This window comes from Marmota flaviventris, chromosome 10 (genome assembly GCF_047511675.1).
Source record: "Marmota flaviventris isolate mMarFla1 chromosome 10, mMarFla1.hap1, whole genome shotgun sequence".
NCBI lineage: Eukaryota > Metazoa > Chordata > Mammalia > Rodentia > Sciuridae > Marmota > Marmota flaviventris.
This window is the reverse complement of record NC_092507.1, coordinates 121591938-121663560: the sequence shown is the minus strand read 5'-3', so window position 1 is coordinate 121663560 and position 71623 is coordinate 121591938. Positions and strand designations below refer to the sequence as shown.

At 43.3% G+C, this 71623-nt stretch overlaps 2 protein-coding genes, 1 non-coding gene and 1 pseudogene across 3 annotated transcripts; 2 read left to right on the top strand and 2 right to left on the bottom strand.

Moving 5' to 3' along the window:
* Positions 1 to 16963: 16963 nt before the first annotated feature.
* On the bottom strand, positions 16964 to 19524 carry Tchhl1 (trichohyalin like 1). Its single transcript, XM_027953707.2, has 2 exons — positions 19387 to 19524; positions 16964 to 18796 (listed from the first exon to the last, which is right to left on the bottom strand). Exons 1-2 carry the CDS (start codon positions 19522 to 19524, stop codon positions 16964 to 16966), a joined length of 1971 nt encoding a protein of 656 aa, XP_027809508.2.
* A 3331-nt stretch (positions 19525 to 22855) lies between these two features.
* Trnae-cuc (transfer RNA glutamic acid (anticodon CUC)) lies at positions 22856 to 22940 on the top strand. Its single transcript has one exon. It is a non-coding gene; the product is annotated as a tRNA-Glu (tRNA).
* Positions 22941 to 33152: 10212 nt separating this feature from the next.
* Tchh (trichohyalin) lies at positions 33153 to 39041 on the bottom strand. The gene is made up of 2 exons (XM_071618416.1): positions 38904 to 39041; positions 33153 to 37872 (listed from the first exon to the last, which is right to left on the bottom strand). The coding sequence occupies exons 1-2, from the start codon at positions 39039 to 39041 to the stop codon at positions 34189 to 34191; spliced, it is 3822 nt and encodes a 1273-aa protein (XP_071474517.1). The 3' UTR covers positions 33153 to 34188.
* A 9184-nt stretch (positions 39042 to 48225) lies between these two features.
* On the top strand, positions 48226 to 54522 carry LOC114106665 (mortality factor 4-like protein 1; annotated as a pseudogene).
* The last annotated feature ends 17101 nt before the right edge of the window (positions 54523 to 71623 follow it).

Here is a 71623-nt window from a genome sequence, read left to right as displayed (position 1 = left end):
GGGAGCCTGAGGCACGAGGATCGCAAGTTCAAGCCAGCCTCAGCAATTTAGCGAGACCCTAAGCAACTTGGTGACACTCTGTCTCAAAACATAAAAAAAGGGCTGGGGGTGTGGCTCAGCGTCTCTTGGGTTCAATCCCCAGGACTCAAACCAAACCAAAACAAAAACAAACAACCCTCCCCTCAATAACACACTGAGATAAGTGAAATGGGAACTTGTAGGACAAACACCTAAACAAGATCACTTTGCCTGCAGTTAGGTAATAGACTATGGTAGTGGTCATAGTGAGGGGCTAAATAGAGATGGAGAGACCAATTAGGAGGCTGTGGTTGGTGTCCTGGACCAGTGCAGGGGCAGTGGTCAAGAGAAGTCTGAGAGATGTTTATTTAGAGGTCAGAATCAGCAGGACTTGGTGATTGAATTATGAGAGGTAACAGGGATGGAAGGGTCAAGACTGGTGCCCAAGTTCGTGGCGTAGACACATGAGTGGCCAATGCTGCTGTATTGTTTGAGGTAGGATGTAGAAGGAGGATCAGGTCTAGTGGACAGTTTTGCACGGGTTGAAGCTGAGATGCGGTGTGATGTCTAATAGAGGTGCTCCATGTGTCTGAAGTCCAAAACAGTGATCTGGACGACGAGGGGACTTTGATAGCTTTAGCCTCCAGAGTGGTTGCAGTGAAGAGTGTCAGTGAAGTCACCGAGGAAGTGCATAGAGTGGGGAGAGGATTCCAGAGATCGATCCTTAAGTGATGGACAGAGGAAGAGGAGCTCGAAGTGACCCTCAGAGAAAGCAGGTAGGAGCTAGGAAGAGAATCAGGAGTGCAGAGTATCACTGGAGCCAGGAAGACAGACCTAAGCAACCCAGTAAATGGGCCGGGAGTGAATGGGCCCCGACCTCCATACCTCCAGAGTCACTTCCAACTCTTGTTTGAGGAGCATCTTGAGTTCTGTCTTGCTCATCCTCTGGCCGCCATGGCTCTTTGCGTGCTTGTGGAATACATCAATGATACTGATGGCACTCCTCAGGAGACACTGGGGCATCTTGTCCTTCCAACTAGAGAATTCCTGGAACCCAACAAAGCATATCCAATTGGTTTCATTTTCCTGAATTTCTACCATTCTTTCTTCTTCCATCTCTTAGAAGACTCAGGCTAAGTTCTCCATTTCTCTCAGCAAGCTAGGTCAGTTCTTCAAGAAGCTGTCCATTCATTTTCAAGAAAAGCAACATCTGAAGAACACTTCCTGTCTTGGTCCCCAGCCACTGCTAGGTGGGACATTGTGGAACTCACACTATAATGTAAGGATCTGACTTATTTGAAATGCTGGATGTCTAGATGGCATTTGTGAAATCTGGCCTCCCTTTTTGTATCCGATGATAGCGCTCTGACTGCAATCCTTCCAAAGCAAAGGGCATGAGCCAAACAGGCCTTGTAGCCATGAGTGCACCAGATAGAATTCACTTTGGAACCTTCACCCGCGGTGAGGACAGTGGGGCCTCTTCTTCTACATCACAAATGTCCCTAATGGACCGTGCTGATGGAAGATTCCTGAAGGCTGCCTATGTTAGATTAGGAGTGGGTTTGGAGAATCATTTACATCAGATTATCTTTTCCCTCACTCTTTCTCCTGTTAGGATAAAAGTCACAATGTGTATTAGTTGCTTGTTTTTTTTTATCTGACCTCTTTAGAGTGTTAGGACCATTTCCTACCCCCCCCCAATGCCTAGAACATAGTAGAAGACTCCAGGCCCTACCCCCAGAGATCGTGATTCCATAGTTTCTTGGAGGAACCCTGGACTCTGCATTTAAAAAGTTCCTGCCTGATCCTGATGCAGCCTTGAGCACCACCGGCCACCTGACTTTGAGGTCCTTTGCCACTATCATTGTGATGGCAGTTCTAATAAATTAACTGAACACTTTAATAATGATTTCCTTTGTGCGAGTGCTTTGATGTGTCCTGGGAGTGGGAGATGAACAAAAATAAGTTCTTAAAGAACTAACAGTCTGAAGGAGGAGATACTGAATTCTCTCCGTGCAGCCCCCTGATGGACACTGGACAGTGGCTGAGACTAACACAGGAAGTGTTCTTCAGATGTGGCTCTTCTTAACGATGACAGAGAAGTACTTTGAAAATCTTAGCATTTGAACAGTGTCCACTAGGATCTTGCTCCTCTCATTCTAAAAAGAACTTGTCAGTGTGGGAAATGTCATAGAATTCTCCAGAAAGTCAAAAACACATCTGCATAGTCTATTCGCCTATGTAAAAATACCAAGAAAGAGAAACATTTATAAAAACAAGGATAGAATTTTTTTCTCCGGGACTTACCTAAGTTGCAAAGAGAAATGCAGGATTCAGAGCTGAGAGCTCATGAAATTCTGAGTGTGGAGATCCCGGCACTTATATAGGGATTATAATTATACCCTTTAACCAGACATCTTTGCAGACAACACCCCTGGTGTATAATGGGCTGATTCATTGCCAACTCCACCTCATTCCACCCATTTCTTCTCCAGTGGGCTTTTAAACTCAGCGTTTCCTTGACAGCTGTTCCTGTTTGGCATTCATCCTGAACATCCCATTGCACCGGGAGGTTGATTTTCACAGAATTCACAAAGTATATTATTTATTCAAAACAAAACAAAAATAACTTTTGTAAGGACTCATTCCGGATACTTGAGAGTATTTCGTTATTTTTGAGTTTGCATAGGAAACTCTTTCCTGCCCATACTGAAAGGCCCCAGGTTGGGGCTGAAACGTTTTCTGCTACCGAAGGAAGAGGGGAAGGCCTGGCTCCCCACCCTGCGTCCCTCTGGAGGAGGCCGGGGCCAAGGGAGGGACCTCCATGGTACTTAGTGGCCATTGTTGGGGTAAGATTAATCACAGTAGTACAAGTAATTATAATTCTTGCTTTGGAAAACCTTTCTTTTGACAGGAATTATCCATGTGCAAACATCTCCCCACCCTTGGTAGGTCACTCATGGGCAGCTGGACCTGCCACCTCTGGGTTTTGCACGTAGTTGCTGGCAGCTGACACTGTGGACTTTTTTTTTTTTTTTTGGTACTGGGGATTGAACCTGGGGATGCTCTACCTCTGAGCTACAGGCCCAGCCCTTTATATTTTAAGTCAGGGTCTCCCTAACTTGCCCAGGCTGGCCTTAAATTTGCGACCCTCCTGCCTCAGCCTCCCGGTCACTGGGATTACAGGCCACCACACCTGGTGTGCCTGCTGCTTGGAGTTGGCTTCTCTAATCCCTGGGGTCTTCTTGCTTTCCTCCTCCCACTCTTTCTCGTTTTCTTCTCGTTTTGATCTGCTCTCTCAACTCTCTTCCTTCTGTCTTCCTCTCCTTTCAATCTCCGAGTCTCTTTCTGTTTCTCCTTTCTCTTTCCTTCCTGTGGGTTCTTTTAACCTGTCTCTTCTACCGACCCCCTGCCCCGGGCTCCGGCCTGCCCACTCTGACGCTGTTCATTCTAGAATATCTGGAATCTCCATTTATCTGGGTCTTCTCTTTCTTTCTCTGGATTCAAAATTTGTTATTTTCTCTGAGGGAAGACAAGCAAAGCACACTGGAAATGTCCATGTTCAGTTCTTGCCATGAAAAGAGCAAGGGACGTGCACCAGGTGTCCCTCTGCTCCTTCCAGGGGACCGAGAGGCTGCCACTTGCGCGGTGGGGTCAAGGACATCAACCCAGGTGCATTTCATGCTTTTCCCAGTGTCCCCACCCACCTGCTTGTATGAAGAGGATATTCAAGGGGCCAAATGTCATTAGAGTGACTTCTACTGTGACAACCTTCTGGTGATTTTCCTTCAGCACTGAGGTCTGTCTGAAACCCTCCCTAGGGAGGGTCCACAGTCATGGTCACAGAAGAGAGGGGACGGCCAGGATCACTTGAGTGCTTTAAATCATCTGTGGGAGAAGCTTGGTGATTGGGGGTCACTAACGGGTGTGGCTATCCCAGTGCCCTTTGGACTCTGCTGCTATGCAGCCTCAGGCATTTAGGAAATCTCTCTGAGCCTCAGCAGCGAGACTGGGTGTGTGCACCTCCTAGGTGTCTCACCAGGACACTGAGCGGCTCAGGAAGCATTGCATTTTGGTGTTTGAGGCTCATCCACACACAGCCCAGTTGCTAAGGTAATTATGGGATTCAGTGTGATCAAATGTGAAGCACTTGTTCTATCTGAATGAGGCTCCTTAAATATGCCCAGTAATTATAGACCCAGTCACCGTCAGGAAAGGGCGTGACTGAATGGGGGCAGGGGGGTGGGCAGCCCCCAGGTTCTTGACAGCTCTTCCTCTACTTGGTCAAGCTTTTTGTGATAAAAAAAAAAATGGAGCCCCTCTGGCCCCTGAAACTCTTATCCCTTCTGACTTTATTGGAAGAAGATCTTAAACTCCATGGCCAAGGAATAGGGACATTGAACCAACTTTCTTAATCTATCAGAACTGATTTCTTAAACTATGACCGTTAAGGATTTAAACAAGACCCAAATCAGGATGGAGTAGGCTTACTTTTTTGTGATGGAAAATTTCATTTGCGTGAAATTTTAGTTTATACATAAATAGTCTATAAGTTTCCACTCCTTAAAAATATTAAAACATTGCAGATAAAATCTGACTTCTTTGACTACTACTGTCCCCTCCAGTTCCCACTCTCTCTCTTTAAACAGGGAAAAGAACACACAGAATTTATTGCCTGCCCAAGGCCTGGGGGTATTAGATTCTCCCCTTTTCTCTTCTCAGAGGGCGATGACCATTAGCAGTAGGTGTTTTGTTCCCCAGATCTCTTCTTTGTCTGTTAATTTTTGTAGGTAGAGAAAATCAAGGTGGCCGTGGTATACAAGCCCCCATGATTCCCCCTGGCCTTGTCTTGGCTAAGAAGAGTTCTGACTTCTGGGTTTCAGAGCCACTCTGCCCTACCCAGTGGGAGCCGGAACACTCTCTGTGGGTTCCTCGCCAGGCGGAGAGCTCTAAACTCAACACAGGGGCTCAGCATGTCTGGGCTCTCTTCGCAGAGCTGCGGCCTTGCTGAGGGGGTCTGTTGGGTCTTGGTCGCCTGAGGCCTCAGGATCCTGGCCTCCCAGGTGTTGTCCTCATGTTCTGCGTCACCAGAAGCAGATCTGAAAGAAGACACTAGTGCTTGGTTGTCATGGAGACCGCTCCATGGGTGGCTGGCCATCAGCTAACCTCAGCGTTGGCTCTGCGACTTTCCCTGATTTCTCCTTCAGGGGTTAACAGAGGGCAGGAAGAAACGTTTGTGATGTCCTGGAGATTCTCAGAACACCTTTAAAGTGCTCCTGAGCTGTGACTGTCCCTCCAGGCAACATGTGCCCCCAGCCACCTGTCAATCATGGTGGAAGGATGGTCAGGGGCCGGCTCTGACGTTCACAGGGACCAACCTGTCTCTTTCTTTCCACGATGTTAGAACTCACTGAATAACAATGACTTCCCAAGCTCCACCACTTTCATCAGTTGCTCATTGAGTACTTGCCGCTCACCTGACCGTCATAAGCTAGGCGATCACATACAGATGTTAATTTCTAACATCTGTCACGCTCCAGTTACACATCACACCTTACACAGTGGTACATGAAGATTACAAGAAGGCCAAGGGGCTTGCGCGGCTGAACGGAGAGCGACGGCAGAGTCACTCAAAGGGTCAGATGAGATTACGAACCAGGGTAAGAACCAGTTCAGGGCATGGAGCTGTCAGAGTGAGAACTTATTCTAGGCCACGGTCCATATGGCAGGCGATTTAAGGTGTCAGCTTGGAGTGGGCCTTGTGTCATTGTTCCTGTGCTGAGTTGAAGCTCAGTGACAGAGAAGTGGAGGTTCATTACTGTGACAATTTTCCTGTCACCACCACCCAAGTGATTCTGAGAGGACCTGGAGAAATAAGGTGTCCGAATGAGACTGAGTCAGACGCAGTAGAGGACCCTCCTCACCACCCAGCCTTCTTTTGTGTTCGCCCACATCTGGGATCAGAGGGGTTTCTACTCCAGGCTCTTAGGCACAGTGCCCTTCCAGTGCCCTTCCCTGCCTCCGTGCCAGAGTTCACGGCTTCCCCTTTGGCCTGAGAGGAACCAGCCACATTCCTTCCTAACAGAGCCCCATCTTCTCCTGCAAGCCTTTCCTACTTATTAGTCTTTTCTGTTCCTATATCAAAATACCTGAGGCTGTATACTTTATACAGAAAAAAGATTTATTTAGCTTATGATTCTGGAAATTTAAGACCATGGTGCCAGCCTCTGCTCAGTTCTGGTGAGGGCCTTGTGGTGGGGTATTTATGAGAGGGAGAGATCACATGGCCAGGCAGGGAGCAAGTGAGAGTCAGGGGCCAGGCTTACTCTCTTTATAACAACCCACTCCCCACAGGAACTCGCCTGGTCCAGCCAGAACTGTACTAATCTCTTCCAAGGGTGATGCCCCGTGACTTTGCCCGAGCGCTCCCCTTTCATAGATTTTACCTCCTCTCAACACCATCACCCGGGGCACAAAGCTTCTATGTGAAGTTTGTGGCACTCAGACCACATCCAAACCATACGGCCTTGTGACTTGGTTGGGTCCTCACTGCCTCTGACCTCATCTTCCACTGTCCCCAGCAGGGCTCTGTGTGTTCCTAATTGCTCCTTGGACCTGCTAGGCATGCTGACCTCAGGACCTCAGCACCTGCTGTCCCCTCTGCAGGCAGGCTCTCTCCCTGTAACCACGGCAGGGCTCCTTCCTCACCTCCTGGGGCTCCGCTCAGCTGTCATCAACATCCCTCTCCTAAACATTCTCAAGTCCCCTGCCTCCCTCCCTCCCTTTGCTCTCCCTAGTATGGATTCCATCGGACCATTACATAGTTGTTGTTTTCCTGTTTATTTTCTATTTTCTCTACTAGACTGTAGCCCCAGGAAGACAGGGATTGGTCTCTTTTGTTCACTACTTTATTCCCAACACCTAGAAAATACCTACTGGGTAGTGGCCATATAGCAAATATTTGTTCAGCAAACGAATCAATGACTCTTGTTATCTTAATCTTGCCCTTTTTAGCAGTTCCCACCTGATTGTCACGCCCAGCACCTGCACTTGGCACTTGGCACCTACTATGCCTCCATCACTGACCAGCTCGGCCTTCGGCTGCTCACCAGTACACCCCAGCGCCTCAGTCATGTTGTGAGCTGCCCGGGGATGAGAGCAGATTTTATTCGTCTGCTACTCAGCACTTGAAGTGGTGCTGGTTTCCATTAATAATTGTTGGTGCGTATACTGTCACACCCCCCACACCCCAAAAATAGAAAGAAAAGGTTGCTAATGGTGGTTACTAACTCATTATTGACTGACTGATCAGGGAGGACAACTCCTGATGGGGTCAAATTGACCCTAAGGACAGAGTGGATTTGTGTTTGGAAGTCGCATTTGATCCTTTATATACAATTCAGGGTCCTGCTTGCAGGGGTGTGAGGTTCTGATTGGTGTCTGAACACCCTTGGCTCTTCTGACACCTTAATCTGGTGTCTGACAACATTCCTGTCATTAAGAGTAAGTGCAAACTGATATATGTATATCTATCACTGTACGTAAATCAAAGTATGTCTTTATCTGCTATTTACAAAGCATTCTTTGACAGAATTGATATATACTTTTTTTGAAAAAAATACATTTTTTTTAGTTGCCAATGACTTTATTTTATTTATTCATATGTGGTGCCAATAATTGAACCCTGTGCCTCACACATTCTAGGGGAGTGCTCTACCACTGAGCCACAACCCCAGCTGATATGTCCTTTTTTTAATTTTTTTTTTTAGTTGCAGAAGAACACAATATCTTTATTTATTTATTTTTATGTGGTGCTGAGGATTGAACCCCGTGCCCCACAGGTGTGAAGCAAGCACTGTATCACTGAGCTACAGCCCCAGCTGATATGTCCTTTTTAATGTATTTATTTCTAGTCTTTTCAAATAGATTTGAGGCTGATTACCATAAAACATACAGACAATAAAACAGTACAATAAAAAAGGAATTAGAATGGCAGAACTAGGAAAAGGAAAATGCAAATTTGCCCACTGTGAGGGTCAACATGATTTGTGTTATTGCACTTTGATCTTGGCTCATAGTTGTGTGACAGTATTCCCCAAAGAAAACACCATCAGTTATATGGCCTCCGTGGTCAGAAAGCAAGAGAATTGTTATTTTCATGGGGAAAGAGAGTGTTTCTGAGACCTTTTGTGCAACTTTTGTGCAACTTCATAAAAGCAGGTACCTCACGATACAATGGGCAGAGTCCTCCACAGTGTTTTGCCAGCCAGAGCAGCGGTGAATTTCACGTCTTTTTCTGGTAGTTTTGACAAATATTGAGGATGCGGATGGGGAAGTGCTTGCTATTCAATGGGTATAAAAGATTGAGGATGTGACTTTAATACGGAACTCAGAGTCGGCAAAACCAAAATGCAGAGGAACATGCTTTCTCTCTGTGGCTTCCTCCAGATGGAGCTCCAGCCAGGGATGGAGGCCCTTGGAGAAGTGAGGGGATTTGTGTTTCACACCAGAGGGTCCATAAACACCACGTCCCCAGCAGGAGCATGGGGTGGGCGTCCTGGGTGAGAGCACGCGTGCTGGTCCTCCCTCAGCACTGCAGCGGAGGGTGGGTCCTGAAACTCTGAAAACCAGAAGAACAGGTGTCAGGCAGGATGGAACGAAAACGGTGCCCCAGCATCTCCTCTGCGGGGTGAGACACCGCCGCCTCTCGGCCGGGAGCTGGGCTCTCGGGGCGGTTTTCTGTGGACTCCTGGGCTTACCTACACTGGGTGAGTAACCAGCTGTGGATCAGCAGGGCAAGGAGAACGGGTCTCAGGTTTAATTACAGGGGATTCCGATCGACTCTGGGAAACTGGCCTCCACCTGCCCTCTTCGGAGGCTTTGATCAGGGGGCAGTATCCAGGGCACTGACATCTTCAACGGGTCTGTCACCGACTCAGCGTGATGTCTCCCGAGGAGGCTGGGCTGGGAGGAAATGTGAATTTGTGAAGCTGCTTTCTCCACACCCTTCTGGTCTTTTGGGCTGTGTGACATTTAGATTTATGGACCCAGAATCGGTTCCTGACGTCGGAAAACAGAAGCAGCTGAGGCATCCTGTGCTCAGGGAGCCAGCCTGGCGCTGCCTCTCGAGGGCAAGGTGACCACGAGCGAATTGTTTCCCTTCTCTGGATCCCACTCAGGCTTTCTGCAGGCACGGAGTTGACCTTCTGTTCTGGAGTCCAGGAATTCTTAAAGAGGGGGTTCTAACTGATCTTTGGGACTGGCTGGTGAACTTGAGATTTAGTGCAATTTTGGGGTGGGGGCGGTGGTACTGGGGATTGAACTCAGGGGCACTCGGTCACTGAGCCACTTCCCCAGCCCTATTTTGCACTTTATTGAGAGGCAGGGTCTCACTGAGCTGCTGAGCACCTCGCTGTTGCTGAGGCTGGCTTTGAACCCGTGACCCTCCTGCCCCAGCCCCCTGAGCCTCTGGGATTACAGGTGTGAGCCACCGCGCCCAGCAGTACAACATTTTTAACAAATGCAAAAAGTGAAGCACAAAGGGAACTTGCCCAGTGACACACTCCAACGGGTCTGGGCACAGACTCTCAAGCGTGAGCCTGTTTTTTTTTTTTTTTTTCTTTAACTGGGGATTGAACCCAGAAGCACTTTACCACTAGGTACATCTCCAGTCCTTTTAATTTTTTTACTTTGAGACTGGGACTCACTACGTTGCTGAGGCACTAGGATCACAGGCATGTGTCACCAGGCCTGGTGCTGAACCTGTGTTCTTAATTCTTAATTTGTGTTCCCCATTCTGCCTTTGTTCCTCATTCCCTCACTTCTCAGATACTTGCCTCTGACAGTTTTGAGGAGGGATCATGCATTTTTGATTCACCATTGCCATAGAGAACTGGTAGGAGCCACGCACCTTGAATGGTCTAGACCACCGTGGTAGATACTGAGAATTTCGGGGGCCATTGATCTCCTAGGATTGAGGCTCCTGACCTTGCAATTGTAGGATTCCATAATCAATCATGAAAACAGGCCCCTGTCTCTCAGAGAAGTCTTTTATAACCCTGAGTTTAAATTTGGTCTTCAGATTTATTTTTTCCTCATTGTACTTATGGAAGTTTGTAATTATGTATTGTTTTTGTGCTGATTTTTAAAATGACTCTCTTTTCTCATCCACCTGTGTGCTTTAGGGGTCGAATTGTGTCTGTTTTGTTCACACTGTGTACCCTGTATATACACTTCAGTCGGTGATCATTTGTTTAGTTAATAGATGAATAAAGGGTCTCCTGTATTTGATACTAAGTCCAGTGTTAAATAGTAACACACATTTACTTATTTTGCATGATAGGTAGAATCACTTTGGGGAAACACCTGTTAAAATTCTTGGAAGAGAAGAGCTCCGACTCCAAACATAAAGAAATGATGAGAGAGAAACACTCATTACCCTGATTTGATCAGTGCAGCTTTCTCACACTGCACCCCATTAATGTGTACAGTTATTACATGTTAATAAATTTTAGAAGAAAATAAATAAATAAATAAGTAGTTAGCACACATGTATTGAGCACTTATAAATGCCAACCAGTTTGCTGGGAAGTTTCATATACTTTATTCTATTCTTTTTAAATAAACTTTCTTATTGAGGTATAATATCCAGATCATAAGTGTAAAACTTGATGAATTATCATAAAGTAGACTCTCCCAAATCAAGAAGCAGAACATTAACTAATCCCCTAGAAGTCCCTGTCTAGCCCACCCTCTACCCCTCTCTCCTCCCTAGTGGTAACCACTATCCTGACCTCTAATACCACGGGTTAGTGTTTTCTCTTTGAACTTTATGGAAAGGCAGCCATTCAGAACGAAGGCTTGTGTGTCTGGCTTTACGTGTTCAGCACTGTGCCGTGTTCCTTCTACATCTGGCATGTGCCTTTCATTCCTTTATTTTCATTGCTCATTATTTGAATATAGCACAACTTAGTTCATTTCCAGTTATTGGACCTTTGTATTGTCTTCTTTTGGGGACTCTTATAAACCATGCTGCTGTATTTTGGAACACGTCTTGTGACACATTCCTGTTGGCTTATAACCTGAGGTGGGACTAGTCACAGGGGTTGCATATGTTCAGTTGTAGTAGATATGGCCCTGTGATTCTCCAAGGCAATATAATAATAAGATATTATTATATTAATGTATGCTCCTAGTAACAGAATGAGAGTTCTAGTTGCTCTGTATCAATGCACACACTTGATGTTATCACTTTTTAATTTCAGACATTTGGCAAATATGAGTTTCTGATTATGATTTAATTTGCATTTACTTGATATCTAATGAGGTTGAACACCTTTTTACTGGCTTTTTCAAAAAATATTTATTTAGTTTTAGTTTGACCCAATATCTTTATTTTATTCACTTATTTTTATGTGGTGCTGAGGATCGAACTCAGGGCCCTGAGCATGCTAGGCAAATGCTCTACCACTGAGCCACAATCCCAGCCCCTTTACTGGCTTTTTGATATTCTATTTTATCTCTTTTAGGTTTTTTTTTTTTTTAGAAATTAGGTTGCCTTTTACTAAAATTTAAAAACTATTCTGAATACTAGCTCTATTTAAAAAAAAAAATCTTCGCAATAGCCCCGTGAGTTAGACGACATTTTACATAGGCAGATACTGAGCTCAGAGAAGTTAAGTAACTTGCTCAGGGACATTGGGGTATTGAAGTTATCCTTTTTTTCCAGTGGCTTACAACCTATTTAGTTAGGGAAATAACATTCAGATAACAATTAGTAAGTAACATTAGCCAGTATTATTAATCTGGGTGGCGCAGGTTATGAATGGCATGATAGTTAAAGGATCAGAGTAAGCTTCCTAGTAGAGTTAGGACTTAGTTAGGACAGGTGTGACTGCGGAAGTAGAAAGGAGTGGAAAAGCATTTCAGGGGTGTGAGCCACAGAGCAGAGGCATGCAGATGGGAGTAATAATAGTACTAACTTCTGAATAGCCCTCTGCAGGAATTTCCAGTTGTCTTATGTACCTCATGAGGGTGGGAACCCTGACTATTCCATTCACAGTGTCCACCATAGTGTCTGGAACATAGCTAGTGCCTAATAAATATGTTGAAATAAGTGAATGGATTCAATCTCAACTATCTTCCTGTCAACTTAGCAGGATAAGATTTAAATGATCAAGATGAGGGTTAAAGACAATTAGAAGATCCACCTGAGACCCTCAGAAAGAGCTCTATAGAAACTAATAGTAAATTGCAATTAGAGAGAGAGAGATTATAGGGAGTTCAGTCAGTTTAGACTGGAAGTGGTGCATGGGAAAGCAGAAGCTTTGAAGGCTCTTGAACAGAGGAAGATGAAGAGATCAAAACAAGGTTCTCCAAATTCAAGAGTGGTTGAATGCAGAAGGGATGGAGAAGGGGGCCAGATGAGAGGATGTTGGAGTGATATAGGCATTGGTTTGCTTACCCAATAAACATTTATTAAAATCACAGTACCCATCTAAAGTTAGATTTTATGCTAATGAAGGATAGCGAGATGTGTAAGTTGTGAATCTTGCCATCAAGGAGTCTGTATCTGAGAGGAGAACTAAGGAGAGCTCACAAATGATTATAATTCAATAAAGAGAATAAAAAAGTCACAAGTAAAAAGTCCAGATTTCAGGAGGGTAAGGTCTGTTCTGCTGGGGGCATCAGGAAGGGTTATTGCAGGATTCTAGAGTAGTGCTTCTACCTGCCTCTACCTCCCCACTCCCTGGTCTCCTCTCTGTCATGTTACTTTACTTAGTGATCGGGCATCCTCTTGTCTATTTCTTGCTCTTTGTCTCTCTCTTCCTTTAGAGAATGAAGGCTCCAAGATGAAGAATACTTGTTTGTTCTGGTTGCTGTCTTATCACTAATGCTGTGATCACTACCAGGTTTTTCAATACACATTTTTAAATGAATGAATGAATAAAGTGTCATTGGAGTTTGATACCATAGGGTGGGCAGGATTTGGATATTCATTAAAAGTGGAGCGAGAGGCAGCTGGTTGTTGCTCGGTGTTAGTGCTTGTCTAGTACATATGAGGCACTGGGTTTAATCCTCAGCACCACATAAAAATAAATAAATAAAATAAAGTTTTTTTTTTTTTTTAAAGTGGAGGGAGAGACATTTTAGGTGGAGGGTATATGAAGTCCTATAAGGAGTAGAGAATAAAAGATGCATTTGGACAGTGGATTTAAGGAAAACTATTGAGATACGATGGTGGATTAGACATGAAGAACAAAAGAGAGGTAGCAAATGACAATTCCAAAGTTCGTGTCTTTGAAGCCTGATGGAGATTGAGCGAGTGAATGATAAAAGAAGGGAAGTTGAGAGGACAAGCCATTTTATCAGGCAGTGGTTGAAAACCTCAAGGGTGACATCTGTGAGCATTTGTAGAGACTGGGTTGAGGTGCATGGTCAGGTCTGAACATGGTGAGTTGAGATTCACTAGTTTGGAAGAGATACTAGTAATTTGAACCAAGGATGGGTGCTCAAAGGGAGAAAGCCCAGAAAAAGGAGAACCCTTGGGAACAGGGGGCACTGGGCAAGATGGATTAGCAAGGGAGATGGGGAAAGACTTGCAAAAGGGCATTTCAGGAGAGATGGTCAGTCAGATGTCAAAAATAGGTCCCCAAATATGGAAGTCAAGGTTATTAGGTTTGATAGAGGGGACAAGGTCACCTTCAATAAAAAGATTTTTATAGGATTGTGGCAAAAATTACATATTATATGTGTATATGATATAATGAATATTCCTTGGTACCAGCCAACATACATATTTGGTAATGATATATATATATATATATATATATATATATATATATATATATATATATATATATATTATATATATATATATAATATATATATATATATATATATATATATATATATAATATATATATATAAAATATTCCTCTTTTAACTAAATAACATCTTACCTCATAGTTTCCAGTGGTTTTTGTCATTTCACAATGTCTGGGAACAATAAATAGCCATTTTCATAATGCTGGGCATTTATGTTATTTTTGGTTTTTGCTCTTTTTGATATGCTCTGACTATGCTATGCTATGACTTTGTGGATGAAACTAATATGCCTCCCTGATTATTTTCTTATAATTCTATCTGAAAATCATTTTCCATTTTTTTAATGCAACATGTAGTTTGTTGTTGCTATTTCTGATCATTGTCTCCAAGGCAAGAAGGAAAATAAAGAAAAAAAAATGAGCCAACAAAAGAAATTGATCAGCATTAATAATATTAAATTGAGGGGCTGGGGATGTGGCTCAAGTGGTAGCGCGCTCGCCTGGCATGCGTGCGGCCCAGGTTTGATCCTTAGCACCACATACAAACAAAGATGTTGTGTCCGCCGATAACTAAAAAATAAATATTAAAATTCTCTCTCTCTCTCTCTCTCTCTCTCTCTCAAAAAAAAAAATCACTGAGTTGTCAGGTTTTTTAAAAAAGATAATATTAAATTGATCATATTATTTTGATGCCTTACTGGAAAATTGCACTAATTTATACTCCTATCTATGGTCTTTGAGGGTTCTTGTTTCCTCACACTGTTGACTTCATTGCATGGCTATTAAAAACAAAACAAAACTGCCGCAGTCTGGCTGGGCACAATCAGAAGCCACTTGTCAAAAGAAACTAACTTTATTTTTAGAACCAAACACGCCAAACAAAACAGCCTCTCAGGAAAAATCCTCAGAGCCTCAACTGCCACCACCGGCTTTCCACAAGCCTCTCTCTCCCACACAAGCTTCTCCCCACCTCCCACAATCCTCCTGCTCTTGAGGCCGATTGGCTGGGTCACGTGGGCGGAGCCAAAAAAGTCCCCCAATGAGCAGCTCCGTGGTCTGAAAGGGCAGGGAAACAGTCCAATGAGCATCACCGCAGAGGAGCCAATCAGCTAGATGTTGCTGGGGCCGAGGAGCCAATCAGCTAGATGTTGCTGGGGCCGCTGTGAGCCAATCATGAGCCGGCAGCTGGAAGTTTGCTGGCAGCTGGAAGTTTGCTGGGGCCCCTTAGGCTGTGGCTCTCAACACAAAACAAAACACAAAACTTGTACTAATTTGTCATTTGCATTTCTTTGAAGACTGGCAAAGATTTCATGTATGTTACTATGACTAGCACCTGAGATAAATTAACTTATAAAGAGGAAAGATTTATTTGGACTCACTGTTTTGGGAGTTTCTGTCTATGATGGTTTGGAATCATTGCTTTTGGGCCCGCGGCAAGGCAGCACCCTGTGGCAGGAATGCATGGCAGGGCAATGTACTCATCTCATGGCATCCAGGCAACAGAGGAAGGAAGAGGAAGAGACAAGAATCCCATAATTTCCTTCAAGGACATGACCCCAGTGACCTAGGACCTTCCACTAGGCCACAGCTTTTCAATGTTCCACCACCTCCCCAGACTGGGGACCAAGTCTTCAACACATGGAGCTTTGGGGGACATTTCAGATCCACACTGTAGCAACATGCTTATTGGCCATCAGGCTAACTTCCATTGTGAATTCATTATTGATAAACTTTGTCATTTTTGGATGCAGATACACATTGCCAACTTGCTTGCCAAATGGCTGATTGATTTATGTTGCAGGATACATTTTGTGTTTTGTGAATTGTCTCCTGTCTCTTGCTCATTTAAGATAACATTTGTCAGCTAAGGATGTTCATCTATGTTTCAAGGTGGAATAAAAAGAGCTAAAAATGTTGCAGGAAGAGGGTATATACTTGGGTTTTGAGTTTTGGAAGAGGTGTAAATTGAAGTGGAACAGTATTGAGCATCAAGGACAGGATGACGAGGGAGGGTGCCTATTGGGCTGCTTTTTGGCTTCAGAAAACATTATATGATAACTACCTCTAAGCTTGGAGAGCATTATCTTTTAATTACAGTCTTTTGAAAAAACATAAATAGCTAAGATTGTGTGTGTGTTTGTTGTTGCTATTTCTGATCATTGTCTCCAAGGCAAGAAGGAAAATAAAGAAAAAAAATGAGCCAACAAAAGAAATTGATCAGCAGGTTATTTAATTATCAATTTTAATTCAGTAGCCCCAGTAAACCATAGGGGTAAAAGTTTAGTAGACTCATTGGGTGATTGGCTCTAAGAACTTCTTGTGGAATCAAGTGTGCCTTAGATCTGTATACTCTTTCTTTTTCTCTCATATTTATTCAGATTGAATATTTGAAGCAGAAGCTATGAAAGGGTTATATAAGGAGCGGCATCTAATGAAAGTATGTTGGATGAATAAATCCATGCACAGATTTAGCTCTACCTGAATAAAAATAAATAAATAAATTTCTTTAATCAGGTGCTATAAAATTATAATTACTTTAAGTCATGGTCATATCTGAAGTGACTTTGAGGAACAAAATTTCAGGATAGACTTGAAATTCCTCTAGGAAATGTCACAAAGCAGAATGATCTATGAATTAATATTTTATGATAAGATAGTATTACAAAGCTTCATAACTTTCTACTGCTATGTTTTTAAAAGCCAATGAATGAGTTGAAGTAGTGGCACCCACTAAAGATGTGGAAAGAATTTTCCTATTTGTAGTGACAGATAAATGATGATCAATTTTGTCATGAGAAAGTTCATTTGGACACTTGGGAGTAGTGAGGTATGGTAGAATTTTTACAGATTATTATTTGTTTGATCAGGTGTTTCTTTGGTGGTGATTCCCATGGCTCATGACTTTGTTATTTGCTCTTTTAGAAAATTAAGAAGGGAATTTAAAGACTCATTAATCTGCATCTGAATGTATGCATGTGAGTATTGAGGGGGATCCGGAGGGAAGAAGTCTAGGGCACGTTGAGGTGTGTGAAGCTCTTTTTAACTTCTGTGATGGGGACTCATTGCTCCGTAGTGTTCGCCTCCACCTGTGGTACTGGGTCCTCTCTCTGACGGTGACCCTATTTATCTTCCAGGGTTTGGGGTGCTGATGTTTGCTGTGGATCGGCAGGATCCTCACCAGGCAGAAGTTCCCTGGTGGACGGCTGTGACGCGTGGCTGCCGGTGAGGCATGACCTGGACTGACTGCTGCAAAGCTCCGGCCCTGATGCTCTGACTGCCTGAGCTGCATTTTGATTCTCCTCTTGATTTATGTTCGTTTGCTTCCACATCTTCTCTTGCAGGTAGTGGTAGAGTGTGCTGGATTGGACGGCACCTCTCTGCACAGAGTAGGGCTCCTGGTCTCTCTGCCTCCTTTCTTCAAAGCCTGACTCAGTCTTGGCTGGGCTTGGTTGGTCATCACCTTCTCCTTCCTGCTTTTGAGGACTTGCATCCTCTTCCTCCAGTGTCGCATGCTCTCCTGCTTCAAGGTGTGTCTCAGGGGAGATGGGGTCATCCTCATCCTGACTTTTTAGTAGGCTCTCGTGGGCCTCTAGGGCTCCACCTTTCTCTTCTTTGGTCTTCGGGTCCTGGACCTTTACCCCTTTTCTGCTGTTTTCGTTTTTAGGGAGCTGCATTACAGAAATCTGGTCAGTGACATCTGCCTCCTGGAACTTTCTGTCTTCACCCCCTGCTGTGGTCTCCTGTGCCTCTGGGGGTCCCTGGCGCTCCACAGCCACACCTGGGTCCTTTGTCCCTGAGCCTTGACTCTTGTGCTCCCCCGGAGCAGGCTGTCCCTGCTCCTCTGGGAGCTGACCATCCTCTTCTCTGACTGACAGCACCGCTGCCTCCAGCACTCCGTGGTCACCTGGTGGTCCCTGCTTCTGGGGATCTGGGTTATCCCCGTGAGCTCCCGGCACCGACCCGCGGTGTGGGTCCACGTGACCCTGGGAACGCCCGCGCACGCGCAGTTCCCTCCTCTCTGAGCTGAGGTTCCCTTCTCGAGGAGCCAGGGCGTCGGGGGTCTCACAGGACCCCTCGGCATTCGGGGACAGCTCGGGGTCCTCCCTGACTGGCTGGGCCCCGATCCCCGCGGCCCTGCCGGTTTCTCCTCTGCCGTCGGGTCCCGCGGACGGGGGCTCGGGACGCCCCGGGGGGGCCGACTCCTGGGTTCTTCCTGGGGCTTCGGGGGTCCCCTTCGCTGCGAGGCCGTCTTCGGCATCCTTGGCCTCTTCTCCTGGGATCGGTGCCTTCTCCGTCTCAGGACGACCCTGATTCCTTCCTTCCGATCCCAGGAACCGTGTTTCAGACCGGGTTTCGGCATCTCTTTCCCTCGACGGTTCTTGGAGTCGCTGCCGCTGCCCGTCCTGCGAGCGAGCTTCCAGGACTGGCGCCTGGGCCACCCTGTCACGTCCTTTCTGCCCTGCTGTTGGGTGTCCTTCTTCTCCTGGGGCTCCAACATCGGGTGGTTCTGAAACAGTTCTGCTGCCACCTTGGGCCGGTGGGTCCGTTGTTTCGCGCCCCCTTCCTTGTGCAGGGGGTTCTGGGGTCTTGGATGTTCTGCCGCAGGCCTCAGGTTCCTCGGAACCACTTGTCTCAGGGAGGCTCCCAGCAGCATCCTTTTCTGGCTCTTGGACCACAGACGTCCCACTCTCGTCCTCCGTGTCAGTTGACTTCTGTGTCTCTGGTGGGTTCCTGGCAGCAGCTGGTTCGGGCAGGTCAGCAAGCTCTTCATCTGGGTTCTTCTCTGACTTAGACACCTGTCTCGGTTCTGCACTTAGTAATGATTGTATGTCAACATAACAGAGGTTCAATAAACTGAAGATCGCAAGAACGAATTCATCAAAACTGATGGTGCCATCTTTATCACTATCCAGAAGATTCAGGTTTCTCTCCACAGCATGCATAACATGGGGCTGCATCAAAACACAGGGGGAATTCAGCTTATTCATATTTGACCGAGTCTCCAGAGTATCTGTTTCTCTCTTAAGAATCCTTATTGGTGGGGGAATATAGCTCAGTTGGTACAGTGCTTGCCTCGCATGTACAAGGCCCTGGGTTACTCCCCAGCACCCCCACCCACAAAACATATATATCCTTATTTATTTATTTATTCACCTTATTCCTCAAGAGTGACCAACACTTCCCCAAACAGTAAGAATCCAGTGGCTGTGGTTGTCACGTTTCACCAGAGAGCTATGACTAGGGAGCATTTACATCCCTTGTGAGTTTTAGTTAGATTCATCATGGTTTGTGACTCCGCTGGGAAGTCTACTTTGCTGAAGCAATAGTCCCGGTCATGAAACCCTCATTTTCTCTGTAGGACTGACTAAGCAATTGCATACGATAGGCGACTTAGACCACAAATAATTGTTCAAAAGTCAGTGAGTGCTGAGAACTGATGGCCGAATTGTAAAATGTGCAGAGATTACCTAAGCTCACCTTGCTTGGATTAGGGAGAATTGGAAAGTGGATACGAATTGTCACAGCTCTGTGAGCACCTCACCTGAAGGAAGTCCCCAAACTCGCCCTGAAGGAGCCGTTTCAACTCTCTGCAGGTCAGCCTTGCCTTGTCACCATCCTCTCTGGAATACTTGTGGAAGGTCTCGATTACGCAGAGGACACTTCTCAGGAGCCGAGGCATCTTTACAAATTCAGGAGAGACTGTGAGAAAGAACAAACAAAACCCATTTCCCAGGATAGGTCTTCCAGGAAGGGGACACCAAGATCGTCCTTTCTGCCTCTTCTCCAGCTCTTCCATCACCGGCTCTATTCTGGATCTCGAATATGATATCCAAATTCTAGGAGTGATTTAGTTCTGCCGTGGACATTGTGATGAGATCAGATCTAGCACAGGTTATTAGGAGAGGCACTTTACCCTACCCTGCAGTACGCAGCAGTATTCACGTGTCCGGAGAATGTTTGATGGTAAGAAGATGGTGAAACGAGAACTCAAATATAAGTTGTTGAGATGCACAGATAAAGCCAGCAGAGGGAATCAGTCTTTTGAGCCTCTCATCTGAGAATATCCACTTGCTTTCCTCCCACCTTGCCTCTGCCCAGCCTCCTCTGCTTAGGAAAGACCTTATAACTTTTAATAAGTAAAGCTTCTAGAAGAAAGGGAAATAATGCCAAGGAAATAAACTGCTGCATTTGCAGTTGGAAGCGGCACATTTTTAAACAAGAAGACACAGTTCCATGTGAACTCACTGGTAAAACAGAGTCTTGCTCTATTTAGTCTACATTTTCATTTTAATATAGATCTGAGTCCTGAGTCTTACTAAGTAACATTCACACCCATGTCACCCAAACAGTTAATATTTTGTAAAAAAGAAAATGATCAAAGAGGTTCCGTAAGCACGGAATACATTTTAGATAGCAGGACTCCCCCGTTTAATATTATCAGTAGAGGTTAGCTTACGGTATTAATACAATCTCACATATAAGCAAAGCTTCCCCTGAGGTTCCGAATGCTCTAGCAAATGTCTGAGGCTTACCTGGTTCAGGAGTGAGAGCAAGCGGAACGGGAGGCAGCGGGCTCTCGCTGGCAGCAGAGCAGAGACCTTTTATTGCGTCTCTAATTGCACAGCTAGGAGGGAGACACCCTCTGGGTCTAATGACCTGATTCATCTCCACCAAACCCAGGCTCCCCTCCTTCTCTGCCCTCAGCTTGTCTTATTTTTATTTCCTTCTTTCGGTCTTAATTTCAGACTCATGCAAAACCACGGGGAAGGGGTTTCATTTTTATTTATGGACTTTTGCAGGTTATTTTGAGGGATCCTCAGGGCTTCAGGATAGTGTTTTTTCTTTTTTTTTAACCTGAGGACACAATTACGTTTCTGTTTGACCAATCATAGGGCTCAGAAGTCATCTGATTCCTCTCTCTGAATGCCGGATGGCCTGTATTTGACCTAACCCTGAGAGATTAATGTCCATCATGTGTTTAAAAATAAAGGCTCTATTTAGTCATGTGACAAAAGTGGAGATACCAGTTGATTCAGCTGTTTTAATGCATTGTTCTTCTTGCCCAGAGGCAGTTAGGAGAATAAAAAAATCTCTTGCTGGGTGTGCAGAACCTTACTTACCCAAGATGTGCTATTTTAAGAATGTGATTGACATCTACCTTTAAAAGATATTTTTGTAATTCAGGGAACTTAGAAATTACCATCCATATCACCATGTTCTCTTTGTGATGAGAAAAGGGGTACATGAGGCTAAAGTGAGGACCGAAATGAGTCTGAGATGCTAAATGGGAAAATGTTTTTATTACCTCATAGGTTTGGTCCCTCGTAGTAAAGAATATTTCATTAACAGAAGAATTAGATTTTGTTGTTTTCTTAGATGTTCAAAATGAGAGTAGAGTATGTTTTATATCTTTGTCTCCTTTTCAACGGACCTAAGAAATAGAAACAAAGCCATCGGAACAAGTGTAAAAGACAAAGAGCAAGTTAACCAAGGGATGGAGATGGGGGTAATTAATGAGAAACCAAGGCTAAAGGCTGCATTGCTATTGAACAAAAACCTTTTTCTGAGTTTCCTGATCTGAAGACAAGTACAGGGCGATTGGACTTTGGGGAGAAATTCATTCTGAGAGTTTACATCTAATAACAATTTCTCAGCATCACCCCCAAAGGGAGGTGACTTCTACTGAGAATTGGGATTGGCCCATGAATGTCACCTTAATTCTGATTAGTTAATATTCCCTGAGTACCAAGTATTTCTCAAATACCATGGCAGGCATTAAGGTATTTAAATTTCAATAAATATGTCTCCCTGCCCTGGAGCTCACTGGGCCAGTATCATGACAAGAGGTTAAAGGAAACTGATATGTTCAGGCTGAATTGGAAAGAAATAACAAGGGAAGACATAAATAACTGTCTTCAAGGATCTGCAGGGCTTTCAAGGGTGTGGGAGAGAAAGGAATTAATGTTCATTGAACACTCATGACATGTCAGGTGCTTTACACAGGGCTGTCTTAATCCCCACAGCCTGTATAGGTAGTTATTATTCTCTTTTAGCAGATAAGGAAGTTAAGACTCTTAGATGTTGAGCAAGTTGCCTGTGGACATGTATCTAGTAAATGGCAGAGCCAGGATTCAGAATTAAAACGTCTAAGCATATGTTTCTGAGCCCATGGTCTTTCCGTGAAGTTGAGTTCTTTATTCTGTGCAATGCCAGAGAATATAGGCATAATCAATGGCTGAAACTCTCTAGAAAGTAGACTCTAGTTCTTAGAACTCGTAATGAGTAGAGTGGTCTGATAATGATTTATGCTGCTCATAAAACAATGGGATCTCTGTCACCAGAACTGTTCCTGTAGAGGCTGAACCATTCCCTGTTGGCTAGTTATGGGACAAATCCTGCCACGGGAAGAGAGGAGACAAGAGTGGCTCACAGTGAGGAGCACAGAATTCTTCCAACTTTAAATGTTGGTGGTTTTACATTATAGTTCCTTTTTCAAAAGTCAAAGTAGGATCTTGTCTTGTTTCTCAATGATATAAATGCTCCCAAGCCCTTTCACAAGGACTCCTACTTTTTCAGTGGTTACTCAAGATCATTTAATTAATACTCATGCTCTGGGTGAGTGGTGACTCAGAGGGAACGACAGGAGGAGGAGGCTGCTCTCTATCTGGTGTTTTAAAAAAAGTAGACTGCAGTACAATAAGACCCCGATTGCCCATTCTACAAAATGAGGTGTGGGGGGGAATGTGATTAATAGAAAACCATCTTTATGGTCACACTGAAGTCTTGAATGGCAAATCTGACCATCACAACCTGGAGATGTGCTGGACACAGAATTGATAGGAATGACAGAGGTGAATGAGAAGTGGGGCTGTCAACGGGAACAGAGACTGAATTTTGTATAAGTGACATGTCTCTGTGGTCATTTCCTTCTTCCTCTTCCACTTTAGAGCACAGAGCCTAACCTTCCTAGCCAAATCCCCAAATTTCTTCTCTAAAGAAATTTAGCAACCTTTTGTGCTGGGGACATAGCTCAGTTGGTAGAGTGTTTGCCTCTCATGCACAAGGCCCTGGGTTCAATCCCTAGCACCACAAAAAAAAAAAAAAAAAAGAAAAAGAAAAGAAAGAAATTTAACAATCTAGAAATGCTAAATGTAAGCTTCTTGAGGGCAGGGCACTGTCCAGTTAGGAGAGAACCTGGACTATAGTAGGAACTCTATCAATATCTGTTGGCCTATAGAGTGAGAGCTAAGGCCTCTAACCCAGACATTGGTTCTCGAGGAAAACCTACTCCATTATGGTATTTGGGGGTCTGGGGGTCTGCAGCCTGTCAGCCATTTACTCACAAATCCACAGAATTCTCAACTCTTCCACAATTTTCCTTCTTAGTGTGAAAGCAAACCTATTTATGTAAACCAAGAGAATCTCAGATCTTTTCATTGGTATAAATGGGCAACCAAGAATACTTATGCGTATAATTCAGTTGCATTAAAGATTAGTAGAAAAACTGGTCACAGAAAAACAGATATAATTCAGAAAATAGAAGATGAAGGTGTCTGTATTTTTAATTTTTTGAGGAACCATCCTACTGTCTTCCACATGACCATACTAATTCACATTCCCATCAACAGTGTTCAGAGGTTCCCTTTATTCCAGATCCTTACTTTTTATCTCTTTGATAATAGACATTCTAACAGGTATGAGGTGATGATTGTGGTTTTAGTTTGTGTTTTCCTGGTGATTAGTGATATTGAACATTTTTCATATACCTGTTGGCTATTTGTATGTCTTCTTTTGAGAAATGACTATTCAGGTCCTTTGTCTATATTTATTTATTTATTTTTGTGGTTCTGGAGATAGAATCTGGGGCCTCATTTATGCTAAGCCTGTGCTCTACCACTGGGCTACACGCCTACCCACTTTGCTTCTTGTAAATTGGTTTTGTTCTTTTGTGGTTTTTGTTTGTTTGTTTTGCTATTGAGTTGCCTGAGTTCCTTACATATTTTGAACATTAACTCTTAGCCTTCAACTTCATGGTATTTGTTCTAAGGAAATGTAATTACTGTGTCAAAGAGGTATCCGGTTCCCATGTCCCACTGAAGCATTATTCTCAATAGCTGTCGAACAGAAACAACATAGGTGTTCATCGGAGACTGAATAAAGAAAATGTGGTATATTTACCCAACGGGATACCATTGGCTTTAAAGGAAATAAATCCCATCATTTGGACAACATGGATGAACCCAGGGGACATTATGTTAAGTGAAATAAGCTGGCCACAAATACTAAATGATTTCATTTATACTTGGAATCTAAAGAAGTCAACATCATAGAAGCAGAACTCTGAAAAATAGTTCAGAGTTCCAGCTCCAAACTCTAGTAATTATCTGACCTTAGACAAATTTCTAAACTGTACTGAGTTCATTTCCTTATCTACTGGTTACCAGAGGCTGAGTGGGGAGAGAAAATAGGGAGATGTCAAAGGGTACAAGGTTTCAGTTAGACAAGAGGAATATTTTTGGAGACCCATTACACAGTATTGGAGACTATAGTTAATAATAATGTATTATATACTTGAATATTGCTAAGAGAGGAGATTTTAAATATTCTCAACACAAAAAGATCAGCATGTGTTTACTAGCTTGATTTACTCCTTCCACAATTTATACAAAGCATCACATCATATTCCATAAATAAACACAACTAATATTTGTCAATTAAAAAGTAAATTAAAAATAAGTCTAATTAATATAATCAAATAAATTAAATGAGACAAGGCCAAGATGCTTGTCTGGGGCGATTGGAGAACTAAAATGTGGTTCTAGATTAAACGTAATTTAATAAATAAAAAAATTAATAATAAAACCCCCAATGTCGACAAAATCTCCTAAAAGTAGTATTAGCCAATAGAACTATATGTATCTATCAAGTACTTGAAATGTGACTCGTGTGACTGAGGAACTAAATTTTAAATTTTACTTAGTTTTTATTAATGTCAATCTAAATCACCACATGTAGCTAGTGATGACCTTATTGGGCCACAGGGTTTTAGAATAGAAAGCACAAAGAGAAAGAAGTTCAAGAGGTGGGAAGAAGGATGAGAAACATATAATCAACTTAGGAGGTCCTACTTTCAATTAACAAGGACTCCAGGACAAAATAAGAAAAAAAGAGGAAGATCTATCAAAGAATTCATGAAGATTTCCTAAAGGGCTTCTGATTTTTAAAGGCCCACGAAGTGTTCACCTAGATACTTGGAAATCTTAGAACATCAAAGGCAAGGAAAAGAAGGGTCAAATATCTTGTTTGAAGCTACAAGTCTAATAAATGGTGAACCTCATTTTGGCCTCAAGCAATCTTACTTTTGTGCCTATATATTTGATACAACAAAATAAACACTTTTTTTTTTTTTGCCTCCAAGAGTCTCTCCAGGGTAAATGCATGGCATATTTGGTATGCTGGAGATGACTAAGTTGAACAATGCTATCAAAACTCTAAAAGCATTAAAATTAAAACAACAACATCAACTTTCAGAAAGGGAGAGAAGAGAGGTAGTGTAAGTGATTTAAATCATTACCTGTCATGGTGGAGACATAATTTAAAATTTGATAAATTCTACTACCTGAGGATATTACCTGAAAAATAAAAACACAATAATTAGAATTAGGAATGGGAGTTGAAATGAAGTGGGGCAAGACATTTATTTATTGATTCATTTTTATAATAAGCTTTTCTGCACTACTTGATATATTATCATTTATATTCTAAATTCCTTGATAAAGTAATTTTCAGTATTATGAACATTAATTATAGAATATACAGAGGAGAAATGAACACTTATCAACTATCCTTACTTAGTAGGCATTTTATGTGTATAAACTGTGTCTTTCCAACAACATTTTAATTACCTGACAGGAGAGACAGAATTATGGATTCTTTATGATTAGCTTTTCTAGAAGAAATTAAGTGGAAAAAATCCACTTGAGTTAGAATTAGACAATCGGGTTGAAAACCCACCTTTATCACTTAGCATTCATATACTACCAGTGTTTACATCTTGTGCTATAAGTTTTTCTCATTTCTTCTTTGCATTATTTTATATGATGACAGCTTTCCCAGCTCATTCAACATGTTTCTACTTGATATGTTCACAGCATTCTGTCCCATGAACATGCTGTAGTACACATAATCATCTGTTTTGGGATATCTTAATTGTTTCCAGTTTGTCATTATTATGAGCCATAATGTGATGAACATTCTGTAGCTAAATCTTTGTGCACATGATGCTCATACTGTTAGAGTCATCGACTCCTCCAAATCATCCTTTCTTAATAAGCTGTTCTTATCAAGCACAATTGTATAAATGAAATGGTTGATGTTTGTTATAGCTAACACATCATTTTGTATTTAAATAGAAAAATATTTTCATGGGTTATGCAAGCACTTAATAGTGAGTGCATCGAGGCCCTTGTATAATCAACGTGTGCAATGTGTTTATGCTCACATTACAGGAGTTCCTTTCAATGACTATTAGGTGACCGAGAAATATTGCTGAATAAACAAATGAAGAACAAATGGTGTTGAGAACTCTGAAAAAAGTTCAGAGTTCCAGCTCCAAACTCTAGTAATTATCTCACCTTAGATAAATTTCTAAACTGTTCTGAGTTCATTTCCTTATCTACAAATGGAGAAGGTGGGGTAATATCATCCAGAATTCCAGAACTCCAGTGTTGAATATTGAATTAACAGGTAAAAACATGTAGCAAAAACATTCGGGTCATAGTATTTTCTGCTGAACTAACAACTCTGAGAAGTCTGCCTTGGTCATTGTTATATCACCAGGCCAGCACAGTGCCTGGAACATAGGAGGTGCTCAATATTCGTTAAGTAAAAAAAGATTAAGAGAAGCCAATTAAAATGGGAGACCAGAATTAAAAGAACTGGACTTATTCTTATCTCTAGTTACTGACTTTAGGTCTTTTATTTCTGTAGATTTAGTATCTTTATGAAAATCGAAGTATATGAACTAGACCATAGAGGTCTCTCTGATTTATTGACTGTTAACCTTATATTTTGCACACGTTATTTCTACTCTTCATAATCCTGAAGGGTAGGTAGATTTATAAAGAAATTGAAGCTTAAAGATATTATGTAAATTGACCGACCCCTATTACAGCTGTTTTCCTCCTACCTCTCTGACTACTTTGAATTTTCCTGTTTTTCTCCGTTGACTTTCCTTAAAGGTGGCAGATCCTCAGGCTTGGCCCTAGCCCAATTCTCCATCTCCTCTTCCCCCCACGTCCTGAATAAACTCATCCTCTCTTATGGTTTCTGTTAATTCTCACCAGCAACCCGTGCTGACCAGATGAACTGGGTTCAAAAGAGCTGGCTGCAACATTAAGCTGAGAAAATGTCAAAAAAAAAAGCACAGGACACACAAGTCATTTTCACGTTGAGGCCAGGACTGCTCTGCGACCTTAAAGGTCAGCTTCCACATGGAAAGAGCGCTGGAAAAAAAGAGTGTGCACCTGGAATCTCTTTGTTTTTATAGGGAGACACACAAAGAGTTTCAATAGAATGTTCTTCACTAAATAAGGCAGGGGATAAGGTTTCAAGGGGGTTTGTCCAATCCCATTGGGTAACGGCCAAGTCCAGAGCCAGAGCAAACTTCTTTTTTTGTTTTGAATTCTAATTTGTCACGTGTGACAGCAGAATGCAAAGCTGAACTCATCATCTCCTCTCACATCATGGATACTCCTTTATGCTCTCATCTCAATAGTGGAACCACTACCACAAAGCTCAACTATAAACCTCCTCCTCTCCGTCGTTCCTTCTGTTGATCTTAATTCTCTAATACCTCTCAAATAGAACCATTTCTCTCTCCACTCCGTATTCCTAGCTGGGCCACCACTGTCTCTCAGAGAGACTGCTGTAATGTCCTCCTATGTTCTTGCTCTCATAGCGACCCTTTCCAGCCAGTTCTCCACATTGCAGTCAGTGGTCTTCATAGATTGCCAACTTCATCAATTCCATGCCTTAAACAACAATGATTCTTTTTAAAAAATATTTATTTTTTAGTTGTAGTTGGACACAATACCTTTATTTCACTTATTTATTTTTATGTGGTGCTGAGGATTGAATCAGGGTCTCGCACGTGCGAGGAGATGGCTCTACCGCTGAGCCACAACTCCAGCCCAAACAACAATGATTCTTTAAAAAAAAAAAAACAAATTTGTAGATGGATGACATGCCTTTATTTTATTTGTTTATTTTTATGCAGTGTCGAGGATTGAACCCAGTGCCTCACATGTGCTAGACAAGCGCTCTGCCACTGAGCTACAGCCCAGCCCCACAGTGATTCTTTATCACCCTCAAGATAAGCTTAATAGGGCATGCAATACTTTTCCAAACCTTCTATTCTCATCTCTTGCCATTTATTTTAGGCTCTAGTCAAATCTAATTTTAATTTTCTTGAATCCACTATATTTTTCTCTTGCCTCCTGCCTTTAATGATGATTTCACTTTGCCTAGAAAGATCTTTTTCCCCCCCTCTTCACCAAGTGAACTTCTTAGTTATTCTTTGATTATAGTTTAAATATCAGTTTCCACAGGAGAAATCTTTGATGACCCTGCTAAACAGAGATGTTTCTTTTCTTTTAATATTTATTTTTTAGTTATAGGTGGACACAATATCTTTATTTTATATTTCTGTGGTGCTGAGGATCGAACCCAGCGCCCCACGAATGCTAGGTGAGCGCTCTACCTCTAAGCCACAACCCCAGCCCCCAAGATGTTTCTTTTCTTATAAACTCAATGCTTCTTCAAAGTGTGAAACTTGTCTCCTTCTCCTACTTTTACTCACCCGCCTCCCCACATGGTCAGGTTTGAGACCTGGGGATTGACTTGGCTGTGGTTCACATATTAAAGCTAATGTGAGGACATTAATATGGTTCTCCAGGGGAAAGAGAGGCCCAGAAACTCTTGGCATATCAGCAGGGTCATTACTTCATAAGAAATAGGGTCAAGGGCTGGGGATATAGCGCAGTTGGTAGAGTGCTTGCCTTGCATGCATAAGGCCCTGGGTTCAATCCCCAGCACCACCACCAAAAAAAGAAATAGGGTCAAAATAATGCTAATAGAGGAATAAAATTGACTCATATATACCAGATTCTCCTCATGGATACATTGAAGCCTTCTTAACTTCATGCTAAGAAACCTGGCTGAAGGAGTTGTGAGAATTAGATGCATAATGTAGGCCTTTAATAAGTGTGCTGTATTTAAATTCAAATGCATATGAGAAAACCAGCCTGTCTGGTATTGAAATCTCACTTCTGCTTCTCACTGCATTTACCCCCTCACAATAATACGTGGACCAGAATTCATCTTTCTCTTGACCCACCCCTGGAATTTTTTTTTTTTTTGTACTAGGGGTTGAACCCAGGGTATTTTAGCACCAAGCTACAACCCCCATCTCCCATTCCCCTTTTAAAATCTGAGACAAAGTCTTGCTAAGTTGCTGAGGTTGACCTCAAACTTGCAATTCTTCTCCCTCAGCCTCTCAAATCACTGGGATTATAGGCATGCACAACAATGCCCAGCTCCTATCCCAGCTTCTTAGTTCACCAAGGGGTGCTGACAGGTGCTAAGACCAGAGTTGACTGCAATATTCAGGAAAAACCCAAATAGGTGGAAGGAGAAGAAATCACAAATATTCTATAATGTCTGAGGCTGAAATATAAAAAAGGATTTAGGGTTTTAACATTCAGCAGAGCAGAATACCATGTTTCATAGATTGGCAGTAGAGGCCCTGAACAGAAAACAAACGTACAGCCTACATTAATTCATTCATTTCACACACATCTATTGAATACTTACAGTATGCATGTAATTTTCAAAACTCCTTGAGCCAGTAGGGTAAAGTTAGGAGGGCTTCATTGTAACTAAGAACTTTAGAAATCCTAGGTAAATTTTTTCATTTTTTTTTATTCATAGAGCTATGTTTCTTATTGTTCATCATGGAAAGAAAATATAAAACGTCCAAGTTGTAGTTTCTGTTTTCAAAGAGTTTGTGGTGTAATTGCAAAGACTGAAGCCAGTACAAAGTCAAATAAGGCAGAAAATTGTAATCAATTAATGATTGGTAAAGATAATAGATGTCCTAGGATCTCAATGAGAGATATCATTGTACATCAGGGTGATTAGGAAAGATTTTAGGGAGGATGTGGTATTCAACCTGGGCCTTATAAACTGAGCAGAAATGCCTCAGTTGACGGAAAGAGAGAAGGCATTCCAAATAGATAAAATTATACCAATCAGTCTTTGAAATAGGACATTCATAAGATGTCCTAATGACAATAAATCAACCAGTCTGCTTTGAGCACATGGTTGGCTCCAGAGGTATCCTGGGATCCAAGGTTTAGAAGGTAAATTGACACTAGATTGTAGAGGCTCTTAAATTCCAAACTGAAGATGTTGAACTTCATCTTGTAGAAAATGTCATGCCCTTTTTTGAAAGAGGAGAAGTGACAAATCAATTTCTAGAAGTTTCTGTTGAGAGCTTGCCATAGCTGTTCTGAGTGTTCAGAAAACGGTAGCCTACTCATAAATCTATCTTTTGGTTTAGTTTCTGATTATTGCATGTGACTGTCATCTCTTTAACAAGGGAAATATGCTTATTACATATTGCACAGATTATAATCTTCAGATTACAGCCCCAAGTACACTTGCTGAAAAAACACTCATAATTATCATGACTGAATGCAAATGTTAGCAATATGTAATTAGTACAGAAGATGGAGCAGAGAGAGAATCATATTTAACACTAATGATCACTGAATTTTAGCATGAGCGGGATTAAATTCTAGGACTTACTTTTCTCCTTAGAAAAGCATGAGAAGAATCAAATTCATATGTGAAGCTCATAAATCAGAAGGGCATTGACGTTTGATACTACTGGGGTCCAAGAAAGTGGAGTGGGCTTAGGGTCTTCTCCATCAATGAATAAACCTGGGACAATAAAAAGAGATCTGGGAAGGATTTTAGGAGACAGGTGGAGAGAAGTGCAGGGATGGTTGGCTAGAAAGGTAAGAGCTTTGAAGCTGAATTTGGCTCTGATGATCATTTTGTCAGTTAATTCTTTTTTTTTTTTTCTGGTTTCTATTAGCTAAAGCTAGAAGTTGGCATGAAAATTATTCCAATAATTGTTTTGAGAGTTTCAGTTGAATAAGCTGAATATTGAATTGATTTTTTTTCCAGTCCTGGGAATAACCTTGATGATAACTATTTCAGCTTCATAAATGAAACAACAACGGAGACCTAGAAAGCCAAAGGGCTTCAGGAAGGCCACACGGGCAGTGCAGGGAAAGGCCAGCACCCCACCTTCACACCACCTAGATGCTTCCTGGAGCAATGTCTGGCAATAGCAGGAGCACAGTAAATATTTCTTGAAGGAATAAATGAATGACTAAATACCAAGTTTTGAACTTTTCTTTTAGCATTCTTTCCATTGAACCATAGAAACTATGGAAGGTTAAATAAAAGAGTGTCTTTAAACAACCAGGACCTGCTTGCACAAGGGCAAAGGGTAAATATCATCCCTGTACAGCTAGGTGTGCCTAGCACCGCCACACCACCACACCACCTTACACGACCTATTAGTTTGCCAGGCCTGTCATAACAAAGGAGGTGCCTTTAACAAGAGAAACTTATTTTCTCACAGTTCTGGGAACTTGAAGTCTAAGATCCAGGAGTCAGCCAGGTTGGTTTCTCCTGAGGAGGCCTTTTTCCTTGGCTTTAGGTGGCCATCTTCTCCCTTTGTCTTCACATCATCCCTTTGTATTCAAATTTCCTCCTAATGTAAGAGTAGCAGGTATATTGGATCAGGATAGAACCTAACAACCTCATTTAATTACCTCTTCATATGCTGTATCTACGAACTTGGGTACATTCTGAGTTACTGGGGGTTAGGACTTCCACATGTAAACCTGGGGTGGGGGTGCAGGGGCACAATTCTGTTCACCACACAGGGAGATGGCTTGTCATCACAGCATAGTAAACCCTCCACATAACACCCTAGCAGTAGCCAACATGTTAAGAGAGCTCCAGGTTTGTAGTTAAGAGGGTAATGGCCCAGCAGTCTGAAGGTCCTGCCCACGCGTTTATTATTCAGGTGGAGCAGGGTTGTCCTCCAAGTTTTCCTGCCAATGTGCTAAAAGAAAAGCTAGAGGGCATGGTTTGGGTGTTACAGTTTTTTAAAAACTATGTTATTAAAACTGTAATAAAATGTCTTTCTCATCTTGTAAAGTGCTATAAGAAGTTGGAAGGGCTCTGTTTAATGCATATTTCAGTATTATCCTGGGCTGGGCATTCATAAGGAAGCACTCCAACTAGTGCTCCTTAAGAGGATATTGGGAAAGCTAGTGAAGCTCTTACATGGTTTCTGTGAAGACTTTGAGGAAAGAGTATACACTTAATTTAGAAGAATAGCTTTGTACTCATAAATCATTTGAAAGACTCAAAACTCTAAGACAGTGTCAGGAATTCCTTGGTTTTGTCTTTGGTGGGTATCTTATATTTGCCTCAAAGTAAGAGAGACAGGCTGTGTTTCTTGCAGAAAGTGCCCCCCCCACCCCGCCCCGCACCCATCAGAATGGTACTTAGGAGCTATATGCTTAGCTTCCTTGTCTATACCACTGACCAAAATGTTGACGGACTATAACTTAGGGCATCTTCTTATCCAAGACCCTCATAATTACAAATGATGTTGTTTCCCAGTGATGAGTACTAATATAGATTCCAGGTGGTTGATGCAGTTTAATACTTTGGCCTGATTACTGTTTAGCATCTTCTGGCTCAGTTGTCTCATGGATTATGTACTTAAATCAAAAGGTCATCTTTGATCTATAGTGCTGATCTGAAGTTTCATGCCATGTTTTACTATTGGCTTGTCAGACATCAGAGACCAAGAACCCGCTGCATTCTCAGAAGGAAATATTAACAAACAGTGGGAGCACCAGTATTTTCCATGACCAGAGTGAGTCACTATAATAAGGGGCACAGAAAGCTGTATGGTTAAGAACAACAACAACAACAACAACACACACACACACAGAGCACACACTTGCAAAGAGAACCCCAGTGGGGTTAGCCATAATATAGGGTTCACTCTAACTGGAAAAAGTGGAGCAAAGGTGGTTTTCCTCTCCCCTTTTCATATTTGTACACAGATGATAGTAACATTGTTGTGATTGGGAATTTATGCATTTCTAGGTTATTGGACAGTGAAGTACAACAGAGTGAAAACAGACAAAAATAAGTATTTGCCAAACATTTATTAAATTTTTATACAGTCCAATTATTTCAACAGAATGTCTCCAAGGTAGTATCAGGCCTCAAAGGATTGGGGATAAGTCTTCTCAAAGGGCCTCTAGAAATTTGCCTCTCTATTCACACACTTCCCTCTTTCCTTTCCCAACATGCTCTTTGTCATCTATTGGCCCTAGAGCAAGACAAACTTACAAGATCCTGAGTAGGTTTCCTCTAAGCTAACATTAACAAAAGTAGCAATACTCTCAAATTCATCATTGGGGGAACAGAACTGAGCACTACAAACTACAGCAGATATAGTTTCAAAATTAGAGCTATGAAGTTTGATCAACACATTGCTTTTGCTTCCTGAGGTTTTAAGTGGCACTAAGTATATATTTTTTAAACAATCTAATTACAAATTCTACACTTAAATTCTTAACAGATATTTCTTTTAGTTATAGGTGCTGATTTCACAGGGAGTTTTTCTGCCAAAAGTTCCTCTCCCTGATTTATTTGAGGGTAGCAAAAATTCAGGCAACTTGTGGAATGCGTATTAATTATGCCAAAATCAAGATCAAAACCCAGTAAGTTATTTGGCAGTAGACTAATGAAATTTAGGCACAAGAAAAAAAAAATATCAACCTTAAAAACATGTAAGCCACTCAGAGGTAATCAGCCATTAAAACTATACTCAATTATTTTGAGTCTCAACTTGTTGTATTGTTACTTTAAAAGGCAACAAATCAATGTGTTCTTCAAACAAAACTCTGTGAACAATTTAAATGACATGTTTTTAAAAATGTACACCATACCTGCACCCAAGAACAAAGACACCTTGCAGTAAAGAACTACCTGAGACAGAATTAAAGGCAGGAGTACAAAGTAATGAAATGAGCATAGCTCGAGATTTTGGAAGAAAAGGCGCATTCGAACATGAGAGAGTTTCCCCACAACCGGAAACACGTGAGCCATTCCTTGGCACCCAGTGTTTCTCATTCTCTTTGGCTGGAAGCTTTGGCAGGGATGCCGGCGGCCCCGCTCAGGCGCGGTACTGAGCTCTCTGCTCCTGGATGTACTCGTAGAGGGGGCTGGAGCGCACGGGAGCGCCGATCGACGGGCGCGAGGCTGGCTCCTGGGCGCGTCCCTCCCGGACCTGGCGGCGCCTCTGCTCCTCCTCCTGCTGGCGGCGGAGCTGCTCTTCTCGGAGTTTCCTCTCCCGCTCCTGGCGACGTCTCTGCTCTTGTTGCCCCAATTCCGGCACCTGACGACGCTTCTCCCTGGCAAACTGTTCCTCCGCCCGATACTGACGGTCGCCCTCCTGGCGGCGCAGCTGCTCCTCCTCCCGCTCCTGGCGCAGCTCTTCTTCCTCCCGGAATCCTCGGTCGCGCTCCTGGCGCAGCTGCTCTTCCTCCCGTTCCTGGCGGAACCTACGGTCGCGCTCCTGGCGCAGCTGCTCCTCCTCCCGTTCCCGGCGGAATTTCCGGTCGCGCTCCTGGCGGCGCAGCTGCTCCTCGTCTCTTTCCTGGCGAAGCTCTTCTTCTTCGCGGAACTTTCTGTCGCGCTCCTGGCGCAGCTGCTGTACCTCACGGCGCAGCTGCTCCTCCTCCCTTTCCTCGCGGAGCTCTTGTTCCCGGCGGAACCTACGGTCGCGCTCCTGGCGCAGCTGCTCCTCCTCCTGTTTCTGGCGGAGCTCTTCTTCCTCCCGAAATTTTCTGTCGCGCTCCTGGCGGAGCTCTTCTTCCCGACGGAGCTTTCTAGCTCGCTCCCGGCGCAGCTGCTGCTCCTCCTGCTCCTGACGCAGCTGCTCCTCTTCCCGTTCCTGGCGGAGCTCTTCTTCCTGGCGGAGCTTTCTAGCACGCTCCCGGCGCAGCTGCTGCTCCTCCTCCTGTCTCAGCTGCTCCTCTTCCCTTTCCTGGCGGAGCTCTTCTTCCCGGCGGAGCTCTTCTTCCCGGTGGAGCTTTCTAGCTCGCTCCCTGCGCAGCTGCTGCTCCTCCTGCTCCTGGCGCAGCTGCTCCTCCTCCTGTTCCTGGCGGCGCTCAGGTTCCCGGCGGAATCTTCGGTCGCGCTCCTGGCGGCGCAGCTGCTCCTCTTCTCTTTCCTGGCGGAGCTCTTCTTCTTCGCGGAATTTTCTGTCGCGGTCCCGGCGCAGCTGCTGCTCGCGTTCCTGGCCGCGCAGCTGCTGTTCCTCACGGCGCAGCTGCTCCTCCTCCCTTTCCTGGCGGAGCTTTCGGTCGCGCTCCTGGCGGCGCAGCTGCTCCTCCCGCTCCTGTCTCAGCTGCTGCTCCTCCCTTTCCTGGCGGAGCTCTTCTTTCTCCCGGAATTTTCTGTCGCGGTCCCGGCGCAGCTGCTCCTCTTCCCGTTCCTGGCGGAGCTCTTCTTCCCGACGGAGCTTTCTAGCACGCTCCCTGCGCAGCTGCTCCTCCTCCTGTCTCAGCTGCTCCTCCTCCCGTTCCTGGCGGAGCTCTTCTTCCCGACGGAGCTTTCTAGCACGCTCCCGGCGCAGCTGCTCCTCCTCCTGTCTCAGCTGCTCCTCCTCCCGTTCCTGGCGGAGCTCTTCTTCCTGACGGAGCTTTCTAGCACGCTCCCTGCGCAGCTGCTCCTCCTCCCGTTCCTGGCGGAGCTCTTCTTCCCGACGGAGCTTTCTAGAACGCTCCCTGCGCAGCTGCTCCTCCTCCTGTCTCAGCTGCTCCTCCTCCCTTTCTTGGCGGAGCTCTTCTTCCCTGCGGAGCTTTCTAGAACGCTCCCTGCGCAGCTGCTGCTCCTCCTCCTGTCTCAGCTGCTCCTCCTCCCGTTCCTGGCGGAGCTCTTCTTCACGGAGCTTTCTAGCACGCTCCCTGCGCAGCTGCTCCTCCTCCTGTCTCAGCTGCTCCTCTTCCCGTTCCTGGCGGAGCTCTTCTTCCTGGCGGAGCTTTCTAGCACGCTCCCGGCGCAGCTGCTCCTCCTCCTGTCTCAGCTGCTCCTCCTCCCGTTCCTGGCGGAGCTCTTCTTCCCGACGGAGCTTTCTAGCACGCTCCCTGCGCAGCTGCTCCTCCTCCTGTCTCAGCTGCTCCTCCTCCCTTTCTTGGCGGAGCTCTTCTTCCCTGCGGAGCTTTCTAGAACGCTCCCTGCGCAGCTGCTGCTCCTCCTCCTGTCTCAGCTGCTCCTCTTCCCGTTCCTGGCGGAGCTCTTCTTCCCGGTGGAGCTTTCTAGCACGCTCCCTGCGCAGCTGCTCCTCCTCGTGTCTCAGCTGCTCCTCCTCCCTTTCCTGGCGGAGCTCTCCTTGGCGGAATTTTCTGTCGCGCTCCTGGCGGCGCAGCTGCTCCTCCTCCCGCTCCTGCCTCAGCTGCTCCTCCTCCGCACGGAACTTGCGGTCTCTCTCTTGCCTGGTCGTCTCTCTCTCTTCCCTCAGTAGCTGCTCCTCCTCTTGGGACTTCGCATCTTGCCTTTTCGCCGCTCTTCGCTCCTCTCGCTCCAGCGGCTCTTCGGCAGGGAATTCCCGGTCGCGCTGCAGCCGGCGCCTTCTCTCTCGTTCTAGCTCTCTCTTCTCCTCCTCTTCCTCTTGCAGGAAAGGCCTGTCCAATGCCTGAGAATCGTCCAGCCGTCGGGTCTTCTCTTCGTTCTCTCTGCGTTTGGAGAAAACCCTGTTACTACGCACTTCCCTTTCTCTTTCTGGTTGCCATTGCCATTTCAGATCGCGGCGCTGATCTGCCCCCCGGAACCGCTGCTGCTCGTCCTCCTCCTCTTCCTCCTGATATTGCCTCTCCCTCTGCAGCTGCCCCTCTTCCTGCTGCAGCTGCTCTTCCTCCCGATATTGCCTCGCCCGCTGCTGGCGCCTCCTTTCCCTCTGCAGCTGCTCTTCCTCCCGCTGCTCCTCCTTCCTGAGCTGCTCCCGCGGGCCGTGTTTGGCGGTCAGCGTGGGCTGGCGCCTCTGACTTTCTTCCTCTAGTTGCAGCCTCAAGTCTTGGTCGCGGCGTTGCTCCTCCTCCTCCAGCTCCCTCCGCTGCAGCTGTCGCTCCCGGGGCCGCCTCTCCTCCTCCTGCTCCCTGCGGCGTTTCTGCTCCTCCTGTCGGCGAGGCCTGGAGTAGACTTTGCTCTGACGTGCTTCAGCCTCGCTGTCCAGCTGCCACTGCAACCTCTCCCGGGCCTGTGCCTCCGCCTCCTCCTCAGACACCAGCTCCTGCTCGCGCCTCTGCTGCAGCTGTCTCTCTTGCGCGCGCTCGCGTCGCACTTCTGGCTCTCTCCTTTGCAGTTGCTCTTCCGGACGTTCGCGCTGCGCCCGCCTCTCTCGACTTGGTTCTTCTTCTCGGTACTCCTCGGCGTCTCGACTCTGGCGTCTCAGCAGCTGCTCTTCCTCTGCGCGGCGCTCTTCGATTTCTTGCCTTTGCCAGTCGCGCTGCCCTCGCCTCTCTGGCTTCTTCCTTTGCTCCTCTTGCTCCCCGCGCTCCCGCTCCTGTACCTGCCTCCTCTGCCGGCGTTGGTGTGCAGGTTCCTCGTCCAGCTGTCTGTCCGGGGACTCGAATCTCCTTTGGTCTTCTTGCCTACGATCTTGTATCAGGTTCCCCTTCCTTTCACCCTGGACTCTCCTCTCCTCCTCCTCTAGCCCTGCGGCCTGGCCAAGAGCATAATAACAAGCCTGAGCCACCTTGAAAACCAGCAGGAGGAATTCATTGAAATCGACGTGCCCGTTACAGTCGCGATCCAGAAGTTCCAGGATCACATCTACCGTCTCAGGGTCATGTGGTCTCTACGGAAAAATCAAACAAACGAATCTTTTAGCATGTATTGTTTACAGGCAGTAAAAATCTTATTTACACTTACACTATGCTAACCATCAAGAGATATTCAGAGCAATTAGAAAGAATGTGCAGTGTGTGTCAAGTCATTTCCCCACGTAAAAGGTGAACACATCATTTCAAAGCGTACATTTGTTGGCAATTGTCGTATCTTATAACCCAACTTCTCCTTAGCTGTTTGAATAAGAATGTACTTATCCTCAAGAGAGAGGGAGCATGGAAATTTATGAAGATTTCTAGCAGCCATTTCTGTCTGAAGCAGCCAGTACTTCTCATCTGATTTCTTTTTTTTTCCTTTTTTTTTTTTTTTTGTGGTGCTGGGCCTTGTGAATGCAAGGGACACCCTCTACCAACTGAGTTATGTTCCCAGCCCTTCTTATCTGGTTTCTGTTCCATGTTTGAAAGCAAACTTGGCGCTGTGGGCACAGTCCTGTAATCCCAAGTACTTGGTAGGCTGCGGCAAGAGGATTTGCACAAGTTCAGGGCCAGTCTGGGCAACTTGGCAAAAGTCTGTCTCAAAATAAAGCTGAAAAGAGCTGGGGATGCAGCTAGATGTGAAGCATTTGCCTAGCTTGCACAAGGCCCTGGGTTCAATCTCCAGTATCAAGACAAACAAAAAACTTAAAATATTTATGGCAATACCATGTTAGTAGAAAATAGGCTGATTTTAGCTCTTGAAGCTTGAAGGCACATTTAAATCCTTCCAAATCTAGTTTGGTTTGCCATCTTTGGTGGCAGTGTCCCATGAACAGCTCATTCTTGCTGACAGTGCCATCAAGTAGATGAACTTGTTACCAACTTTTTAAATACTCAGGCTCAATGTCAACTAAATACCTTCAGACTTTGAAAAGAATGAGGGATGTAGTATAGACTTGGCCTGGTGTAAAGTGCATATAAGGTATCATTCCTTGCTCTGTCTCTCCTGAAGAAAATTCATAGTCCTAAATTAATGGAGCGGTTTCCTTTTCTTGTTAGTTCTTACCCGAAGGACATCTCCAAATTCTCTTTCAAGGAGATTCTTTAGGTCTTTCTTGCTTAGTGCTGCACCTTCACAACCGTGGGAGGCATACTGATTGAAAATTTCGGTGATATCGAAGACGCTTTTCAGAAGTGGAGACATTTTTTTTCCTTCCTTCAAGTTCAAGTAAACCTAGAATAATAAAATAGAATCCAGAATCAAAACTCTGTTTTCTGCTTTTGGGAGGCTTCATTCTCACTGTCTGAGGCAGAGCTCTAAATAATTTTACTTTAAGTACTAATTATTTCCAATCTGAGCTTTCAGAGCATTTTATCCTTGAATATGGTATTCAAAAGGGGGAAGAGAGATACTGAGAAATTTCAAGCCAGGAAATCAATTTCAGATAATCTATGACAGACTTCTCATTGTCTATCCATTCTGGATTATCCATATCCTTTCCTTCTCTCATTCAGCTCCCCAGCATATTTCAGAGCAGATAGTGAAGAGTGCAGGAATTTAAAACTGGTATATTGCTACTCATATATTGCTACTCATAAGGACTTATAAAGTTGATAGATGAAACCCAAAGATGAAGGAAGGCTTTAGTATATCTTCAAGTGGTTAGAGCTATGTACAGTTTATTTGCTGTTAAGTGTCAGCAAACACTTAGTAGCAAATGAAACAATGAAAAAAGAATTGGAATTATTCCCCAACATTATAGTCCAGAAGAGAACAAGAAGTATAATCCATAAGTCACCAGTTCTAAGATTAAACTGTACTTCAAAAGATGACATTGCAACATTCAGATACACTAATGTAGAAAACATAGGATGCATGTTATCTGCCTTAGTTTAGATATATTAAGGATATTCACATATGCACTTATAGAAAGATTATGAGAGGTCCTTCCTGATTGGTAGAATCAATGGGCCAAATTGAGCCCTGAAAACTGGATGATATTGGTCTTATGGTAAACCCCTGTTAAACCCAAATAAGCCATTCAAATCTTGGCATTTTAAAAAACATTAGGGGCTGGGGTATGTATAATAGCTCACCGTGCATGCCTAGCATGCACAAGGCCCAAGGTTTGATTCCCCAGCTCTGCACAAAAAAAAAAAAAAAAAAAAAAAAAAGCCCCAGCAGACCAATGTTAAAAGAACACATAGATGGTTTTGCTGGCTGTGTGTGCATAGTGGTTCATCTTGGCAATTTTTTACCAAGATGCCTTAACTCTATGAAGCACCTTAGATGCCATAACTATATGAAGATGGTCCATATGAGGTAAGACAGATATGAAAAGAGACTAGAGGTTTGGCACACTTTTGAGATGGTGATTTTTAGGAAGATAAGCCTCCTCAGAGCCACATGTTATCATTCCCTGATGTGCCAAAGTATTGGGTTGAAAGCCTGGAGCCAAGGGCCAAGTATGGGTCCAACCAAACCAAGATGGGATGGAGTTCATGAGAACTAGCCACCACTGAAAGAGCCCCCTGGCACAGAGAACCTGCTCAGCACATAGAACTTGCCCTCGTTCCCCAACATCCACAATGGCTAGACGACTGAAGAAGGACACAGAAGAACACGATCCCACAGAATGGGACTTACCACTTTACCAGAGGAGGACGTTGAGTGCTCGCTGACACTGCTGGCAAGTGTACTGGGTAACTGGGAGCTGGGCCTTTTATAGGGGTTTGAATTGTGCCCTGGAGAGCAACTTGGGAAGGAGACACCCACTCTGTGGGCTGGCCTGATTCATCCCAAGCCTAGCTCCACCTTTCTCTCTGCCAATGGCTTGTTTATCTCGCTATTTGCTCATGTAGCTATTTGGCACGAGGTTCACAGACCTTGCCTCCTGACATGCTAGGGTACCGGCCCCACCTAACATGAAAGGTAGAATATTTGGCTGAATTTCTAGTTCTCTCTAATTGTTAAAACTAAATTAAACAATAAAACAAAGGTATTAAATGTTCCAAATCTTTATTGATTATGACTTCGTTACAAAGGAGCAAACTCTGAGCCATTTACTTTATAAAAGATTTAAGTTCTAGGTTAGAATTAAACAGAATCTTTGAAATAAATTGGTGAGAACCAATTAATTTCTCTGTGGCATCCTCATAAGCCCTGCCTGAAACAATTCTCGGACAATGGGAAAGAGATAAGGAATTGTTGTGTGTGTGTGTGTGTGTGTGTGTTTAACATTTAGTTTTTAGTTTTAGATGGACACAGTATCTTTTATTTTACGTTTATGTGGTGCTGAGGATGGAACCCAGTGCCACAAGCATTCTAGGTGAGCACTGTATCACTGAGCCACAACCCCAGCCCCAAGAGATAAGGAATTGTTAAACTGCTTCTCTAAAACATGCAAGTGGCAAGACATTTTACATTTGTCTTCTTAGGTTTTATGACAATGGTTTCCCTACAGATTGGGGGTTGCCTCTGCAGTGGACAATTTTGGAATGTACCTTAAAATGGGTTTTTGTTAAACTGTTATAAGCAAATATGAAAGTGTGAAATTTCATTCTTAGAGATATTTCTAAATGAAGTTTGTTCATTTTTATGCTTATTAGCATATTGATGTCCCCAGAGAAAAAGAGCTAATGTAATGCGTTATTGTAGATATAATCATCCTTCTCAGCCCAAGTTACTAATGATTATGACATCTAAACACTTGAGTTTGCTTCTCCTGGAAGCGCATTAAGCTAATCGGTCATTCTAGCCCATTATAGCCATCAGGGCTTTCTCAACCTTGGTGACCATCGGTGAATCTTAGTGCTGTTTTATTGTAAGGAACTAGGTTTTATCCCTGGTTGTCAACAACTCCCACCCTTACGTTTCAGACTACTTGAGACTTTGGTTCATAATAGGTTTATGGCGACTATTAAATGATTCAGTGGCTTCTCTGCATTTCTGTCTCATCCTTTGTTCAACAGAGGCAAGTATTGGTTTTCTGAATTTCGGAGAGACTTAGGGGTACTTCAGGTGGCAAGTGAAAAATACAGAACCTTAATGTCTATGTATTCTTCTAACGTGACGCCTGGTCTGAATGATAGCGAAGTTGAATTTTATTTGCCCCCTTAGATGCTGCTCTCTCAGATGTGGGGTGAAGAGGAAGGTGGAAGTGATAGGAGACGGGAAAAACAACTGTAAACCTGGCTGCCTTCCGCCTCCTTAAGGGCTTCATTACTGAAGTCTGTGATCTAGAAGTTTTCTTTGAACTGTCAGAACTGTCACTATTTGATAGCTTAGTAAGTCAATTTGATGGGACAGTTCTTAGTGAGGCTTGAAGACACCTTTTGTTCTTCTATTTAGGGTTTTATACCGTTCCCTTAATCTTTGGGTTTTAGGTACATAATGAGCAGTGCAACCGAGACGTGGCAGAGCCCCTTTATCTTCCAGAGGGCCGGAGCCCTTGAAGAGATCACCTGCCCAAGGCTTGCCTTAATCCGCTTCTATTTTTGTCTGCTTCTGCGTGACCTTTGGGGGAACTTCAGCATAGGTCCCCACTGTCAGTGAAGCTAGATCTTAAATCCAATAATGGCTTTCTTAGAGATTCTTGTTTAAAGTCAGGACAGGATAAGAGAAACTATATTTTAAAACCTGCCAAAAACCTCAGAAAATTTACCTCTCTTCCTTTCTGAATCTTGGTCCATTAGTAAATAGGTTCAAATGATAAATCCTATCATCAGATTTGATACCCTTCTGATAAAGTGGCCTTCATTGCTATGTAATGTTATTTTATTTTACACTGGGTCATTATTTAAGAAGATCATTTTACTAGGAGTTCTTTACATGATGTTTGGACAGGGAAAAAAATAAATTATTTTCTAATTTCTTAAAAGGTTGTAAAATATCAGAGATTATAGGAAAATTCCAAGTCCTTACAAATTGTTTTGGTCTACTTTTTAAAAAAATATTTTTTCAATTGTAGATGGACACAATATCTTTGTTTTATTTATTTATTTTTACGTGGTGCTGAGGATCGAACTCTGGGCCTCACAGGTGCTAAGCAGGTGCTCTACCACTGAGCCACAACCCCAGCCCTGGTCTACTTTTTTTAAAGGTCAACAGGAAATTCTTGAAATGTGCTGGTGTCCAGCCATTGTGGAGACATCAATAAATAATGGTATCTTTATAATTTGAAGATCTCTATATTTTTATAGACAAAAAGTTTTTCCTTTCTAAGACTTAGTATTAAGGTCAAAGGACATTATTAACTGGCCCAGGAAGGGATATTCTGCAAATGTCCTTCTTTATCAGCTGGTCTAGAATACCTTCAGAATTATACTAGTAACTGACTTTGAGACTTGGACTCTTTATACTAGAAGAATTAAAAAGAGAAAAAAATATTTGGATCACTCAAACGCTTTAACATCACAATAATCATGGCCCCCTCCATGCCAAGATCTTTGGATGTGAGGCTTCGATGGATTAACAAACAAAGAATTAAGGAAGCATTTGTTCTTCTGATTTTTATTTCATTCAAGGACTCATTTCCAATTTCCTCCTCTTAGAACCCAGAAAAGGAAGATAATAGATTTGACATTATGAGGCATTTTTTTAGGACCAGGTTCTGCCTGGGATTAGATGGCTCCAAAGTGAAAATGTAAATAAAGTGAAGAAGGTTGCAGGGTCATATTTGGGGCTGGGGATATAGCTCAGTTGGTAGAGGGCTTGCCTCGAAGGCACACGGCCCTGGGTTCAATCTCCAGTACCACACACATATGCAAAACAAAAACAAAAACAAAAAAACCCAACAACAACAACATATAGACCAGGATCATATTTAGCCTCATGAATTTCTTGAGAACCAAATATAAACCATGATATCCACAGTCTGGGAAAATGTCCAAAATAGGATATTAGATGACTTTGAAAGAAGTGACATTCTTTTATCAGTTCTTTAAACACCTCTTTGGTAGGGACTTTTTCTTTGACATGATGTGACATTTCTTTCAATTCTTCCCACTGTTTTCTCTTAGTTATTGGCCTACTTGGGATCTCTTCTCAGCCAAAACCTAACACGGTTTACTTGAAGTCACTCAAATCCCATCTCCTCCCCCAAACCTTTCTTGACTTTTACCCACCATAATCTTCCCCTTAAAATTGTCCCCACAGCATGCACAGTCAGGGTCATAAACCTAGTGCTAGTTAATGTCAGATGATGTATAATTTTGTGTTCTTCTCTAATTTAATGGATGCTTACTTTGTCTTCTCAATTAGGTTTTATGTCACTTGAAAGTGGTGCTGTACCTTTTCTTTCTACTAGGTGTTAATAAAATCCTTGCTGATATGTTGTAATTTTATTGCATTGTGGCAGTCTAAGTGGCCAACCGGGCAGAATGAGATGAGTTGCTTACGCTGGAGTGGGTCATCCATTTAGGCGATGGCTTGAGGATGAGGGTACTCACTCTAATGGGAGTCAGCCCTGCTGGGGCCTCTTTCTAATTTCGCCACTTACGAGGCAGATGACAGAGGAGGCAGTACTCCACCCCTCTCGGCCTTCCCCTATGTCCATCGCTTCACCCCCCTGTAAATTGAGGAGCTGTAAGATATGAATCCCTTCCTCATAGGGGAGCTGTGATAATTACAGCTTGTAAAGCATTTTGTGATTCTTAGATATAAAGGGCTAATTATTGTGATCATTAATAATTCTTAATTTTTATCTTCTTTAAGGTAAATTATCCTTACTTTAATTACACCCCCACCCTGCTAGTAATTATACCTCTGAGAGTCAGCAGATGCTTTCATCTTACGTCATGCTATGCGAGGTGACTGGCACCTGTGCCTAGGGAGAGCACTTCCACCTTCCATCCATTCCCACTGTCCCCTAGAGTAGCAGAGGGCTCCTAGATTTCTGTCATGGATTTCAAGTTATTTGTTTTCTCTGATCTATAATTGAATCTGTATCCTAACCAATGGCTCCTCAGTTTCACAGAGCTTTGGCATTTGTCAGAAGACACCCTGCATGGGACAGATGAATTTAATTTTTATAATTTACTGGGAATGATGGAAGCAGGTGTCTTTGACTAAACCATCAAGATTTTTATGGAATTTATTATTATAAACAAGGTCCCTGCCACCATATGAAAGAAGGATCAGGGTTTCTCAAGGGTAGAAGTGTTCTAGAACATTCTATATTCTTCTTAAACTTAGCTCTGTTTCTAGTGGAATGACAAGCCACTCTTTGAAATGAGATGAGAGAATGTGTACCTAAAGAATTAAAAAAAATTTTTTTGAGAGAGGTTTTGTGCCTGAAAAAAAGGGTATAGCACAAAGGGGTTGAAGCTAAAGCAAACCATAGTCAGTGTTTGAATAGTTGGAGTAGAGGCCATGGCCTCCCAGGTGTGGAAAGGGGCACAGGTAGGCATGTGCCAGGCTAGCTTAGAGTGTTTGCTCGGGGCCCAGGCATGCAGTCGCTACCTCACGTCGTGATAGTTACGAGTTCGAATCTTGGGTGTTTCAGCACTTTGAATACCATCCTGGGTCCAAAGTAAGGGCCGGGAAGAACAAAGCAGTCATCTGTGTGACAGCCAGGGCTCAGCGTGGCATTCACCTGACCCTTCCTCTCCAGAAGGGGGCCGTGCTTCTTTGGAGCTCCGCTTTCTCCCTGTCCCCAGCTTCCTTCCTCTTCTGTTGAGTTCCACACGACAGCGGCCCCTTCTTGCAGTCCCCTCCCTGGGCTTTCTTTCTTCTCCTTTTAAATCCCCTCCTCACCCACCACCTTCAACACCATCCTGAACTCAGGTGGGAAATAGGATAGGCTGAAGAAACTGCGGGGGACCGGTCGGGCCCTTCTTTCTTTGCCTCCAGCGAGGATCTGACTGAGTCACAAGTGTGGGTGAAGAAGGGGAAGACGGGTGGGGGGGGCTGATTGGTTCCTCCCACAGGAAGTGTGCAAGCATTGACTGCGCCCTCTGTTCCACACGAGGCAGGCGTGTGCTGCCTGACAACAAAGCATTCCCCCACCTCTTCGTGGTTTGGAGTGGGGTATGTGCATTAAGAAAGGCTGAATTCTGAAAAGAAGACTACATATTAGTGATTAATTTGTACAGTTGTCCCTTGGTATTCAAGGGAGGAGGCTGGTTCCAAGATCCCTCTGAATAACCAAATCCAAAGATGCTCAAGTCCTTTATATGAAGTTGTAGAGTCTTTGCATAGAATCATGTGGACCTCCCATGTACTTTAATTCATTTCTAGATTACTTACAATACTTAGTGCAATACAAATGTATGCAAATAGTTGTTTTTTTTTGTATTGTTTATGGTATAATATGGTTTAGTGCCTGGTACCAAGCCTGGAGTAGAATAGAGAACTTAATAAATGCATTATGGACCCAAGGGACTTACTGTGGGAAGAATCAAGACTTTTTTCTTATTATTATTTCCAAAAAAACAGAGTATATTATTTTTAATTAATAATTCCAAGCCTTAAAGCCCACTGAAATGATTGCTCAATAAACATTCATGTTAGCCTTTGGGCTTTTCTGTCAGATGTACAGTTGGAGTTTTTCAGGTATTTTTCTTTGACCCTTTCTCTGCAGATGACAAGAGCTGGCACGCTGCCCTCTTGGGTGTCGCCAAGCCCGTCCCGCTCTGGGCTCTTTGCTGGCTACCGTCAGGCCTGGGCCGAGGGTGAATCAGAAAAGGCTCATCTATAACCCCATCTTTTGAAAGTCTTTCCCAAATTGCAAAAGAAAAAAAATGCTTTCAGCAGCATAAGTTGGATCTTTGAAACAAATTATAATCTACGTGTTACAAATGGAGATTAATGATAACATCCCATAGGGGGCAAAATTCAGATTTTTTGATATTAACATAATCGTTTCTCTCAGGGCCAGCACATTTCAAAACCAGAGTCCCTTTCTTTATGCTTTTCAAGTTAACAGCTCTTTAAAAATCCCTGAATACAGGCCCTAGAATATTGGTTTAAACACCCTCATGTGGTCCACGGTAACTTGCTACCCAGCAAATCAAAACCAAATTAGGAACTGCACTTGGTAAAAGGGAGTAAACATTGAAAGACATGATCCTAAGCATTCAGTGAGGATGTGGTGGAGGGCTGTTGTAATCTACAAGTGTTCTACAAGTTAAAGGAGGAAGGGAGCACTGCCGGGTGAGGTGGTTTGGGAAGGCTTCAGCGAAGAGATGGGCTTGTTCTGGATAGAGTGAGCCCGCAGCCCAAGGAGAATGGATCCGAGAACAGAGGTTTGTGATCATTGTCAGGAGGCTGGATCATTGTCTTGTTTCCAGCGAAACATGGTGGTGATTAGACCCAGCCGCAGTGTTTTCCCCTCGACAACGTGATGTGCAGAAATCAGAGTTGGTCAAGACCAGTTTGTGCAGCTGATGAAGGCATGGGGCAGAGAGTGTCCTGTTATCAGATACCAAGGCAGTGACTGCTGAGAGTCATGGGTGAACTTAGAAGTAGGAAGAAAGATGAGGTGAAGGAACAGTCTGACCAGTCAGACTACAGAGGAGCTGTCTTGTTGACAAAGGGCTGTATTTCCTTGGTCCTTTCAAAGGTTGACCGTACAGAAGAGAATGTTCATTTCAACCATTGTCCATTCATTTAGGAAGCAATTGAGTAGAGTAAGATCCAGCTTCCAGGAAAGCAGGTTCTGTTTGTGGATTGATTCCCAGTGCTTGCCATTAGGGTACTCAGGAAACACTGATTGAAAGAAGGAATGAATGGCGTTTATGTGTCATATATAAAACCATATACAAATGCCATGACCAGAAAGTAACCCATGAGAGTTCAGAAGCCACTTTTTTGATGGGGAGATTCGGAGGAAGAAGAAGGGTAGAAAAGAAACATGGAAGAGAAGTCACAATGGACCATAAGAAGGTGAGAGGTCACAGGTTAGCCTTTTTAAATCCTCCTGGGAGTACTGAAAGGGTGACTAGATTGTCAGAGCATAGCAGATGGGAGGGCGAGAGTAGTGACATTAACATTAATAGCCTAGTTCTTGCTACGCTGGTCTTATTGGGGAGATTAATAGCAAAGCTTGGGGAAAAGAAATTATTTTTGCCGTGGGGCTCATTTCATATCTATATCTTAAAAGCAATTCCAGAGAGTATCACCTGAGCCAGTCTGGGCTTCCTCTGCTATTATTATTCAAATGAGGACTTTGAATAAGCAGAATTTGTCTCAGGAAAACTGCCAGGGGCACCAGCTTAGGTGAGGGTAAGGTGCACTGCTTTTGCCCACATTGGCTCATGGAGAAGGCCTTGTGTGCCCAATTCAAGCACCTGCTATTTCCATCCTGATTCTCTACATTCAGCAAAATTGGATCAATTCCTTCTAATCACATTTAAAAAGTGCTGGCCCATGTACTGAGAACTCAGACATGGACCAGACAGGTCTCTGTCCTGCACCTTCAGTCCAGTCGGGGGAGCTTTGGCCTATAAAGCATAATGGTGGGAGTCTATTTTTTGTTGTGATCATCATCATTGTTGTGGTCGTCGTCATCATCATCATCATCATCATCATCGTCATCATCGTCATTATCGTCATCATCATCATTGTTAGCAAGTCCAATAATAAATGTTGTTTCAAGTAATCTGCACCAACCCTGTATGGTAAGCTCAATTATTCTCACTGTGTAGACAGGGGAAATTGAGGCCTTGAGATATGAAGTGACTTACCTAAGGTCAAAGAAGTTGGAGAACAGCAGAACTGCAATATGAATGCTTAGATTTTTTATTGTCATTTATCGTTACTCTCTTAATTCTTTGCTGCCTGTGTTGAGATTATAGTACTGTGATATGGAAAGCGTCAGTCGAGAGGTGCCTTCTTTACCAAATACCTCTGCCCCTCTAATGTGGTTAGAAGGACTCCATGCTGTCCAATGGTGCAGCCCTCTGCAGCAGGTACCCTCATCAAGAAGGAGAATAGAGGTTTGTGATCATTGTCAGGAGGCTGGATCATTGCCTTGTTTCCAGCAAAACATGGTGGTGATTAGACCCAGCAGCCATGTTTTCCCCTCGACAACGTGATGTGCAGAAATCAGAGTTGGTCAAGACCAGTTTGTGCAGCTGATGAAGACATGGGGCAGAGAGTGTCCTGTTATCAGATACCAAGGCAGTGACTGCTGAGAGTCATGGGTGAACTTTGACGACGACTAGCTACAGCTTGATTATAATCATTAAGCTTTTACAGGACACTGAATGTACTGCAAAGGGTTTTTACAATCTTTTTATTAGTTGTTCCCCATCCTGCCCAGCCTGAAAGAAGGGCTGCCACCTCCGCTCTGCAGGTGTGGAAACAGGGACATGGTGGGTTAAGTTGCCTGCCGGAGGTCATGCAGCGGCTGAGCTGGGGTTCCATCTTGTTGGATTGGCCAGATAGAGCCTGTTCCTTTGGGCCAATGGATTGATGGAGGGACCAGGAAGATTTAAAGCAATGAAGTAATACCTGGGGATACGGAAGGAAGCGGAATATTTTGAACTTTGTATTTTACTTTCTGATGTGAATTTTAAGTCAAAGGCCAGGCATTTCTCACTCTCTTCTGATTCTCCCTTTCTCCTGTACCATTTATTCCCCTTGTTCTCTAAAGGAAGAGGTTGGTCCTGGACCAGTGTCCAGGTTCCAGGCATTTAGAGAAGGCACAGATGGGTAGTTCTGATAATGCTGAGTAGAGCTCTAATGAGAAGGTCAAGGTAATTCTCTTTTTCTTGGAGAAGGCATTATGCCATCCTCTTAGCTTCTTACAGGGTTTTTAGTTAGAGTGTTGGTCATGAGATCTTCTTAGGTATCCAGGTACTTCAGAAGCTAATGTCACCTAAATTTAGGAACTGGGTGGTTAAGCAAATTGAAATAGGTTCTTTGTTCTTTATTCTTGTGACACGGGACTTTTCAAGCCCTCCAATCTGCACTGTGAGTTTCCAAAGGGGGACTGTAGCCTAAGCATTGCTGAAACGCGCGGGCTGCAGACTGCTTTCCCCTCGCTCTGTCTGCTGATGGGGACACTTTATACCCCTGAGAAAATGTGACCAAGCATATCCCACCCAGACGGGCAGCCCACAGCCCCCTTCCTTCTTTCCGTGGCTCCTCACTGGGCTTCTTTTTGCTCTTATGGGAGGCACAGGCAAAATATCTTACTTACTGTCTAAACCATTTAAGCATGAACCGGTAACCAAAGCCAGAAAATGAACCAGAAATCCTTTGAACTGAACTTCTATTTTTAGTCTTGGCTTATTACACCAACTGTAATGTAATAAGTGAGTTTGGTTATAGAGTATGTGTTAGGACATAAATTACTATAGAGACTTTTTTTTTTGTACAAGGTAGTGTCAGGGTGCAAGAATGTGTCTTTAGGATCTGTTAATATTTTTAATAGATTCTGGTTGTCCATGTGGTAAATTGGGAGCCTGGGTGTCTGTGTTATGGGACAAGCTCAGAATTGGTATTCTCTGTGACCTTAGGTGAGTCACTTAAACTCTCTGGGCCCTACATGTCTACCTATAAAATTATAATGACTCCTGCTTCCTCTCTGGGTTGGGAGTGAGGGGTGTGCTGGAACAAACTAGATCATAAGTTGTGAAGTACTTTTAGCTTATAGGGAAAAAAAGAACAGGAAGAGAATTTTAAGTTTCTATATGTTCTCTTCTTCCCATAACATCTAAATATGAAATCTTGGGAACAGATCTACGAAGAGACAGATGAGGTCAGGAAGAGATGCCTATGAATGGGACTGGCCGGGTGCTTTGCAAGACCCCTGCTTTCACAAAACCTTATATGGAGCACTGCGCTCCTTGGAACCCCCATGAGCCACCATGAACGCTGAATTTTGTCTTTCTTTCCTTTTTCAGTTGACGGTTTCTGTTATTGGGTGTGCAGTCTGATGCTTTTATATTTCTGCATTAAGTCTTTTTTCTACTAGGTGTCAGGATTCAGAATAGTCTCTTCATCAAATCTTATGGAATACCCATTTGCTGAAATTCAGGCCCATTTGCTGGATATTTGTTCTCCACTGACCCCCTCTTACCATCAGCCCAGGAAGTCCAGGTGTCTCAGGCTGTTCTTTATATCAGATGCTCAGGATCTGACGTCTCGGCAGATTTCTGCTGTCAGGAGCCCACACCTCCATTTTTTCTGCTGTGCTTATATTATCATGATACCCATTTTCAGAGGAGGAGATGGAGGCAGAGGTTGGAAGGATTTGCCTGAGGCCTCAGGGTGACTCATGAACACAAGGGTGGAGGGATGAGGCTGAGAGACTCTTACCCCCTGACCTCACTCCCAGATCATGTACTGTCCCTTTCCTCTCATGGACCTGCCTGCTTGGAAATTGGATTCCAAAACTTTTTTTGGTACCTTTTCCCATTCGTTGTTAGTCTTTGCCGAAATTCATTTGTCCAATGCGTCATTTAGCATATTACCTCTCTGTGGTTCTCAGATCAATGCCCAGAGTCTCTCACCTGTCCTTCTACTTAAGATTTCGTCCGAGCTGCAGTAAGTGTGACCCTTCACTTACTCCAGATTCTCTGGGTCCTGGCCCCTGTGTCAGAGGTCTGGAATAATTATCTTACAGGGATAAATGTAGAGTGGTTGCTCAGGAGGGGTGGGAGACTATAATTTGTTAAATACATTCCGTTGTCATGCTCTATATGAGATACAAAAACAACATGATAAACCTATGAGTGTGGTGTTCATATTTTGCTGATGAGGAAGTCGAGGCATAGAAAGGCCAAGTGATCTGCTGAAAGTCACATGACGGTGAAGCCAGGGAGCTGACACGTGGCCCATGGTCTTTTCCACAAGGTCCTCACTGACTACTCCTTTGGTAGCCACACCCCTCATTATTTGCATAATTATAATTTATCACATTCATGTAAGGATTTGTGGCTTCAGAAAGTTCTCAAAATTCTTATGTTATTTTTTGTTTGCAACAGACATGAAGTAGGCACTACCTATAACCATATCTCCCCACTTCTTTTTTTAGATGAAGAAACTGATGAGAGTATTTTGAGAGTATTTTGCTTAGTGTCCCTCCTCTGGTGACCAACTATATCATATAATCTATTATCAAATTATTCTTTCTCAAATACTATTTTCATTTATGTCACTCTTCTGATTAGGAAGGTTACCCCCTGACCTACCTATTGCTGAATAGAAAATTGTTTGCCAGTTCTTCAACCCTTTTTGACAGCTGGTCCACCCCAGCGACCATTCATTCATTCATTCATTTATTCAACAAACCTTAATTAAACACTTGTGATGTGCAAAGAAGCAGGGATATAAAGAGAAATAGTACATGATCCTAACCTTGAAGGAGATTACAGTGTGGTCAGGGAGTCATCCAGATCAACCCATTATTGTAATCCAGGATAATAAAGGCGATGACAAAGGGTATTAAGGGAGCACGTTGAAGGGGCACTTCACTTATAAAGTGGGCTCAAGGAGGGTAGCTTAGAGGTGACGCTTGTGCCAAATCCTGTGGGACAAGTTGAGTGTAGGGTGTGGAGTAGGGAGTGTTGAGAGGTGAGGTTGGGAGAGCTAAGAGGGGAAATCATGAAAGATTTTGTGGGCAAAAGTAAGGAGTATAGATTTTATCCTACAGACTATGGACAGCCACAATAGGATATCAACAAAATGTCAGAATAGTAGTTTCTAGCACTAGTCTCTGTGCTGGTTAATTTGGGGTATCAGTTTGACTGGAATGAAAGATACCTAGAAACTTGGTAAAGCATTACTTCTGGATACATCTGGACTGACGCATGCTACCAATTTCTGATTCTTCAGTTTGCATATGGCCATGATGGAATATGCATTTTGGGAGTCTCAGAAGGAGATGTGAAGGAGAATGAGAGAAGAAAGCTTATTTAAGGAAAGAATGACAGAAAACTCGGTAGGGAAATGACCATCTAAATCCATGAAGTCCAAATAATTCCATGTGGTAAAGAGATTTTTACTAAGACACATTATAATCAATTCTGAAAAGTCAGACAAAGAGAATTTTGAAAGCAGCTAGAGAAAGCAAAGTGTTACATACAAGTGAAATTCTACAAGACTTTCAGCAGATTTCTCAGCAGACACTTCGCAGGCTAGGGGAGAATGGGGTGATATATTCAAAGTACTGAGAAAGGAAAACTGTCAACCCCAAATACTAAACTCGGCAAGCCTGTTCTTCAGAAAGAGAAGGACAGGTAAAGACTTTCCTAGACAAAAGTTGAGGGAGTTCATCACTACAAACATTTCCTTCAAGAAATTTAAAAAGGAGTTCTTAAAATTGAAATGAAAGGTCATCAACTAACAACGTGAAACATGTCAGTATTAAAAAACTCACTGTAAAGGCAAGAATATAGTCAAATTCAGATTATTTGAATACTGTCAGGATGGGGCATACATAACTTTTAACCTAAGTGTAAAAGTTAAAGGACAAAGTATTAAAAATTATAGCTACAGGGGCTGGGGTTGTGGCTCAGTGGTAGAGCGCTCACCTAGCATATGTAAGGCCCTGGGTTCGAACCTCAGCACCACATAAAAATAAATAAATAAACAAAATAAAGATATTGTGTCCATGTATAACTAAACAAATTTTTTTAAAAAAAATTATAGCTACAAAAATGGGCTAATGAATATGAAATAAAAAAGATGTCAATTGTGGGGCCCAGGATGGAGAGGGGGTGATGCCTGACAATGCATCTGATGGGAATTGGGTGGGAAAGAGAGTAGGGGAAAGTAGTTGGGGATGGTGGGAGATGGATGAGGTGGTGACTCACATATCATGGTGCCCAAGTAGGGCCCAAATCCTAAATTCCAGCAGGGTGGGGGAATGCTGTATTCCATGGACCTCTTTATGAAGCAAAGTAGGTAATGGTTGCCATAAATGACAAACAAGTGAAATGCCTAATACATGACAATATTTCAAATGAAATTGGGACAAGTGGTTTTCAGAGAGCAGAATGCTCCAGTATGTGAACACCAATCTGCAGAAACAGTAAGAACTTCAAAAAGCCAACCAGGAAACGAAATGCAGAAGGGAAGATCAGAGGGACTGCCCCAGGACAGGAGTCATTCTGTGGAAGTAAAAATGAAAACCAACAAACAGAACACCTGGCAAGGGAGATGGCAGTAGTACCCATCAGTGAGACGCCGCAGTCTCAGAAGAAAAGACTCGGCAGATCCTCCTGTTGCAATGAGGAAACATTGATGAACAGAGTTTAAGTCAAGATTCCTGAATAGCTGAAACCATGGCTTGTTGGTGACTAAGATTTAATTACAAGGCAAAAACGACTCTTTTATCTTCCTGCCAGGAAGAATGTGGATTTCATTCTACAAGATTATGCCAAGTACAAGAAATCTCCAGGAAATACCAGGAGTGTGCTGTTAATGAAGTAGTGGCGGGGATAAAAGAACATGCCAACGTGATGACGGGCAATCAAGCTTCGCAAACTTGAGCGACTCCAGTCTGCAGATGCTCTTGCAGATCACCAGGATGTACCCGTGTCCCCGGTACATGGAGCCTCAGATCTACTGAGATTATTTGTGCAAATTAAATTGATGTAGGCCTGATACATTTCTGGATGAGAAGGAACTTGCTTTATTACTGAATCATCTTTATGATTTCCTAAAGCACCAGACAAAGACTTTGCCGACTAGTTCCAGAGATTATGAAATGTTTCATAAGAAAGCTGCATGAGGTTCTCTCAGGCACGTATGTTTGAATCTCTGTAAACACATTCCATCCCTTTCTTGTACAAATGAGGTACCTTGAAGCTGTCAGTATATAAAAGAATTAATGTTTGTTTTCTGTTTGATTTTAAACAGAAATTAAAGGAGGTTATGGCCCGTCTTTCTTTCTTTCTTTCTCTCTCTCTCTCTCTCTCTCTCTCACTCTCTCTTTCTTTCTGTCTTTTTTCTTTCTTTTCATTTTAAAGATGCTACCAGTATATTCAATGCAAACAGAAGACAGGCATGCTATCGAGGGTTTCATTGCTTAGTTGACAAAGCTACTTTTGAATGCTGGTGGTTCTATTCTTTTGATACTCTACACTTTTATGATATATATTAGTACTATATGACAAAATGCTCTGATACCTAGTGCCAAAGGTTCTATCTAGTGTAGTTAACTGAATATATTTATCCATTTGTGCTCCTTTTTAAAAATAGTGCTTATAATAAAAAGCCTATCCTTTTAAAGTCATCCGTGTTGTTATTTGCTCAAATTGTTGAAAAATTATGGCACCTTGTTTCCTGGTTTTTGTATTTGTGTCTGGTGCCTGTTTTAACATGATAGCTACTCAATGCATTGTGTAGCTATAGTTTTCTGGACAAGTCAATCTTTTAGAAATTGTTTTTCAGGTCTTCAATGGATTTTTTCTTTAAATTTCAAAGATAAAAAAAAATTTCTTTAAATTTCAAAGATAAGAGATGTATATGGTGACATCAGTAACACAATATTGAGGAAGGATAAAAAGTCTTTGCATGCAGTTAAATTAAATTGTAATAAGTGGATATACTCACTAGAAGATGTTTCAAGTAAGCCTTGTGGTACTCACAAAGAAAAACCTGTAGTAGGTAACAAAAAATAAAGAGAAAAGAATCAAAGCATATCACTACAGCAAACAAACATAAAACCACAAAGACAAGTAGAAGAGAGAAACCAGAACTATGAAAGAAAATGACCAACAAGTGAAAAGAGGAAATCCTTGCCTACCAATAATTACTCTAAGTGTAGATGGCTTAAGTTTTCTATCAGGAGACAAGGGCAGTGTAAAAAAAAAAAAAAAGAAAATTACAGGTTGATAACCCTGATAAATAGAGATGTAAAAATTCTCAGCAAAATACTAGCAAATCAAATTCAACAGTCCATTAAAAGACATCCAAAGTGTAAAGGAAGAAGTAAAATCATCTTTACAGACGATATGATTTTATATATAGAAAGCCCCAGGGGCTGGGGTTGTGACTCAGCGGTAGAGCGCTTGCCTAGTGCGTGTGAGGCCCTGGGTTCGAGCCTCAGCACCACATAAAAATAAATAAATAAAATAAAGGTATTGTGTCCAACTACAATCGAAAAAAAAAAAAAAAAAAGAAAGCCCTAAAAACTCTATCAAAAAATTGAACAAATATAAGGGAAATTGGTAAAATTGCACGGTACAGAACCTACATACAAAAATCAGTTGAATTTCTATATACCAACAATGAACTATGAGAAATGGGGAGGTATTGGTCAAAGGGTCCAAAGTTTTAGTTATTCAGGACGAATCAATTCTGTGAATCTAATGTACATACAGTTAATACTACTGTACTGTATTTTTGAAATTTCCTAAAAGAATAGGTCTTAAATGTTCTTACTACAAAAACGTAATTGTGAGGTGATGGATATATTAATTAGCTTGATAGTAGTAATTATTTAACAATGTATACATATATTAAAAAATCAGGGCTGGGATTGGGGATCAGTGGCAGAGCACTTGCCTGACACATGTAAGGCCCTGGGTTTGATCCTCAGCACCACATAAATAATAAATAAATAAAATAAAGGTATCGTGTCCATCTACAACTTAAAAGAATTTAAATCATATTGTACATCTTGAATAGTAAAATGAACTTGTCAATGATATCTCAATAAAGGGGACCAAAAGCTATACCTAGGTATAGCATAGAGTGATATTACTGAATTTTATATTTGTGGTTGGTTGCCTTGCAGTGGTTCCATTGTGTGTGTGTGTGTGTGGGTGTGTGTGGGTGTGTGAACTTTTTGAAGACAGAACCTATACTGCGTCTCTCTTGTGATCCCAGTTAGCTTCGTGGGCTGCTGCGATTCTTCGGCAGCCACATACCTTGGTTGCCTCCGTTGTCTTAACTGGGTGCAGCTTCCCTGACAAGGCTGGTCTCAGGCGACAGGACTTCTGGACCTTTGAGCAGGACTAAGGATCGGATGACAACCTGCAGATCATGGGATGTCATTTGAGTCAGGATCACCTAGTCCAGAACTGTGGGCTCTGAACACGGAGGAGAAAACTCTAGATGTGTGCAGTCAGTGGAAAGGGATTAAAGCCAAACTCTCTAAGGAGCTCTTCATGGCACTGAGGGGAATCTAAAGTCCTTGAGCCTACAGGCCCTGCCTGGGGAGTGGGTCTGGAGTTACTTCATTTACCTTGGCTCCTAGGACTCACACCGTGTTCACTTTTGTCCCCTGCCTCTGTGACTCTTCCCTGAACACACCCGGCTTTGTAGCTGCTGTCCTTTCTGTTGGAAGGTTCTCTCAGATATCACTTGGTTCTTTCCCTTACCTTCTTCAAGTCTTTGCTCTAATGTTACTGCCTCAGGAGACTGGCCCTTACCACCTTGTTAAAACTGGGCCCCCCAACATTCCTTACCATTTTCATTGCATTATTCCTCTTCTCTGTAGCCCTTGGTATTATCTGATGTCATATTTATTTATTTCCTACTGTTTTTGGGGGGGTACTGGTGATTGAACCCAGGGGCGCTTAACCACAGAGCCACACCCCCAGCCTCTTTTCATATTTTATTTTTTATTTATTAATTTATTTTTTGTGGTGCTGGAGATTGAACCCAGGATCTTGTGCGTGTGAGGCAAGCACTCTACCAGCTGTGCTACATCCCCAGCCCTTATATTTTATTTGGAGACAGGGTCTTGCCAAGTTGCTCAGGACCTCATGAAATCGCTGAGGCTGGCTTTAAACTCGTGATTGTATTGCCTCAGATTCCCCACCTGCTGGGATTACAGGTGTGCTCCACCACACCCAGCCCTACTGTCTTGTAATGAGGGTCTAGTCCATGAGAACCACATCTGTACATTTTTTTTTAATTGCTCTAAACCTGGTACCTTGATGGTTTGGGGAACACAGTAGGCACTCAATATTTGCTGAATGAATAAATAAGTAAATGTGAAATGAATAAAGTTTACTCATTAATGACTACAATATTTGGAGCTGATAGAGACCCAATAGGCCAAGAAATCTAACTCTTTTCCTTACTCTAGTTTCCTGGTAAGAGATTATTTAATCAAACTATAGTGAAAATGCTTATTCATTCCCACAGATGGATGACTCTTTCGTTTTCTGACTTGTTTTTCTTTCAAAGGGAATAAAACCTAGAGGTGAGGGGTCCTTGTTTATAAGATCTCACTTCAAGCTCTTCTCTCCTATCTCCGGAATGTGGCTCCCAGTCTTCTGGAAATTCCTACTTTGCTTGGGAGGACATTTTCTAAAAATTAAGAGCCCTTCTTTTGACCTTGAAGACACATGGAGAGAAGAATTAGGTCATGTTGGTTTGTAAATTTGTGGTTAAAATTCTCTGAGGAGACTGATAACGTTGTAAGTGTGGGTATTTCGTGAGAGAGCTTGACTGAATTCACAGACTCTAGACCTACAGAGAGTTGCTGGTGCAGGGGCACCTGAATGTGTGTGGACGCTCTTCTCTCCCTCTGCTCCTTTTCAGATGAGCCTGGGAGCAGCGGCTGCATAGACCATCGGTCCTGCCTGGAGAACAACTGTGCTGTGATTCACAAGCTCTTCAGGGCTCTGCTTGGACATAGTGAGGGACTGAATCCAAGTGTGGCTACACCAAAGGTGAGGGTAAGGCACATGGGCAAACATACTCCAGAGCTTTGTTATTTTAAACTCAGACTCTGGCAGGGGCTTGGAGTCTGGTCAGTTGGTAAATATGTCCAGGTAGAGATTTCTGGGTTCTGAGGGAGGTGGTACTGGATGATCCCTTTAAGTCATAGAATCATGGAGGTGGATCAACTCAGAAATCATTTATTAATCCATTGCAAAGTCCCTCTGGGGTAAACCTGACTGGTGGTCCTGCAGCCTCTTCTTAAGCAGGGTTTGCAGAGAGAAAATCTCTCCCTCCTGGAACAGTGGACTTTGTTTGGGGGCTGTTACAATATAAATGTTTCTCCTGAAGTTGGGAACACCTTCTTTTAACTTGGACTCCTTGTCTGTAGTCCTACTCTCTGGAGCAGTTTAGAATGGCTCTTTATTCTATGTAGTAGCCTTCATGTACTTGCCAACACCTCTAACCCGTAAGTCTTCCCTAGGAGAGGAGTCTTTATGGCACTCTTCTGGAAGACCCTTAGGCTGCAATGCCCCCCGGCCCTCGCAATGTCTGGACTGAGCAGTGGCAGAGCAGAGAGTTATATTTCCGCCTGTCTGGACACTACTTCTGTTAATTTAAACTAAAATTATTAGCCTGCTTTATTTCTTCTTCAAGCAACCAGTATGCTGCTATTGTATTATAATCGCAATCAATGAAAAGCCTTAGTCAGATCTCTCAGGCCTACTTGGGTTGAACCTGGTGACCTTCATTCTACCTCCTCACATTTGCCTTTTTAAGATGACTCGTCTTTAAAGGCCCAGGCTGAATGCTTCTTTCAGCAGGAATCTTACTAGTATCCCCCATCAGATGTAACTTTTTCTTCCCCTGGACCTTGGGTTTGATTATAGACCTAGTACAATATTAGATAGGATGACTTATGTGTGCCACCTCTCAGTAGGTGTGGACTGACCCAGAGCAGGGATGTTTGTGTATCACATCACTTCCAGCAAAGACATGGCTTGATTCAGGCATTGGGTCCATGGATTGCAATGCCCACCAGGCAGGCTGTACTCACTGGGAGGCAATAAAGTGATTTGAAAACACAGACTCCTAGATTCAGACACAGATTTGAATTTTGCTTCTGCTCCTTACAAGACATATGACTTTGGGTAGATTATTTAATCTCTCTGTCCCCCTTCATCTCCCATCTGAAATGGGAGATGATTAAAAAGAACCCACCATAACTTATGAGGGTTTATGAGGTTCACATGGAGTAAGGCAGCATCATGGGACTGTTTAATACTGTACCCAGCTCACACATGGTGCTCAGGGGAAGTTAGCATTGGTTATTTTTTACTCCTATGTGCAAACACTTTTTTTTTTTTCTTTTAGACTGATCACATGGGATTGGGATTGTTTCCTTGCCTCATGGCTTGTGAGTCTCTGATGGTGGCCACCTGCCTCTGTACCCCCAGTGCCCAGCAAAGTAACCAGAAAATTATCATCAGTGTTTGTTGAATGGATGAATGAATCTGAGACCTTTTAACTGCAGCCTTAGTGTTGTTCTACATGTGTAAGGTGCTGCTGCTGTTGGTAGGCATTACACTGCTGGGCTTTAAACATGAGTAAGATCAATGATTTCCTTGGCTTTAGAGAGTGTGAACCAGTATGAAAAACATACTTTCAACTTATGAATTTTAAAATAAACAGAATGAATTGCAATGTCCCAGTAAAGGATTGAGGAGGGCAGAAGCAAAGAGGTGGAGAGAGGACATAAGTGACCAAGGCAGGCGTGGGGGATGGCTTTATGGAGATAAAACTCACATTTAGGATGAACACAGTATTGACAGAAGAGCCTCATCTGTCATTTAAATTCTTATCATTCAGTAATGTCCAGGACGGTTGCCTCCTTTACTATGAAGACACTTATCTTGCCCCACACAATGTGATCCACCCTTCCTTTGAACCTCCATGTACATTCTTTTTAAGACCTTAATACCGTCTGTTACAGCCCTTTATAGCCCTCGGTGTTCAGGGGTGATCAACAAATATTGTCATATCGAATCACCGTTACACGCACAGTTTAGCCCCTGCCACTACCCCTGACAGGCTCTTTTAGGGCATGAGCTGTGTCTTTGCAGTTCTGTAGCACACAGAATGCACCAGGCACCATGCCCAGCATCCCACAAATCCTTACAGACACCTGAGGAAGAAGATATTACATATAATTTTAAAAAATCTGAATTTTATTTTTAAAATTTTTTATTTTTTTTTTAAATCTAAAATTATCTGAATTTTAAAATAAGGAAACCAAGGCTCAAGTTGTGCAGGAAATCGGGCAGATTGGAACTCATTTCTTTTCTTTTTTCAGTTGTAGTTGGACACAATACCTTTATTTTATTTATTTATTTTTATGTGGTGCTGAGGATCGACCCCAGGGCCTCGCATGTGCTAGGCAAGTACTCTCCCACTGAGCCCCAACCCAGCCCTGGAACTCATTTATTTCGTATTCCAATCTGCTGCTCCGAACTCCACAGCATACTCCACAGGGAATCTAGTGCAAGGCTTAGCAACTATTAAATAGACTGAATTTACTGAGCAAACTTGAAACATGTGTGTCTCATTCAGGGACAATCAAGGCTAGAGCAAGTTTCAGCCATATTGGTTTGGGGACAGTGATATAGAACAAAAACCAAAACCAAAGCAAAAAAATCACACACACACAAAAGCAGTCGCCAGGGACATCCAATCAGGCAGGAACCAGCACGTGTCCCTTTTCACATCAGGAGTGGTTTCAGCAGAAACTGGTGACAGTCTGTAGGACAGAAGTCTTGCTTATTCACTGGGCAGAGAGCGCCATACTCTGACCAACCCCTTCCCAACCTGCTTGTCCTTTTGTCTGGGCATTTCTTAAGGACATTAGGACTCTGGTGACCAGCAGGTGGCACTAGAACCCCATGGGATACTTTTCTCCAGTTTGCATTCATGGTGTTTTTCAGCCTCCAGAATATTTACTTTTCCAAACGTTGTACATTGTATCATGCCAACTCCTCATTTTAAGGTTGAGAAAACTGGAGCACAGTCTGAGGACATAGATGACCCAAGGTCAAATGTGGCATTAACAACAGCAACAGGAATGAATCTCAAGTTTTCTTGAGGTTCTAGTCTAGTGCTTGAGTGGGCTCTCTCTCTCTCTCTCTCTGACTGTTGCTACTTGGTTTTTATTTATTTTATTTTAATAAAATTTCCTTTATTAAAGTATATGGACAAATAAACTCATAAAAACTTGAGGTGTGCTCTGTGATGACTTGATTTACAGGTGTGTTATAAAATGCCTCTCACTACAAAGCTGGTTAGCACATTTATCACCTCACAGAACCTCACAGAGTTACCATTTTTTTTTTTTGTGATGAAGACATTTAAGATCTATACCATTAGCAAATTTCAAGTATACCATTCAGAATCATGAACTTTCATAACCCTGCTGTGCGTTAGCTCTCCCTAACGTATTCATATATTACTGAAAGTTTTTGCCCTTCTATCAACATCTCCTCTTTCCCTAAACCCTCAGCCTCTGGCAGCCGCAATTCTATCCCCTGCTTCTACGAGTTGAACTTTTTAGAAGTGAGCTCATACAGTCGTTCTCTGTCTGATTTCTTTCCCTTAGCATTATACCCTCAAGTTTCATCCACATTGTCAAGAGTGACAGTGTAATGCCAGATTCGTGGGACCCCCAATAGACCTCCAGGAGCCGAATGTGATGCAATCACACAAGGGTCTTTATTGCAGTCTTGAGCCTGGACTCACAACTGTTCCCAACGTAGCAGTCCCAGGGAGTGAGTCCCGGTCCTTTGTTCAGTGAGATTTTATAGGTTTTTTGGGGGGTACTCTATGCGTCACAACGTCACACAGCAAATCATTCCATACCGTGGGAAAGTCAAACAACAGCTCTTAACATTGATTAGCACATTCACTGGTGGGAACAAGTTGTGTAGGGATGATTGGTTAGTACAAGAGGGGGATTTGTTTGAACTGATTGGTTTAGGCTACAGGGGTGTACATGCTAAACTACATGGTTTCCCAACATGTTATCAACCACCATAAACTACTTGGGGGTCATCTGGCATTCCAGGTATTTTCCCTGTCTTACGCTGTTTGGAGGTTGCTAGGGGGTTGCTGTGGGCCCTCACCTAGCCTAACTGAGTCAGGGACACCTGGCGCAGCAGATCTCTCCTGTTATTTGTAGACAAACAACTCAGCAGGGTGGGTATGTGCCTAGGAGTGCTCTGTGGGTTTTTCCAAGGACAAGGGTCATGCCCCCTTCCTTGAACAGGCTTTGCTCTGAGGTAGAAGCTGGTTTCTCAAAAATGGAGTCACATCAGTTTCTCAACAGGATTTTGTTTGTCACTGAATAATAGTCCATTACTCATACACAAACATACATGCACAAATCACCCTTTTTTTATTCATTCATCTGCTGATGGACACTTGGGTTGTTATGCTCGAATTCGGTACCCCCAAAAGACCACCATAGACCAAGATCGATGTAAACAGCAAAGAGGTGTTTATTGCGAGCTAGCTCGGTCCTCTGCGTGCACACAGCAACTGGTGACGCTGAGAGGCCCCCAGCCCAGGGTTTGCAGCAGTTTTATACATTCTTTGGAGAAGGCAGGGACCCCCACATACATCAGAGCATCTCAGCAAATCATCACACACCGCAGGAAAATCAAACAACAACTCTAAAACATGATTAGCACATTCACTGGCGGGAACAAGTTGGGTAGGGGGGATTGGTTACTACAAGAGGGGGATTTGTTTGAACTGATTGGTTTAAGCCAAGAGGGTGTTCATGCTGAACTACATGGTTTCCCAACACCATAAACTACTGGGAGGGTCATCTGGCATCCCAGGTATTTCCCTGTCTAGTGCTGATTGGTGGCTGCTAGGGGGCTACTATGGGTCCCCACCTAGCCTGACTGAGTCAGGGACACCTGGTGCTGTTATGCTCAAATTCTGGACCCCCAAAAGACCACCAGAGACCCTAGATCGATGTAAGCAGCAAAGAGGTGTTTATTGCGAGCTAGCTCAGTCCTCCGCACGCACACAGCAACAGGTGACGCTAAGAGGCCCCGAGCCCAGGGTTTGCAGCATTTTTATACATTTTTTGGAGAGGGCAGGGACTTCACATACATCATAGCATCTCTTAGCAAATCATCACACACCGCGGGAAAATCAAATAACAACTCTAAAACATGATTAGCACATTCACTGGCGGGAACAAGTTGGATAGGGGGGATTGGTCACTACAAGAGGGGGATTCATTTAAACTGATTGGTTTAAACCGTGAGGATGTCGCAAGGGGAGTACGTGCCAAACTGCAGGGCTTCTAGTTTAGATACTGGTCACCACACCTAGGTGGAAGCCATCTGGAATTTCAGATATGTGGTTATCTTGGCCTATCTGCGGCTTTTCCGGCTTTTCCAAGAACTGTTTCCACAGAGCTTTTCTGTAGTTTTTTTCCTGACTTTAGGACTACAATAAGTCAGAGATTAAGTTTCAGAGCAAAATAAGATCCCAAGCAGAATGAAATTGCTTAGGTCTTTCAGTGCAGCAGATCTCATTTGTAGATAAACAACTTAGCAGGGTGGGAATGTGCCTAGGAGTGCTCTGTGGGTCTTTCCAAGGACAAAGGTCATGTCCCTTCCTTGGACAGGCTTTGCTCTGAGGTAGGGGCTGGTTTTTCAGGGTTTCCATATCTTGCTACTGGGAATAACGCTTCAATGGATATAAGAGTGCAAATATGCCTTCAAGAAATTGATTTTGTTCCCTTTAGATATACAACCAGAAGTGGATTTGCTGGATCATATGGTACTTCTGTAAGGGTTAGGGCGAAGCGTCGGAGGAAGAGACCACCAAGAGACTGACTCATGCAATTGCAGAAGGGGATTTATTGGGGATCCATTCCAGCGCGCTGGGGCTCCGTGCTCACTCAAGAAGGGAGAGCAGCCCAGAGCCCCGAGCAGGGGCTGAGCACTGCTTAAGTACACTTTTTGGGGAGGGCGGAGGCTTTGCATACATCAGGACAAATCATCATGAGGTGCGGGAAAATCAAACAACAATTCCTAAACATGATTAGTTCATTCATTGGCGGGAACAGGTCGGGCGGGGGTGATAGGTCAGTTCTAAAGCCAGGTACACATTCAAACTGATTGGTTTAGGCCCTGCGATGCCTACGTGCAAGATCGCACAGGGCCCTAAGTTATTAAACAACCAGGCGGTCAGGGGGAATATTTACTGGGCAGTTCGAGTATTGTCTTAACAGCTACAGGAATTTCAGGTTTTGCGTGTAGCATAGGAACTTAACAATACCTGGTCCTTTACATTTTAACTCAGGCCTTGCAGCTTAGAAACTTTACAATGCCCGGTCTTTTACATTTTAACTCAGGCTTTGCAGTTTAGAAGCAGCTTAGAAGCAGCTTAGAAACTTTACCCTTTCACTTCTATTTTTAATTTTTGAGGAAGATCTACACTGTTTTTCAAAATGGTTATACCGATTTACATTTCCACCAACAGCGTGCGGGGGTTCTCTTTTCTCTACTGATTCCCCAACACTTGTTCTCTCTGGTCTTTTTGAGAATAGCCATTCCAACAGGTGTGGGTGGTAGCTCAGTATGATTTTCATTTGCATTTCCTTGATGATTACTGAAAGACACGGGCACTACGAATGAAAGACACCACACGACACAAATCACTGGAGAGGTTCCACTTTATCACAAAAGGCTGTGGGCTTATATAGATCTAAGGAGAGGTGGCAGGGCTGAGGTAAATGACGGGTCACCCGTTTATCGGTAAGTTCTTCCAGATGTCAGTTCCGGAGCCCGAGAAGTTAGTTCTTATTGGGGCTAAGGCTTCCCGCCGGCGGGATTTGAATATTGGTGCCAGGGGGAGAATTGGCTCCATCGGGAAAGGGAGAGGCAGGAAGAGAAGCTCCTCAGATGCCATATTGGGTTTTTTGGGGTGTGGCTGCCATTATACCTTTTCCCAACAATTACCAACGTTGCCACCTTTACAGCACCTGTTGGCCATTCATACATCCTCTTTTGAAGAAATGTCTATTTAGGTTCTTTCCCCATCTTTCAGTTGGGTTGTTTTCTTGCTGAAAATTGAGTTGTTCACATTCTTATGTATTTTGGATATTAATCCTCTGTAAGATACATGGTTCACAAATATCTTCTCCCCGTCTACAGGTGGCCTGTTCATGAGTTTTTTAGTTTGATGTACTCCCATTTCTTCATTTTTGCTTTTGTTGTTTTACTCTTGGTGTCATATCCCCAAATCATCCTGCAGGCAATGACAATCATCCTGCAATCAATGGACGTGGTGGCACACACCTGATCCTAGCAGTTTGGGAGGTTGAGGCTGGGCCTGGGTACGGATTCCAAGTTAGAGGCCAGCCTGGGCAATTCAGTGATACTCCTCCCCTCAAAAACAGTAAGGGGAGGATGTAGTTCAGTGGTAGGCACCCTTGGGTTCAATTCCCAGTAGAAGGAGGAAGAGGAGGAGTTTTTCCCCCCAGTTTTTTTTTTGGGGGGGTATCAGGGATTAAGTCCAGGGGGGCTCAACCACTGAGCCACATCCCCAGCCCTTTTTCATATTTTATTTAGAGACAGGGTCTCACTGAATTGTTTATGGCCTTGCTAAGTTTCTGAGGCTGGGTTTTACACTGAAGTCTTTAATCCATTTTGAGTTAATTTTTGTGAGTGGTCTTAGCCCAGATGATGCACACAGGATGAGGTGGATGTCGGATCGGGCGAGGCGGGCAGCAACCAAGGAGGCAGATTTTAAAAGGCCGCCAAACGAGGCTTTATTGAGATCTCACTCCTCCCTGGCAGAACTCGATCAGACCCACAGAGGGGACAGGGGAAGGGTCTGAGGAGAAACTGCATGGAAGCTTGACTGGACTGGACTTTTATGGGGCTTACAGCAGGAAGGGAAGGGCTTGGGACAGGAAAAGGGGTTTTGAGGGTCCCTTGTCCTGTTGGAGTTGGTCAGGGGAGTTGGCTGAACTCCAGGATTGGCCAGGGGGTCCTGCTGATGGACAGGCGTAAGTCAGGAGATCTGGCTGATAGACAGGCGTTTCCGCTGGCCCTGATTGATGTTCCTTTCCCCCACGGGCTGCTTTGCTCTAAGTCACCACCAAGTCGCTACCACCAACCTAACCGTGGAAACTGGGAAGCAACCTTCAGATTAGCTCAGCTGCTGAGAACACCTGGCATGGCTCATTTCCGGGCAGAAAATGGAAGCGGCTAAACAAGGGTCTGGGCTATATAGGCTTCCTTGGGGTCTGCTGATTCATTAGGGTGGGACAGGAATGTTAACGTGGGGGGTCCAGCTGATCCTTTAGGGTGGGCATCCAGCTGACCCATTAGGGTGGTGGGGGGGTGCAGGTCAGGTGCGAGTTCCTTTTGTGTTCCTTCACTCTGGCTGAGGCCTGGGATTTTAAATGATGAAAGCTTAGGGAAAATGTCCTTGGACTTTTCTTCCCCTGTCCTTCCAGTAGCGGGAATGGAGCAGGAAGTCTCTTTCCAAGGCTACATTCCAGATGTACCTGAGGGGTGGGTCCCAGGGCACCCTGGTGGTGGTGTTAGAATTCACTTGTTATTTGGGATTTCTTCACTTCCTAGATCCTCTGTCAGACCTCTCCTTCCTGTGGAGCTCGCATAATTCAAGGGAATCTTGTTCCCTGCCTCCAGGTTAGGGAGGGGAAGGAGAATAGGAAAAAGAAAGGGTTCCTTTACAAAAAATAAGCCTCAGAGCTATATTCAAAAGGAGAGGTGCACGTTAACACAAAGAAGGGTTTGTCGCTGACTGAGGATTGAGGACACACATTTTGAACTGAAATTTCAAGGAATTAAGAGGTAGGAAATGTTGGGTTTGAACTCCAAGGGAGAAGAAGGAGGAAAGTATCTAAAGACCAAGAAAATAGAAAGCTCACAATCTGGGGTCCTGCAACTCAAGAAGTTGTTTGGTGTAGGGGGAATTTACCGCATCTCCGGGGTCCTATTTAAATGGGGTTTGTAGGGAGTGGTTATATTCAATACCAGCTTTCAGAAAAACAGAGGAGAATTTCTGTTTCAAATCTTCATTTTGGTGGGGAGGTGTCTGGGGCCTGGAAAGCCTTGGTAAGAGGATTGGAAGTGGTACCGAAGGCAGGAAGTACACATGTGCAGCGTTAGGTAGCCAGAGGACCTGTGGTCAGCTTCCAGGGCATCTGCCCTCGCATGAGGACGTTTCTTGCTCTGAGAGTGAGGAAGTTCAGCAATGTTTTAGTGAGGCACAGGACATCTGAAGAGGGTGGCAGAAGAAGGTGGGGTGGGTGAAAGCAGAGTGAACAGGAGAACAGACAACGGGTGCTGACTGTTGGTGCAGGGTGGAGGATGGGATGGAGAGTCTGTTCAGTTGAAATTTTTTTCAGGTGGTGATTTGAAGTTGGGTGGGATGGGAGCATCCACTACAATTGGGACCACTCTCCTTCCTCTTTTTATTTTGGTACTGGGAATTGAATCCAGGGGTGCTTTACCACTGAGATACATCCCTAGCTATTTTTCTTTTGAGACAGGGTCTCACTAAGTTGCTTAGGGTCTTGCTAAACTGCTGAGATTGGCCTTGAATCTGCAATCTTCCTGCCTTAGCCTCAGGAGTATTTGGGATTACAGGTGTGAGCCAGTGTGCCCAATGTCCTGGACATTTTTTCTTTTTGCTTTTATTAGTCATACATAACATAGTCAAAATAATATTCATTTGGCATAATCATACATGCATGGGATTTAATTTAGTCCATTTCAGTTCCCAGTGCCCACCCCCTATCCTTCCCCTCCTCACTCTTCCTATTCTCCTTCCTCTGCTCTACCCGTGTTCCTTCCACTCATTTATTTATTTTTAATTGGTGATATCCATAAATGTGGCATTCGCTGTGATATATTCATACATGCACATATGGTAATGTTGTCAAATTCATTCCACATTTGCTCCCCTTTCCTGTCCCTCTTTTCTTGCCCCTCAATCTCCTTCTTCCACTCCACTAATCTACCCTCTATCTTCATGATATCTGACCTCCCTTGTTCTCCACCCCCCCCCTTACTTTGCTCAGCTTCTGCATATGAAAGAAAACATTCAATCCTTGACTTTCTGAGTTTGGCTTATTTCACTTGGCATGGTGTTCTCTGGTTCTATCCACCTACTGGCAATGCGTAATTTTATTCTTCTCTATGGCTGAATAAAACTTCATTATGCAGGGGCTGGGGATATAGCTTAGTGGGTAGAGTGCTTCCCTCATGTGCACAAGGTACCAATCCCCAGCACCTCAAAAAACAAACAAACAAACAAACAAAAAACCCCAGCTCCATTGGGTATATATATATATATATATATATACTACATTTTCTTAATACATTCATCTGGTAAGGGCACCTGGGCTGGTTCCATATTTTGACTATTGTGAATTGTGTTACTATAAACATTGATGTGCCTATATCACTATTGTATGCTGGTTTTGGTTCTTCTGGATAATGATGAACCCAGCCTAATTCCATTTTAGGATTGGGAGCCATCTCGTCACATAGTCATAAAAAGTCAATTTCTGTTTTACTATAAATTACTGAGATTTCTAAACTTGTTTGGAAGTCCTGCCCGAGCTCAGCTCTGAACTCACCCATGCCTGGCTCTCCTTGAACAGATAACAACCCTCTCTGAAACCTCAGCTATGCCTCATAAATTCTGACGTTGGGATCTGAATTTACTCCCTACCTTAAAACATTATTCCATGTAGATCATTACCCTGCTATCTGCCTTTGTATTATGCTTGTCAAAATCCTTTCAGCTGTAAGTTCTCAAGACACCCCTCTTTGCAACTTTTTGTGCTAGAAAACCTTGTTCCTGGAGAGCTGGGGGTGCTGTTCTCTGGCCTGGGTTTTGGGTGAGAGAGTTGCTGGCCAGCTTTTGTGTACACAATACAAGCTTGCTTTAATTTGATTTAAAATTGGAGTCGGTGGTCTTTTCTTACATTGTGGTTCAACAATAAATACCAAGGAGTGGGATAAATGAGTCATTCCTGTTTTAGACAGATTTTTTTACTACTGTGACCAAAATATCTGACAAGAACAATTTTTAAAGAGAAAAAGTTTATTTGGGGGCTCCCAGTTTCAGGGGTCTCAATCCAGAGATGGCTTACTCCATTCCTCAGGGCCTGAGGTGAGCCAGGACATCAGGGCAGAAGAGGGAGGTGGAAGAAAGCATCTGGGAACATGGCACCCATGGTGCAAATTCAGAGAGAGAGAGAGAGAGAGAGAGAGAGAGAGAGAGAGAGAGAGAGACTCCCTTTACCCCAGACAAAATATATACCTCCAAAGCCTGCCCCCTAGTGACCCACCTCCTCCAACCACACCCTACTTGCTACAGCTACCATCCAATCAATCCCATTGGGGGATTAATTCCCTGATTAGGTTAAGGCTCCCATAAGCCAATAATTTCACTTCTAAACTTTCTTGCATTGTCTCACACATGAGCTTTTGGGGGACACCTCACATCTAAACCTTAACAGTTCTCCTCCCAGACTGCTTTCTACAGTGGTTGTGCTCATTTGCACTCCCACCAACGGTGTATGAATATATTTTTCTCCCACATCCTTGCCGGCACTTATTATTTTTATTCTTGATGGTCGTCATTCTGACTGGAGTGAGATGAGGTCTCAGTGTTGTTTTGATTTGCATTTCCCTGGTGGCTAGGGATGTTGAACACTTTTTCATATATGTGTTGGCCATTTGTGGTTTCTTCTTCTGAGAAGTTTCTGTAGTTCTTTTGCCCATTTATTGACTGGGTTATTTGGCTTTTTGGTGTTCAGCTTTTTGAGTTCCTTATATATTCTGGATATTAATCCCTGTCAGAGGAGTAGCTGGCAAAGATTTTATCCCATTCTGTGGACTCTCTTTATGCTCTTTATTGTTTCCTTTGCTGTGCAGAAGCTTTTTAATTTGATGGCATCTCACTTATTGATTCTTGGTTTTATTTCTTGAGTTTGGAAGTAGGTGCTGAGCCAACATGTTGAAGTATTGACAAGCTATGTTTTCTACTGGCAGTTGATACATTTCGGGTCTAATTTCTAAGTCTCTGATCCACTTTAAATGGCTTTCGTGCAGGGTAAGAGATTGCTTTGGCTATTCCCCCAGCCCTTTTTATTTTTTATTTGGAGATAGTGTCTTGCTAAATTGCTATGGCTGGCCTCAAACTTGCCATCCCCCTGTTTTAGCCTCCCTAGTCACTGGGATTACAGAATAGCTGGGATTATAAGCATGTGCTGCCAGCCTGGCCCATTCCCCTGAACTTGATTCCTCGAAGAGCTTCCTGATTAAGTTCCTATTAAAAATATGTAAAGAAGAAACAAATTCTTTGTACAGATAAATAAGCAAAAGCTATCAGATCATAAATCATTTTTGTATTTATTATCTCAAAATATATATTAGATAAATTTTTCTAAGATCATAACATTGGTAAGTGATAGAGCAAGGTCTTAAATATATACAGGTCTTTTTATGTAAGTCCCAGTCTCTTCCCATATAATTGGCCAGTCACAGTGCTTGGTACCAAAGATACAGCGGTGAATAAGATGCAATCTCTGTTTTCTAGGATCTCACAGTTTGGTCAGAAACAGATGGGTTTAGACTTGACTTTGGCACAATGTGATGAACTCTATACGGTGATAGGCCTGGAAGGTATGCCAATCAGTGCAATGGGTAGGATTTTAGCAGCGTAGGATTTAGAAGATCAGGAGACCACTTGAATGGAGGAAATGGTACAAGCAAAGGTATGGAAGCTGGAAAGTTGTCTGATTAAGTGGGATTCTCTAGACGTTGTGGGAAACCGAGTTGCAAGTGTACACTGAAGCCAGAACATGGAGGGCTTCTATGTGCATTCCATCAACATGTGTTTATTGGACATGCATCATGGCAAGCTGCTGTCATGGATGCAGGGGTACCGTAGCAAACAAGACAAGATCCTTATGCTTATGGGCTTTGTATTCTAGATGGGGGAAAAAGACAACAGATGAGTGACACAAAAGCAAGACATAAGCCATGGAAAATGCTAAGGACAACAACATCAGGAAAGAGGGTTATGAAATAAAGAGTGATTGGGGGATGATCTTTTAGATCAAGTATCAGAAAAAGTTCCTTGGATGA

What these genes read in the sequence shown, in the direction of transcription:
- Tchhl1 (XM_027953707.2), bottom strand. Translation starts at nt 19,524, where the DNA reads ATGCCTCGGCTCCTGAGAAGTGTCCTCTGCGTAATCGAGACCTTCCAC. An exon ending in AGTTTGGGGACTTCCTTCAG is followed by an intron (nt 18,797 to 19,386) that starts GTGAGGTGCTCA and finishes GTTTTGATGCAG; the next exon opens with CCCCATGTTATGCATGCTGT.
- Tchh (XM_071618416.1), bottom strand. Translation starts at nt 39,041, where the DNA reads ATGTCTCCACTTCTGAAAAGCGTCTTCGATATCACCGAAATTTTCAAT. An exon ending in AATTTGGAGATGTCCTTCGG is followed by an intron (nt 37,873 to 38,903) that starts GTAAGAACTAAC and finishes ATTTTTCCGTAG; the next exon opens with AGACCACATGACCCTGAGAC.